The sequence below is a fragment of the Arachis stenosperma genome, chromosome 1, assembly GCF_014773155.1.
Source record: "Arachis stenosperma cultivar V10309 chromosome 1, arast.V10309.gnm1.PFL2, whole genome shotgun sequence".
NCBI lineage: Eukaryota > Viridiplantae > Streptophyta > Magnoliopsida > Fabales > Fabaceae > Arachis > Arachis stenosperma.
The window spans coordinates 13,754,588-13,826,099 of NC_080377.1; the positions used below are offsets into that span (position 1 = coordinate 13,754,588).

The 71,512-nt window shown below is 34.6% G+C and overlaps 6 protein-coding genes across 8 annotated transcripts; 2 read left to right on the forward strand and 4 right to left on the reverse strand.

Annotated features, from left to right (window-relative positions):
• Positions 1-1,169: 1,169 nt before the first annotated feature.
• LOC130965979 (subtilisin-like serine-protease S) lies at positions 1,170-6,028 on the forward strand. Its single transcript, XM_057890731.1, has 12 exons — positions 1,170-1,539; positions 1,649-1,743; positions 1,871-1,968; positions 2,169-2,327; positions 2,805-2,916; positions 3,049-3,284; positions 3,399-3,694; positions 3,893-3,987; positions 4,077-4,319; positions 4,522-4,636; positions 4,863-5,046; positions 5,457-6,028. The coding sequence occupies exons 1-12, from the start codon at positions 1,456-1,458 to the stop codon at positions 6,026-6,028; spliced, it is 2,289 nt and encodes a 762-aa protein (XP_057746714.1). The 5' UTR covers positions 1,170-1,455.
• Positions 6,029-12,029: 6,001 nt separating this feature from the next.
• On the reverse strand, positions 12,030-20,048 carry LOC130945158 (kinesin-like protein KIN-14E). Its single transcript, XM_057873856.1, has 24 exons — positions 19,569-20,048; positions 18,941-19,130; positions 18,309-18,381; positions 18,020-18,151; positions 17,692-17,930; positions 17,248-17,575; positions 17,066-17,165; positions 16,801-16,982; positions 16,569-16,684; positions 16,337-16,439; positions 16,103-16,255; positions 15,839-15,985; positions 15,525-15,725; positions 15,064-15,228; positions 14,879-14,983; positions 14,628-14,768; positions 14,335-14,529; positions 14,122-14,248; positions 13,819-14,021; positions 13,563-13,745; positions 13,269-13,364; positions 12,962-13,159; positions 12,544-12,815; positions 12,030-12,453 (listed from the first exon to the last, which is right to left on the reverse strand). Exons 2-24 carry the CDS (start codon positions 19,114-19,116, stop codon positions 12,273-12,275), a joined length of 3,816 nt encoding a protein of 1,271 aa, XP_057729839.1. The 5' UTR covers positions 19,117-19,130; positions 19,569-20,048; the 3' UTR covers positions 12,030-12,272.
• Positions 20,049-28,177: 8,129 nt separating this feature from the next.
• LOC130966272 (N-acylphosphatidylethanolamine synthase) lies at positions 28,178-32,016 on the reverse strand. 2 transcript variants are annotated; one of them, XM_057891136.1, is made up of 6 exons: positions 31,490-32,016; positions 31,147-31,404; positions 30,670-30,797; positions 30,062-30,147; positions 29,658-29,795; positions 28,178-29,465 (listed from the first exon to the last, which is right to left on the reverse strand). In XM_057891136.1, exons 2-6 carry the CDS (start codon positions 31,353-31,355, stop codon positions 29,406-29,408), a joined length of 621 nt encoding a protein of 206 aa, XP_057747119.1. In that variant the 5' UTR covers positions 31,356-31,404; positions 31,490-32,016; the 3' UTR covers positions 28,178-29,405. The 2 variants fall into 2 exon arrangements, with proteins under 2 accessions (XP_057747119.1, XP_057747063.1); XM_057891080.1 differs by having other exon boundaries at positions 28,224-29,475; positions 31,490-32,010.
• A 658-nt stretch (positions 32,017-32,674) lies between these two features.
• On the reverse strand, positions 32,675-36,508 carry LOC130963487 (probable apyrase 7). Its single transcript, XM_057889599.1, has 3 exons — positions 34,338-36,508; positions 33,713-34,035; positions 32,675-33,250 (listed from the first exon to the last, which is right to left on the reverse strand). The coding sequence occupies exons 1-2, from the start codon at positions 36,193-36,195 to the stop codon at positions 33,734-33,736; spliced, it is 2,160 nt and encodes a 719-aa protein (XP_057745582.1). The 5' UTR covers positions 36,196-36,508; the 3' UTR covers positions 32,675-33,250; positions 33,713-33,733.
• A 959-nt stretch (positions 36,509-37,467) lies between these two features.
• On the reverse strand, positions 37,468-40,105 carry LOC130963498 (WAT1-related protein At4g19185-like). 2 transcript variants are annotated; one of them, XM_057889610.1, is made up of 6 exons: positions 39,646-40,105; positions 39,443-39,559; positions 39,072-39,357; positions 38,768-38,923; positions 38,223-38,374; positions 37,468-37,830 (listed from the first exon to the last, which is right to left on the reverse strand). In XM_057889610.1, the coding sequence occupies exons 1-6, from the start codon at positions 39,903-39,905 to the stop codon at positions 37,644-37,646; spliced, it is 1,158 nt and encodes a 385-aa protein (XP_057745593.1). In that variant the 5' UTR covers positions 39,906-40,105; the 3' UTR covers positions 37,468-37,643. The 2 variants fall into 2 exon arrangements, with proteins under 2 accessions (XP_057745593.1, XP_057745595.1); XM_057889612.1 differs by having other exon boundaries at positions 39,443-39,486; positions 39,646-39,825.
• A 28,835-nt stretch (positions 40,106-68,940) lies between these two features.
• LOC130965860 (glycine-rich protein A3-like) lies at positions 68,941-71,127 on the forward strand. The gene is made up of 3 exons (XM_057890625.1): positions 68,941-69,118; positions 69,395-69,684; positions 70,509-71,127. The coding sequence occupies exons 2-3, from the start codon at positions 69,405-69,407 to the stop codon at positions 70,790-70,792; spliced, it is 564 nt and encodes a 187-aa protein (XP_057746608.1). The 5' UTR covers positions 68,941-69,118; positions 69,395-69,404; the 3' UTR covers positions 70,793-71,127.
• Positions 71,128-71,512: the final 385 nt, after the last annotated feature.

Genomic DNA, 71,512 nt, shown 5'->3' on the forward strand with positions numbered 1-71,512 from the left:
TTGTCTTTTCTTTTGAAGTGATTCTTTTATGTAGATACAAAAATGATGCATGATATCCAAGAATATATTCATACTAAAGGATAAATTTTTATCTTTATATGGACATTTACCCTTAAATTTTTTTCAAATATATAAGTATCAAGTATAATATTCAAAATTAATTTATATTTCTCTAATAGATAAGAAAAGGAAATTGTTGTAAATTTAATCACAACTTCACATAACATGCACACGCAGAGACCACTAATCCTTAAACACCATACTCAAGTTTCACAAAGTATATTTTATCGAGACTCTAGATAATTTTAATGAATTTTATTCTAATAGATAATTTTTTTAATAAAAAAGATATGTTTTATTTTTTTAACGTACTTTGAAATTTTTGTATAGTAAAAATAAAAGTATTAAAAAACTTTTTTTAAGAAGTTATAATTTATATTATTTTAAAAAATTAAAAAATATTTTTTATATAATAAATAAATAAAAAGTATTTTTATATTATTATATTCAAATATAATTAATAAATAATTTTTTTATATAAAATATCTAAACCTAAAATTATTTTTATTTTTTTATAAAAGAGTTACTTAAAACTTTTTTTATAAAAAATTAAAAACTCATCCAAACAAGTCTCTTCTCATAAATTCTCTCTCTTCTCATCATTTAACACTTTATTTAGATGCTATTTTTGATAAAGATATTTTTTTATTTTTTTATAAAAATAATAATTTTATTTTTGAATATCTTATATAAAAAAAAATTTTATCTATCGTTTATATTTGAGTAAAATAAGATAAAAATATTTTTTTTGTAAAATATTTTTTTAAAAAAAATCTTTTAAAAAATATAAATTATAACTTTTAAAAAAAATAATTTTTTATTTTTTTAATATTTTTAATTTTATTATTAAAAATTTATCAAATATATTAAAAAATAAAAAAATTATTTTTTATTAATTTAATAATGGCCAAATAAACACTAAATTAGCTTTAAGGTTTACCATTACATGAGCAGAGTACATTTTGGCCTTTTGCCGCCACACTATTTCTACTACACTGCTCTGCTACTCCATCTTCTTTATTCTTTTTCTCCTCTCATACTGTCATCTTATTTTTGTAGTTAAAAGAAAAATTAAATAATACTTTGTTGGATTATTATTACTATTTGTTAAGAACACATGACAGCTACTAATAAGGCACCTTAACCATGTTTCTCTCTCTGCTCTTTTGCCATCTGGGTTGTTACTCATTGTCCACTTTCTTCTTGTTTTTCTCTTCTTTCTCATCATCACACTCAAAATCCTGAATTTGGTTTCTGCAACTTTTTTGTCTTCATCACTCTTATCCACTTTATTATTCATATACTTCTGCTTCTTAGCCCCCACTACATGTTAATACACTTTCTGTTGTTTTTAAGGCCAAAGTTTGTAACTTTCAGTCAACATTTTTAGCACCAATGTCTAGAAGAAGCAGTGCGTTGTTTTATCTCTTTCTTGCAGTGCTTGTTGCAGAAAAAGTTAGCTTTTGCTTTTCTGCTAAGGTAAATTCAGGCACAAGTTATTGTTTTTATGTCCCATGTTCTTTTTTTTTTTTTGTTTCTCTTGGTGTGTGTGAGGAACTTTTGTTATGATTTGTTTCTTGTATTGCAGGTTTATGTAGTGTACATGGGAAGCAACAATGGTGAAAACCCAGATGATATTCTGAAGCAACACCATCAAATTCTTGCTGAAGTTCATAGTGGAAGGTCAGTTTTTTTTTTCTGAAATCTATGATGTAGCCGACCCACCTTAGAAATTTTTTTTTTTGTTATTGTTGTCTGTATCTGTGGCAGTAGCATTTGATTTGAGTCATTGGAATTGTTTTTGATGCAGCATTGAGGAAGCACAAGCTTCTCATGTTTATAGCTACAAGCATGGTTTTAAAGGATTTGCAGCCAAGCTCACTGATGAACAAGCTTATCATATTTCAAGTATGCCATTGAGATTTTCCTTCTATTTGATTTGCAAATCATCTGTATCACAGTTAGTTATGAATGTACCAAATCTTTTGTTTGATAGAATTATAGAATAGATGAAGTAAAATAATACTTTTTTCCTTTGATCCATTTAGACCAAGATTAGTAGTAGTGTCTAATGTAATAGCTTTTCTATTGTGTTTAAATTTGAGCAGAAATGCCAGAAGTGGTTTCTGTGTTCCCCAATTCCAAGAGAAAGCTGCATACAACTCATTCATGGGACTTCATGGGGCTTCTTGATGACCAAACCATGGAGACTCTTGGCTACTCCATAAGGAACCAAGAAAATATCATAATTGGTTTCATTGATACTGGTAAAGTAACCAACAAGTGTTACTATTTTTAGTAAAAGTGTCATAGTAGACAGTAATTCTTGTTGCATTAAATTTCTTGACCCCCTACATGCTCAGAATAATAATAAATTTGAGACCTTTTTCCCTTAGAAGTACCATATAGGCATTAATTCTTTGGTTCAGAAGAACTTCAACTTCCAGTTCCAGTTTTAGTACACAACTTCCATATTAGCCTTTCATTTATTACTTTTGTGTCAGAAACTCTGCCCCCCTTTATGTTTCTCCTTCTAGCAGTAGAATCTTAAGGAAGCTATTATTAATGACAGTGGAACATAATTAAGGTAGTCACATTCTTTCTAATGAAGAGGGTAATCACACATTCACAATTACTCTTAAGGTTTATCAAACACACTACAAAATATCTTAAGGAGCTTGCTTTGTTGAAGACCATAATTACTTGGATTTTGCTAATGGAATCACCTACTATTATTCACATAGGAATTTGGCCTGAATCCCCAAGCTTCATTGACACTGACATGCCTCCAGTGCCACCTGGATGGAAGGGAAAATGTCAACCAGGAGAAGCATTCAATTCTTCAACTTGCAACAGGTTTTTGATTCAATTGAAACTTATCTTCTCACCAATTTTATTCTTCTTTTCCCCTTCATTTCACATCATAGATAAAACCATGAGGATGACATCTTTCATTTGTTAATAATATTAATAAAATTTATGGAACAGGAAAGTAATTGGAGCTAGATACTATAAGAGCGGATATGAAGCTGAAGAGGAAGGTTCGGATGCAAAGATCTCATTCAGATCTGCAAGGGATAGCACCGGCCATGGTAGCCATACAGCGTCCATAGCTGCAGGGCGCTATGTGGCAAACATGAACTATATGGGGCTGGCAGCTGGAGGAGCCAGGGGAGGTGCACCTATGGCTAGAATTGCTGTGTACAAGACATGTTGGGATTCAGGTTCTGATATTATTAGTTACCTCCTTAATTCCTAGTTGATCATGTTTTCTATTCTTGTTTTATATTTTCAGATCCTAAAGAGGGTATTTTAGTCATAGAATTATTATGTAGCAGGTTGCTATGATGTGGACTTGCTAGCTGCATTTGATGATGCAATAAGAGATGGGGTTCACATTTTGTCACTATCTCTTGGAGCTGAGTCTCCACAAGGAGACTATTTCAGTGATGCAATATCTGTGGGGTCATTTCATGCTGCCAGCCGTGGTGTTCTTGTTGTGGCATCAGCTGGCAATGAAGGCCACCCTGCCTCTGCCACTAATCTTGCCCCATGGATCCTCACTGTTGCTGCCAGCTCAACAGACAGGGATTTCACTTCTGACATCATTTTTGGAAATGGTGTTAGAATCATGGTAAATATTCTTAGTCAAAAAGAGATTCTTGCGTGGATACAAATCTAACATCTCGTATTTGGGAGTATGCCTGAATATGAGATGTTAGAGTTGTATCTACGAAAGGAATTCTCAATCTTACTAGTTTCTTTTCAAAGGTGGACTTTGTTCATACAAATTATTAGTCCCTTGATTAGTTTGCTATGATTAATGAAACAGGGTGAAAGTCTTAGTATCTCAGAAATGAATGCTTCCACAAGTATAATATCTGCTTCTGAAGCCTTTGCAGGATACTTTACCCCTTATCAATCCAGGTGAAGCAAGGTACTTAAAAGTAAGAACTATGAAGAAACCAGTTCAAGAAAATGGCCTTTTAAGTTAGATTTTGTTGTGTTTTCTGTAGTTACTGTTTAGAGAGCTCTCTTAATAAGACCAAGACCAAAGGGAAAGTGCTAGTGTGTAGGCATGTAGAGAGTTCAACAGAATCAAAGGTGGCAAAGAGCAAGATAGTGAAAGATGCCGGAGGAGTTGGAATGATACTCATTGATGAGACAGATCAGGATGTTGCAATTCCATTTGTGATCCCCTCAGCTATTGTTGGAAAGAGAATTGGAGCAAGGATTCTATCTTATCTCAGAAGAACACGGTTTGTTTCATAACCTCTCAATTCACATCTGCTAGAAATGTAACCAAAATACTTAGTTATCTATATATGATCTTAGATGTTCAACATGATATATAAAATTATGAATACAATTATCATATATCTTCCTAAATAAGCTATGCTTTTTCTGCATTATCTACATAGTCTTACCAAGCATCATGTTGTTTGTTATATGGTGAAACAGTACTCCTATGTCAAGGATTTTCAAAGCAAAGACAGTTCTAGGAGCCCAGCCTGCGCCACGTGTAGCATCATTTTCTTCTAAAGGCCCCAATGCACTCAACCCTGAAATTTTGAAGGTGATACTCCCTTTCATCTTTGCATTCTTTACAACATTCATTGAATACTCCTTTTGTCCCCTTTTGTTTGTCATTGTTTTTTCTCTTATACATCCTTAGGTCAATGTATATGCATTAACCGAAGGATATACTGAAAAATAACATGGATAGGTAAAAGGAAACAGAATGATTGACTTTCATTTCATTCTTGGACTTGTTCTGACACTGTACTTGTAATGTTACATAGCCTGATGTGACTGCACCAGGACTGAATATACTTGCAGCATGGTCTCCAGCAGCTGGAAACACCTTCAATATTCTCTCTGGAACTTCCATGGCTTGTCCTCATGTCACAGGAATTGCAACCATAGTCAAAGCTGTACATCCTTCATGGTCTCCATCTGCTATCAAATCTGCTATCATGACCACTGGTAACATCACTTTCTAATTGTTTATGTCAGTTTCTAGGGGCCTAAAACTATGTTTCAGATTTCTTGATCAGATAAATTGCAACAGAAAAATTTAGTACTATATCATCTTAACCCTTGAAAGATTAGTTCACTTACAAAATAATTTCTTAGAGATTGATGTTAGTTTTGACTAAATTGCCGTTTTGACCTTTGAAATATTAGTTTGCTTATAATTTGGTTCTTTCTTTGGTGGATTTGTCAAAAGGAACCAGTTTTTCAAATACCAAGAATGATTATCAATCTTTGAGGGACTATTTTCTCGACGAATGAATCTTTCGAAGGTCCTAATAGTGGTTTAAACAAGAAAAATCCTTAATTGATTATCTAAATCCCAGATACTGAACATTGGCATGAATGACTTCAATTTGCAGCTACAATTCTGGACAAGAACCATAGACCGATTAGCGCGGATCCACAGCAAAGAAGGGCTAATGCATTTGACTACGGATCAGGTTTTGTGAACCCTGCAAGAGTTCTTGATCCTGGTCTCATCTATGATTCAGAGGCATCAGATTTTGTCACATTCCTATGTTCAATTGGCTATGATCAGCATTCACTCCATCTTGTCACAAGGAACAACAACAGCACATGTGAGCATAGAACACTCACAACTGCTTCTGATCTTAATTATCCATCAATTACAGTGCCAAATCTCAAAGACAGTGCCTCAGTAACTAGGATTGTTACCAATGTTGGAAAATCAAGAACTATTTACAAAGCTTCAGTGCTTTCTCCACCTGGTGTTAATGTCACTGTTATTCCAAACAGATTAGTATTCTCAAGATTAGGACAGAAAATCAAGTTCAGAGTGAACTTCAAAGTGAATAATGCTCCATCAAAGGGTTATGGATTTGGGTTCTTGTCATGGAGGAATAGAAGATCACAAGTCACAAGTCCCATAGTTGTCAAGGTTGCACCTTCAAATCATGGATTGGTCAGATAGTAATGCATGTAAATATATAGCAAAATATATATGTTAGTTTAAGAGTTTGAGATTACTATAGTCCATAGAACAACCATTCATATTGAATTCCTATTGACCAATGCCAAAGTTCACTAGTTTATATGATTGGCGCATAAGCAATCATTATATAAAACAGAATTCAAAGAAATTATATATGTAGATGCTTTGAGGTTACTTCCATTATTATTTATGGTTAATTCCTATTTTTAGATATGTTGAACCTGCATGAAATAACAAAAGTTGATCGTATTATGTACCCTATTTTGTAGGACAAACTTTTTACCTACCTCAAAACTGTAAGTAAAATACCCACATTTAATTGGCTCTAGGATCACTCACTCATATAAATAACACTATCATATTTTTCATCTCTCAAACTCACTAACACAGGGAGAGAATTTTCACATTTCAAAACATACACATTTCATTATGGAACACACAAAATACATAAGGTATATGTGCCTTTATATAGGCAAAGTTTTATACTAAAAGTTCATGATTCTACTAGCTTCTTGATACATATACTTATCCAACTTTGCTTCCTAGGATCACTTACTCATATAAATGACACTATCATATTTTTCATCTCTCAAACTCACTAACACAGGGAGAGAATTTTCACATTTCAAAACATACACATTTCATTATGGAACACACAAAATACATAAGGTATATGTGCCTTTATATAGGCAAAGTTTTATACTAAAAGTTCATGATTCTACTAGCTTCTTGATACATATACTTATCCAACTTTGCTTCTTACTTTGACTATTCAAATAAGTAATCTTCATGTAATTTCTAGCACATCTTGAAAATTCTTTATTAAGCTTAGTCATCAATCTTGAAGCTTCCAATGCACTTCATGATTCTTCTAGTATGGAGGTGATGAGTGCAACTTCCATTCAATTCCAATTCAATTTGATTTTGAACTTCTTAAATGTTGTAGAATGTTGTAGTTATACTACTCTCTTGAATGTTCTTCAAAAATTTTCAATCTTCCAACATCTTCTAGTAAATAGATGATTATTGTTTTCAACTCAAATTTTGCTTCTTCAATTCTTTAACCATGTTTCATGAAGATTCTAGTCCATGCAAGTTGATTTAAAATTTTTAATCAACATTGCCTCCCTTAAATCAAACTTGCAGAATTAATCATTCCAAGCATCTTCTTCAATTTGTAAAATAACTCAGTCTTCAATGGCTTTGTAAAAATATCTGCAACTTGTTCTTCAGTTGGACAATACTCGATGACAACTTCTTTTTCATTCACCAATTCTCTGATTTTGTGAACCCGAATATCAATATGCTTCGATCTTCCATGGAATACTGGATTTTTGCAAAGTGCAATAGCTGACTTGTTATCACAAAATATTGTTGTTGGAGTGCTTTGTTTCTCGTTCAATTCCTCAAGAATTCTTCTTAGCCAAACTGCTTGTGTTGCACAACTTGTTGCTGCTATATATTCTGCTTCTGCTGTAGATAGTGCTACTACTGGTTGTTTCTTTGACGACCATGAAATTGCACCAGAACCAAGATGAAATACAAACCCTGAAGTACTTTTTCTTGTTTCTATATCTCCGGCCCAATCACTATCAGTGTAGCCAACAAGATTTACTTCATTAGTATTCTCATAATAAATTCCATCATTTAAAGTACCTTTGATATATCGAAGAATTCTCTTTGCCGCTTGCAAATGGTTGATACAAGACTCCTCCATAAATCTGCTAAGCAAACCAACTCCAAACACAATATCTGGTCTAGTCGCAGTCAAGTATCTCAGACTTCCAATCAAGCTTTTGTAGTATGTGGGATTTACTGCTCTTCCTTTATCTTCTCTCAACAATTTGAACTTCTCTTCGACTGGAGTAGAAACTGGTTTTGAGTGCTCCATCTGAAATTTCTTCAAAATATCATTTGCATATTTTTTTTGAGAAATGAAAATTCCACCATCTTTTTGAACTACTTCAATGCCAAGAAAGTAAGACATCAAGCCCATATCTGTCATTTCAAAGTGCTTTATCATAGCCTCCCTGAATTCTGCAATTATCTTCAAATTGTTCCCAGTAAAGATCAAATCATCAACATAAAGACACACGATCAAGATATCTCCATTTTCAACAAACTTGATATAAAGAGTATGCTCAAACGGACATCTTCTGAAACCATTTCAATGAAATAAGAATCAATCTTCTTGTACCATGCTCTTGGTGCTTGCTTTAATCCGTACAAAGCTTTCTTCAATTTATAAACTTTATCTTCTTTTCCAAGAACTTCATATCCTGTAGGTTGCTCAACATACACTTCTTCTTCTAAAGTGCCATTTAGAAATGCAGACTCAACATCCATTTGATGTATCTTCCACTTATTTTGAGCCGAGAGTGAAATAATCATACGAATAGTGTCTAACCTAGCAACAGGAGCAAATACTTCAAAATAATCGATACCTGGTTTTTGTTTGTATCCTTTTGCAACTAATCTTGCTTTGAAACGATCAACTTCACCACTAGGTTTGTACTTAGTCTTGTAAACCCACTTTTCTCCAATCGGCTTCTTATCTGCTGGTAAATCTGTCAGCTCCCATGTGTCATTCTTCTCAATGGCATGAATCTCCTCATCCATTGCTTTCTTCCAATTGTTGTCTTTAAAGGCTTCTTCAAAGTTCAACGGCTCACAATCTGAAAATAGAGCAAAATTTATGATTTCTTCATCGGACGGATCGTTGTCATTGCCAACTTCATAATCTGCTAATCTAGCAGGTAGTCTCCTCTCTCTTTGAGGTCTTCTTAGATGATTCTGGTTGTTCGGTTGCATCCGGTTGTCTTTCTTCTTCATCATCACATGTATTTGGAATTATAGTCCGCTGCTTTTCTATCTTTGTGTTCCAATCCCACATGTCTTTCTCGTCAAACGTCACGTCTCTGCTGATGATCACTTTCTTTGATTCTGGATTGTACAACTTGTATGCTTTTGAGTCTGTGCTATAGCCGATAAAGATACACTTCTCGCCCTTGTCATCTAACTTCTTTCTTAATTGATCTGGTACATGGGCATAAGCGATACACCCAAAGACTCTAAAATGATGAATGGAAGGCCGCTTTCCACTCCAAGCTTCCTCGGGAGTTTTATCACAAACACTTTTTGTTGGACACCTGTTTAAAATATGAACTGCTGTTGCGACTGCTTCTGCCCAAAACTCTTTAGGCATTTGTTTTGACTTGAGCATGCATCTAACCATATCCATGATGATTCTATTCTTTTTTTCAGCAACTCCATTTTGTTGAGGAGTGTATCTAGTTGTTAGTTGGTGTTGAATTCCGTGTTGCTTAAAGTATTCTGAACATGCAAGATATTCTGTTCCTCTATCTGTTCTGAGAATTTTGATTTTACAGCCACTTTGTTTTTCAACAAACGCCTTGAATATCTTAAAGACATCACATGCTTCTGATTTCTGTTTCAGAAAGTATACCCATGTATATCTACTAAAATCATCAATAAAAGTGATAAAGTACCTGCTACCACCATTACTTGGAACTTCTACAGAACAGAGATCTGAATGCACAATTTCAAGTAATCTTCTAGCTCTCCAAGACTTTCCTGTAGGGAATGGATCTCTGTGCTTCTTTCCCAGTTGACAAATCTCACAAATACAATTGGCAATATGAATCCGTGGTAGACCAGAAACAAGTCCTTTTCTTGACAGGTAGTTTAGGCCAGAAAAATGAAAGTGCCCAAACCGCATATGCAACAACCAGTTATCATCAAGTATCATAGAACTCATGCAAGAGGGATTAACATGTTGAATTTTTAACGGAAAGATTCTGTTTGAAGTCATCTTTGCTTTATCAATGAACCTTCTATTGTTGTCAAATACAGTGCAATATCCACGATAAGTTATCATCTTATATCCCTTCTCAGATAATTGCCCCATACTCAGTAAATTGTAATCAAGTTCAGGAGCATAGAAAACATCAGAAATATAACTCAGAGAATCATTTTTCAATCTAATTGGTATGTGCCCTTTTCCTTCAATAGGAATCTTTGTACTATTACCAAACTTCAATAATAGTTTAACTGAATCATCTATTGAAGAAAATAACTCCTTTCTACCAGACATATGATTATTGCAAGCATTATCCAAGTACCATATATTTTCATCTTCAGCACATGAATTACTTGTAAAAAAATAAAGTCTGAGTACCCAGATTGTTATCAGTATTTTGATGCTGATTTTCTGCAACGTGTGCTTGATTATTATTCATCACTTTGAATCTGCAATCTGCTACTTTGTGTCCATACTTTCCACAATGAAAAACAGTTGAAATTGGTTCTTTCTTGATGAAAATTTCCTCGACCTCTTCCTCAGTTGATAGGCCTGAAATTCGTTCCACCTCTTCCTTGATTAGGTGGTGTAAAGTTATTGTAACTTCCTTGGTTGTAATTGCCACGACCTCTACCTCTGAAACTTCCTCTGCCTCTACTTTGAAAATTAAAACCACGACCTCGTCCTTCTTGTGTACGGTTTGATTCTGCAACGTTGTTGAGATTCACTCGACTTTTCAGGGCTTCCTCAGTTGATTTTTCTGACTTCTCCAATATTCTGCTGATGTGGCTTTCCATAGTTCCTTACAACTCTGCAATCGTCATAGTATCCATATCGTGGGACTCTAGTATCGTAGTCACCACATGGTCATACTTCATCGGCATGGTGCGAAGAATTTTCTCCACCACTTTGCTATCGGGTATATCTTCTCCACAAACTCTCATCTTATTGACAAGATCTGTAAGACGAGTAAAATATTGCTCAACGGTTTCTGAGCTAGACATCTCGTACCTTTCATATTCTCTTCTTAAAGACTGTAGCTTTGCTTTCTGAGCTTTATCTACGCCTTTGTATGACAGCTTCAACGTGTTCCATGCTTCCTTTGCACTTTTGGCATTTGCTATTTTGCCAAACACCGTATAATCTACTCCTTGATGAATTTGAGATAGCGCCAATTGATCTCTCCTCTGTTGGGCAGCATCTGCTCCTTCTTGCAAACCCGGTTCAATAAAATTTCACAGGTTTTGGGCCTTCAAATGGGTAGACATCAAAGTCTCCCAATAACTATAATCAAGTTTTCCATCTAACTTAGGACCAGACCACACAATATTGAAAGTGTTTGCCATACCGACTCTATGAATAAACAACTATGTGAGAACTCTCCCACACCTCACAAACTCTCAAATACCAGGCGCTGGATTAACCAGCTCTGATACCAATTGTAAGTAAAATACCCACACTTAATTGGCCCTAGGATCACTCACTCATATAAATGACACTATCATATTTTTCATCTCTCAAACTCACTAACACTCATAAAACAAGGGAGAGAATTTTCACATTTCAAAACATACACATTTCATTATGGAACACACAAAATACATAAGGTATATGTGCCTTTATATAGGCAAAGTTTTATACTAAAAGTTCATGATTCTACTAGTTTCTTGATACATATACTTATCCAACTTTGCTTCTTACTTTGACTATTCAAATAAATAATCTTCTTGTAATTTCTAGCACATCTTGAAAATTCTTTATTAAGCTTAGTCATCAATCTTGAAGCTTCCAATGCACTTCATGATTCTTCTAGTATGGAGGTGATGAGTGCAACTTCCATTCAATTCCAATTCAATTTGATTTTGAACTTCTTCAATGTTGTAGAATGTTGTAGTTATACTATTCTCTTGAATGTTCTTCAAAAATTTTCAATCTTCCAACATCTTCTAGTAAATAGATGATTATTGTTTTCAACTCAAATTTTGCTTCTTCAATTCTTTAACCATATTTCATGAAGATTCTAGTCCATGCAAATTGATTTAAAATTTTTAATCAAGAAAAACTCATTACACTAATCCCATTAAAGAACTCATGAAACCAAACATATGCAGTAAATAACTTTGCACATTTCTGTCCAGAAAGAGAAAACCTTGCACGTTTTTTAAAATAAGTATTTAACATATGTATATGTGCATGAGTCAAAAGGATTAATATATACATACCATCATTAAGCTATACAGTTAGATCACTCTACAAAATTACAAATCTTTCCAACATGTTTAATAATTGTAAGATTATACAACAATCCGAAAAGAAAATAGACCATATGACTATATCCAACATGTTCTTCCAATTTGGTTTAACATTCTTGAGTATATACTGAGAACTTCATTCTCAAGCCTTTTACCAGCTTGTCCTGTCTTTAATTGGTCTTTCTTCTTGAATTTCTTCCAATTCTTCCTCCTCGGTTCTTCTACCAGCCTGCTCTTTCCAGTAAGCAACCAACTTCTTCAGTCGTGCTATCTCTTTCGAAGAAACATTCTTGCTAGGATCATTCACTATTGACCTCACTCGCGATGCATACCTAAACAAACATGAAACACAAGAATATTGTTAAAATAAAACAGAAGAAATAATAAAAGAAAATCAATATAGCAAAGATCAAATAACATACATAAGCGAGTTATGCGTCTCGTCTAAGTTTGATGCCACTGGAGAAACATTTACAAACATGAGAGTTTTAGCATTACCACCAAGGGAATCGCTCATTAACATAGTTAATTTGTGATTCCTATAAGGAATGTGTTGACCACCATTAGACAAAGCACTAATCACATCTCCAAGTGCTGATAACGATTTGTTAATGCTTTGAGCTTCCTTGAGTTGGCTACCTACTGAACCCGATTTCTTCACCCTTTCTGAACCAGCAAGATCCACAAAACTCAACTGTGGTATTTCAACAAAATAGTAAATATTCAGAATTTTTAATCAAAATTAATATTTTACATTGTCACTTAAATTCGTTATATATGGTGTCAAATGTTTAAAAATATTATAACAAAGATTGAAGGAAATAAAACTCCAAAGAATACCTTTCCCCTTGCAACTGCTTGACTTTGAAGGTTGGTACTCTCAATGACAACTGATAGAATGAGATGAGATCTTGAACTTTCTTCATTCATTTGTGTACCCGATGTATGACGCCGGTCGGATCCTCTTTGTATTATATTATTCAAATCTTCTATTTTAGAAATTGGCCGAACTGTTACATTTTCCACAGCCACCATACCCTAACAACAGAGAATTAAAGATGAAGTCATTAATATTACAAGAATGATAACATTGAAAAAATGCTTAGTATTACAAATAGAATCTAAAAGATAAGTTTGAAATAATTACCGTTGAGTCTTTCTTGATCTCCAACTTTGAATGTTTTGCATTCTTAGGTAACAAAAGATCTATAAGGGTATCTTGATATAATTCTACCATGTATGCCTGTATCGGTTATACAAGAAAAGTTAATTTAAGAAAACAATAAGAAACATTTGAATAATTTCTATCACTGGTTATGATGAACCTCAGATATTATGCACAAAAACATAGATATAAAAAATATAATTTACTCTTCATTTGGACATTGACTAGATCAAGTTATATAGTTAACTCAATGATTTTCAATTTAAAAGGATTTACCTTTAACGAAAAGGCATACTTGCTATTATCTCTCCTTAAAATTCTAAAAAGCTCAGCAGTTGCACGAGGGGTAAGTCCGGGGTTGTTTTCACTTCCATAGATGGTAAATGTCTTTCCAGAACCGGTTTGACCATAAGCAAATATACAGACATTATATCCATCCACAGCAGATTGCACCAAATACTGCATTGTAATTAATAAAAAATCAGTAACAAGTGAGCTAAGTTAATATATAAGTTGTTGTACTAAGACTTGCCTTTGTATCATCAAATACACTCTCTTGACTTGCACCACCATCAAACACACGGTCATATACATACTGCTTTGGCTTATCTTCTTTCCACATATGCTCGACCGAAAACTCATCCACCACAGCAAGCGCTTGTCTTTCTTTCTCGGCAATCTCCTTTTCGCTAAGAGGTCTTAGCCGACAATAAACTCTAATTTTGCCTTTCATATCTGAAATAAATTCAAGTTCCAAAGTTGTTAACATGTCAAATGCATATATATCGGCACATTCACAAAATTATATCCTACTTATGTAGTTCTTGTTATTCACCTTCTATTGTATTATAATAACGTTTCCTTAAAACTTGTTCTTCCTTATAAAGCGCTTCCATTTCAACTAGTTGAGCCCCTTGCATCTTCAATATAGCAGCCGTTTGTTCGTTCTTTCTATCAATGTCCTGAATAATGAACAATGATCAGATATAATCAAATGAATGTGAAGCACATATAGATAGTTATATACAATTCGAGCAGTTAAGCAAACCTCTTTCAATTCTCTCAATTCTTCTAATTCCTTCAAATTATTTTGCAAAGCAGCCAACTCAGAGTCCTTTACTGAAATATTAGACTTTGCAAGCACTAATTCTTGTCTAAGCCCTTCTAGCTTCTTTTCAAGCTCAAACACTTGAGACTTTGTAAGCTTGCGTTCTTGCTCAAGTTTCCGTTGAAGAGACGTAATCTGCATTACAACCAACAGGGTCACATTGATTGACCATCATATTCAATCAATTGTTTTTAATTTAGAATGTTGATTATTTTTGTTATTTTTTACATCACCTCTTCAGAACTTCTCTTCTCAAGCACAGATAGTTTCTCTGCCAAAATCACTTTTTCATCCGTTAAGCTTTTGATAGTTTCTTCAGCTGCTTGCAACTCCTCTTTACAAAGTTTTAGTTCACTTTCAAGCTTTTGTGAGACCTATTAGATGTCATCCAAAGTACATAGTTTATAAACTTAAAAATGACAAGTTTAATCAGAGAGATGAATTGACGGTATGATATTGAATAACACTTCATACAGTATCTTACTTGATTATTTGTTCCAATGAGTTCCTTTTTGGCAGCATTCTCTACTACTAGATTATTCAATTTGGCCATCTTTGCTTCCATGTTCTTTTTCTCAAGAATTGCAGCCTAGTGAAGATCATAATTAGTAAGGTAAATAAGAAGATAAAAAGAAGGTTTAGCTCATTCCATGAATTCAAGACTTTCACCTGAAGTGCCTTATCTTTTTCACTGCATAATGATCTAAGTCTATCACGATCATTCGAAACTTCCTCGAGATTTTTCCGATCAGCATTTAAGGATTCTTTCAAGCCCTCCAATTCTTCTTGCATCGTCTCTTCTTGTTTTTGCTTTTCATGCAATTCTTGATACAACTACCCAAGATAATGCAAAACATTATAATTATTTACAGAAAAACGTGAATTATACACCCCATAAGATATGGAAAGTTTCTTCTTTCCTTTTCTTTTTTTTTTCATTGATAACTTTAGGCAAGAAGCAAGTATCCTAAATATACTGGAGGACAAGCAAAAACAACTATTACCAAAAATATTTACTTAGAAAATTGAAGCAACTAAGCCTTATAGGTTTCTTTACAATGTAACAAGCCACAAAAATGAATCATAGATTTTATTTCATATTTGTTGTACAACTAGAATCTTAAACTTACTTGATCAACATTTTTTTGCGATTCTTCAGCAAGCTTTGATAAATCTTTAACACGCTTCTCATACAACTCCAAGTTAGGAGGCTTAAAATTATTAGAAATATCCCCATTCAAAGAACCAGTAGCAGCAGACCGTGCTTTTGAATAGCGGCGCAGCATTACATCATTTATATGTGTTTGAAGTGCTACACAAATTTCTTCCCCCTGCAATGAAGGTAAAAATATCGGTAAGAAAAATTAATGCATAAGTGAGATATATGCTAATGATTATTCAAGTTCGTATAAGGGGATTGTGTAGCACCATGAAGATATTATACCTGCTTGGTTTCAAACTGGAATATGTGAAGAACACCAGCAACTCGCATTTTAAAAAATACTGCGGTATTACTGCTTCCAAATTGCATTATGTCTCTCAACTCAGCGGAGTGCAAATATTCCTTTGGAACTGGACGGAAAAAATGAATCTAGACAATTGATCAAGGAAAACACAAATTAAAAGCATAATTCATCTTTAACCATGTACAATTGTATATTGCATAATGTTATATTTTTAACCAGTAATTTGTGTTAAATAAACTTACCCCTCTTTTGTTAATTCCTAATATTATTCGTCCAGGCAAGAGTCCAATAGGATCATCAATCTTACGAACATTGAAGAAAACAGAATTCCCATAAGGAAGTGCTCTCAATATACGTAGAAATTGTTGTCTTGCATCATCTTTGTTGAGATGTTCCTATGAAAAAGAGAGAATTCCTATGAACAACTGCGAAGCTTATGACAGAAGTAAATATCCGATTATAGAACAATCCCATACCAGTGAATGATAACGAGAAAGAATGTCCATCTCCCATTCCCGTTTTGCTCGTGTCATTGCAATTTGTCGTGGAAGGAATCGCTCCAAAAGTGAATTCCAGTCACTGAGAAATCAAGAATTATCAGTCAGCTTAAGTTGTGAGACTACAGAAAATGGAAAAATGACAAGTTCACTTGCTATGAAAATATTTAAATGACACTAAGACACTATTAAGATAATGAGAATCACATACGTGCATGCTTCAGGTGAGCTAAGAAATCCAATCTCAGCCAAGATTTGTAATGCAGAAAGCTGAGCAGCATCATCCTTTCCAATAGGATAATTGCCCAAAATATAATCATGCTGCAACTGTAATAACACATCCAAGCATGAAATTGAATAACTTGAAGAAGTTAATTGCGGCCTTAAAAATAAACTATATAAACTTTTATTACTTTGTAAGACTTCAAAGAGGAAGGACTTACCTGAACATAAGACAATTGCACAAACATTGGATCTGTCACTGCTTCGTCTGACTCACGGAATAACTTTTTCTTGAATATCAATTTGCAATGCAATATTTCTCCCTTACTCCGATCCTTTGCTGCTTTAAATTCCGCCAAGAGATCCCCAATATATTTGTTATCATCAAGGCCGACATACTCCTCTGGTAACAATAAAAGGAGCAGTTAGACTACTGCTTTTTAGCTATATATTATACAATCATGAAGAGGTCAAAAAAGGACATGCCATTCCCAGGGTCGGATGATTTGGAGCCGGTAACGACCTTGTGACATTCAAACAGACTAAAGGTCGAATAAGTTGACAGTTTAATAAGCCCTGCAAGTTCCTGTAGCAAATATGCTGTTAAGGAATAAACAATGCAAAAAATAGTTCCTTGATAGCAAATAGATATAAAATTTTCAAAGTACCTCAACAGCATCAGCAACTGTTGTTGACATGTCATATGTAATTTCTTCAAAAGTTTCATCCAAGAAGAACACTATGGTCGTAAGCTTTCTCCCAGTCATCAAAGCTTCAATCTCCTCACGACCGGGTGTTATGTTCCTAGGACCAGCCTTGACAGAGCGTTTTAAAGCATTTAATGTATTTAATGCAAGAGCTTGGATCTCAGAATCAGTAGCTGCACCATGTGCTACGTTATGGACATATTCCGACAAATAACCCCCTATATCTTTACTAGGAGGCATGGAAGATGCACATAAATACATGAGCTCCCATGCTTTAATCAAGTATTGCCTGGTTACAAGACAAAATATGTATTAAGCATTAGTATAGAATAAACAAAAAATATAGCTTCAATAACCAAAAACCATATAGTGTAACATTGGATACAAAATGTTTAAGTTGCACACCTCTCAGGGTTATTTCTTGTTTGTTTTGATATCTGAACAAAAAGTTCATCTCGAAGTTCTGAACGCTTCAAACTTTGCTTATATAGCTTAGCAACAAGCTCAACTCGTTCATCTAAGCTTATTGGAGTTACACGATCAGACGAATCAACTCCCATGTATTTCAGAATAATCTGGAAAAGTTTTGTTGCCCGGCTTACTAAATCACTATTTATCTTGAGCAATGATGTTGGTATTGGATCCTACACGAATCAATGAATTAGCTCTTCTTAAGCCGGAAAAGAATTTTAGTCATAAATATTTCAGGGAACTTGGTATTTGATTTAACTACCTTTTGGAAACAAAGCATGTCCTCAAATGTAAACTTCTCTCGAGTTTGAGGACCTACAGATTTTTTAGAGAAAAATCCACGTTTCCCGGCAGAATGGATTTGTTTCTGCATTAATTTCAGAAATCCGTCCACCTATGACAAGTAACATCAAAAGAAACTTGGTGAAGCCTTTATATGCATAATGCAAGAAATTCAAAAACACATTCATTTAGGTAATCAGTTAGACAAATATCATTGATATGGAAGCAGTATTATCTAAATAAATTATAATTATAGCTATTTCCCCCACCTGGAATTTGTCAATTAAGGGTACAGCTCCAGCAAGTTCTGCTGGAATAGCCATTGACATAGTTGATGGTGTGCTGCACACAAATCAAACACCAAATTATCAACTGCGGCGCATTGCATGATAGCAAACAGCAAACTTTCTCTATCTTGTTATGAAAATGGCCACTTAGTTAAAGGGAAGATGCAAAATAAGCATGTTGCAAAGGGTAAGAATGATCATAAACAAGAACAAAAATTCAAGAATATTGTTTGATGGCATAAAGTTAAAGTTGATATAGGATAGATGTGTGTGTAGAGGTGAAATTGCCGCATCATTGAAACAAAGCTCCAAACATGTGTGAGCTATACAAGTGATAAATATATAAAGGTAAAAGCAGAAGTTATATAAGCACCCTTTGCCTCCCCCTGATGTTCAAGGGATCACTATATAAAAATAACAAATCCAATTCTTGACATCAAATATAACATTGCAATATATCAAGAATGAAATGCAAAGGAGAATTTAATAATACCCTATAATTCAGAAGATATATATGCTAAATTCCAGCAAAGTAATTTGTAATCTTTATCAAACACTACAATGCAGATCATCACTTTTATCAATGTAACTCCAAAATAAAGGATGATACTCACTGTGGAGCAAAATTGGAGCTATCACTGTCATAGTCATCACCATTAGAGACATTAGCATAGGGGTGAACAGGTGTATCCTCATTGCCATTGTTAGAGCCAAAGGAAGATCTGCTTCCCATTGATGACGGCATATCCATGGTCATTTTACTTTCTGGATATCTGAAACTGTTCTGCATGACAAAATGGGAACCTAAAAAATAAAAAGCACACTTAAACACCTAAAAAGAGAGAGGCCAAAACACAGACACATAGGCACACACACAATTGAACAATGCTGAAAGTACAGAACACTAGCAACCAACCAACCATGAATCAAGCATGTGACATTCAGCAACTTCATGAAATTAATATGAAACAAGAAAAATAGACAGAACTGCATAGAAAAACGGCTATGATGAAAACACCATTTGTCAAAATCCCCAAACACAACCCAAGGGACCAAAATGCTTTTCAAGCATCAAACTATGCACTCCCCAGCCCAACAAAAAACAGGTTTTTGAGCTGAAACTTGGCACACACCCACTTCAGCATTCACCAGAAATTGCAAAAAAATCACACTGAACAGTTTAAAGGAGAGATTTTGAGCTGAAATAAAATAGGGCACAACTTGGAGGAGGGAAAATCCAACCTTTAGAACACCACCAAGAGAGTAGCAACAACAAATTGTGTCTGAAAAAGGTTGAAGAGAGAGAAAGATCTCTGAGGATGAAGTCAGAAACAGTCCAATGGGTTTGGAAAGAGAGAGAAAATGAGTTTAGAGTGTGATGTGAGAGAAAGTACAATAGCTTTATGAAAGCTTTAGCTTTGTTTTTGTGGGTTTAAAGAAAATCAGAACAAAAATAAAAAATCAAAATCAAAATGAGGTCTTTGTTGTGGATTGAGAATCAACAAGCATTGTGGCAAATGGTTGTTGTTGGCGTTGATGGTTCTTTAAAGAAAGAAGTAATGAAGAAGCGTTGGTGTTGAAACACAAGAGACTCCAAATGCAAATGCAAATGCAAATGCAGAGTTTGTGTTTATTTAAATTTCAAAATCACTGTTTTGAGAGTTCAGAGTTCAGACACAAAACAAATAAAAAGCTGCAACTTCATGTCACTTTCTCCTTCATTGCTTCCTTCCCTCTCATATATGCCAAAAACAAATATAATTAAATAGATAATTCAATATTATGGCCGAATTAAATAGCTGATTATACTAACACTTTAGTTTAAATGCAAAAATTATATTAACAGTTTAATTTGAATGAAGATTTTCATGTTTTTATTTAATTATATATGGTGATTTTATTACTTTTTTCATACTAGTTATTTTAATTGATTTTTTCACTTAATACTTAAATATTTATGTGAATAAAAGAATATAATTAAATGATAGTCAAATTATTCAAAAATTCAAATTAAACCTAATATGGAATTAGATTTTTTTAATATATAAAGAGAAAATCAGAAAATAGAAAATCTTGATTCTCATTGCTTGTTGGGTGAAATGAAGAGTTCTTTACCCCTTCCCTTTAAACTTCAGTTGTGGCTAACCAAATATGTATTTTGTATTGTTATAACCTAATATAAATAATATTTCTGAAATTAATTTTTAACATATATAATAATAATTTTAATAATGATGATATGCAGATATTTAGATTTTTTATGTGCTACTTTTTATAATATTTCATCCGAGAATCAAATCATAATATAATTGATTGAACAATTGAGTATTGACATTAAATTATATCCAATCCAATTCATTTATAGTTTTGGAATAATCTTGACTCTTTTTTTTTTCCAGCTATTATTATGAGAATGTATCATATACTATGTAGACACAGAATCAAATATAATAATAATAATACACTGTTCAATGGTTTTGCATGATTCAAGCATGATTGTTGATGTAATTGCATACTTAAAATAACATGAAAAGTAACATTTCCTTCTGTTGAAAGTCTGAAACTTTGATATAAAATAAAAATCTTTTTGGTATGCAACTATTCTTTTCCTCTAAATTAATTTAGTTACAGGCCAATGGCCATAGCCAAAAGGACAGGTATAAACCAGAAATCATGTGTACATAATTTGAAGTAGCTAATAACATTGGACCCACAACCTTTGTGCTGTTTTGTCCCTCTAAAGATTCGTCTCAAGTGACTCATTCACATGAAGAACTCATCACCCTTCTTCCAAATGGTGTGTGTGTGTGTGTGTGTATATATATATATATATATATATATATATATATATATATATATATAAAACTAAACAAGTTATTTTAAAGATAAGAATTTAAATTGGTAGTGAGTTATATCTTAAAGAGTTAATATTATGTATTGTCTTATTAATTGTGAATTTGTGATTACATTAATCTATCTATGGTGTTTCATTATATTAATAACCAATAATTTCTTTTTTTCTTCTTTCCATTCAAAATCTAGAAATTTCATATCAATATCTCAGTCTAAATATGGCATGCTATGCCCTCTCTTTATCAACATTTATCACCCATTTTGAAATTGCAAGTTGTGAGTTGTTCATCATCCTGTACCATAAATGTGTTATAAGATTGAAGCCTGTAAATTGGAATTCTTATTTAATTATTAGATATACTCTTTTATTTTTTTTATTGAAGTGCTTCTATTTTTAAGAAATTTAACTTATATAAATATTGAATCATATATTATCATAAATAAAATTTACTTGTCAAAGTTATTAATTGAATAATCATCTAAAAGAAATGATTGATCAGATTAATACATTATAAACTATGAAGCTTAATTACTTACAATATTAAATTTGGAGTAATGTTCTGTGGGGTTATGCGTGAGATTCAAAATAAATTATTGATGGATTAAAAAGGCTTGGAAATATGATGATAACCAATGATAATAAAAGGCAAAAACAGGAAAAGAAATTAATAATGAAAAAGAAAAAGGCATTTTATTAACTTAGCACAAAAGATATTAATTCTTATATAGTAAGGAAAATGAATTTTGTTTTTTCAAACACATGACCAATTTTGTTTTTATAAATTATATGTGATAAAGAATATTAAAAGAGAATTTTGTTTTGGGTAAAAAACCATAATAAGCCAACTGGCTCAAAAAATTACGTAAATACGCCAAAGCAAAAATCGTTTCAGCAATAAGCCAGATCGTATTTTTATATAATTCGAACCAGGTTGGTTCGAACTCTATTTGTTAGTAAATCGAACCAGGTGAGTTCGAATTAGGGTTTTTTGTTGGTAATAAGTCGAACCAGCCTGGTTCGAATTAAGAATGAAGGTAATTCGAACCATGGTGGTTCGAATTATAGAGAGAGAAGGTTTCCATGTAATTCGAACCGTGCTGGTTCGAATTACACCAATCGTAGTTCGAACCAGGCCGGTTCGAATTAGTGTGAGACTGAGCTGTATATATATGCTTCCAAACGTGAATTAGTCTCATTAGAGGGAATAGGATGGCTAGTGAGGAGAGTTTTGTGGTTTTGGTGCACCACAAAGGATCTGTTAATAGAAAAACTCGTTCCGGAGTAAAGTTCACAGATAAAAATCCTCTATGTATTGTCATAACATCTACGACGAGTTATGATGACCTTGTTAGCGCTGTACTAATGAAGCTCGGGTTGGAGGGTGCGAAGCGGGTAAAGAAGTTTTTCTATCGCATTCCAGTCACGGTGCTACAGAATACGGTGAAGTATGATTGCTTCACGATTAATAATGATGTGGACTTGCAAGTAATGTTTCTTTGTCGGCGGCAGTTTCCGGAGGTGAGGACACCGGAGTTGTTGGCACGGCTGGTTGATGTTGTATCCAGCTCCGGCGGTTCGAACAGGAATACGAACACGATAGCGAATCCAGCAGGTTCTAGTTCCCGGCCTGCCGTTGCTTCCTCGTCCGTCCCTGTGTACGAACCAGTGGTCCAACATGTCGCCTCCCCATCTTTCGCTGTTGACCTCAATGGCACCGATGGCGACGAGGTAGTGGAAAGGGAAAATTTGCCGAACGCTTTATTGGGAGTTGCACCTGTTGGCGTAGGAGACGGTTTTTTGGACGATGAAGAGGAGGATAACGTCGAGCCGGATATGATTGACGATGATAGCGCTGATGATATTGGAGCGACCGGGCCTACATTGGAGGTAGGTGGTTCTAGCTCTGGCACACAGCAGTATCCACCACATTTTTCCTCGTTGGACTTGGACGCCATGAGACATGAGGGGGTTTTAGGGCATGCTGTTGGATTCGGAGCTAGAGAGGCGGAAGGGACTACTGGTCTGACAGAGTTCCAGGTTGGTCAGCAATTCCAGGATAAAGATGAGGCCCTTTTAAGTGTGAAGACTTACAGCATCCGGCGAGGGGTACAGTACAAGATGGTGGAGTCCGATCACCGCCGGTATGTGGGCAAGTGTTCCGAGTTTGGGAATGGGTGCACATGGTTGATTCGACTGAGTCTCCGGAAGCGCAAGGGCATTTGGGAGGTCAAACGGTACAACGGACCTCACACTTGCCTGGCCACATCCATCTCGAGTGACCACAGGAGTTTGGATTATCATGTGATTTCGGCGTTCATTATGCCAATGGTTAGGGCCGATGCATCCGTGAGCATCAAGGTGCTCTTGAACGCCACGGCAGCGCACTTCGGTTTTAGGCCGACTTACCGGAGGGTTTGGATGGCGAAGCAGAAATCTATTGCCATCATTTACGGTGACTGGGATGAGTCCTACAACGACCTGCCTAGGTGGGTGTTGGGTGTGCAGCTGACGATGCCTGGTAGTGTTGTCGTCCTTAAGACGACCCCGGTTCGAGTTGGAGGACAAGTGGACGAGTCTCAAGCGTACTTTCACAGGCTTTTCTGGACTTTCCCGCCGTGCATCGAGGCATTCCGTCATTGCAAGCCGCTAGTGAGCATTGACGGCACACATCTGTATGGGAAGTATGGGGGGACGTTGCTCATCGCGATTGCACAGGACGGGAACTCGAACATTCTACCTGTCGCATTCGCACTAGTAGAGGGTGAGAATGCGGAATCCTGGACATTCTTTTTGTCGCACCTTCGACAGCACGTGACCCCGCAGCCCGGTCTGCTGGTTATATCGGACAGGCACAACGGCATCAAGGCTGCGCTTGAGGCCCCTGACGGCGGTTGGCTACCGCCATCTGCGTACCGTGCATTCTGCATACGACACGTAGCGGCTAATTTTGCCCTAACCTTCAAGGGCAAAGACGCTAGGAGGCTACTAGTGAACGCGGCATATGCGAAGACCGAGGTTGAATTTGATTACTGGTTTGATATCCTGCGATCTGAAGATCCGGCGATGTGTGAGTGGGCGAACCGGATTAATTACTCGTTGTGGACTCAGCATCGTGATGAGGGGCGGAGATTCGGTCACATGACGACGAACATCTCCGAGTGTGTGAACTCTATCCTGAAGGGGGTCAGAAATCTCCCTGTAGCATCCCTGGTGAAGGCAACATATTGTAGGCTTGCGGAACTGTTTGTTCGCAAGGGGAGAGAGGCTGAGGCCCAGATGGGAACAGGACAACAATTCAGTCAGCATTTGGTGAAGTGTATTGAGGCCAACATGAGGACGGCCAGGTGCTTCACGGTGACGCTGTATGACCGGGATAACTCCGAGTTCACTGTAGCAGAGACCACTCCGACTGGTTCTTTCTCCTTGGGTACTTACAGAGTATCACTTGCCTCTCGGACATGTGACTGCGGGTACTTCCAGGCTCTTCATTTCCCGTGTCAGCACGCACTTGCATGCTGTGCATACTCACGGGTCACCTGGACCTCTTACGTTCACAGCGTCTATCAGATTAGCTCGGTGTTCAATGTGTATCGGATGGGATTCACACCTCCGATCCCGGAGGGCTTCTGGCCACCTTACGACGGGCCCACGGTGATTCCAGACCCTGACAAGAGGCGTGCCAGAGAGGGTCGTCCTAGATCCACTAGGATACGGACGAATATGGACGAGGCGGATCCGAATCGGCCAAAGAGGTGCGGCCTATGTCGCCAACCCGGACACACACGACGTAGTTGCCCACAGGTTGGAGGCTCGTCTCAGACAGGACACCATTAGTTTGCATGTTGTTAGTGTTAGCATTATCTACATTAGTGCGCTTCTTGCTAGTCTTAGAGTTATTTAGATTATTTCCCATGTTGTTAGTGTCAGCATTATTTACATTAGAGCACATGACTTTTAGTTTGATTGTTGCGAGTAGTAATGAATATGGCTTCTTTAATTATGTATTTTTTTTCTTTAAAGTTCAATCATGTATCATAGTGGTTTGTACTTTTTTTGTTATGTTATAGTCTGTTTACCTATGTTTTTTTTTTATTTGTGTTCTGGGACATTCATTTTGTATGATCAATGAATCTTGAAATAGTTTAGTGTTTATTTTTTCTTATTAAATTGTGTCCGGGTTGGCGACATAGCCCGCATCTCTTTGGCCGATTCGGATCTGCCTCGTCCATAGATACACAGCTCAGTCAGTCTCACACTAATTCGAACCGGCCTGGTTCGAACTATGATTGGTGTAATTCGAACCAGCACGGTTCGAATTACATGGAAACCTTCTCTCTCTATAATTCGAACCACCATGGTTCGAATTACCTTCATTCTTAATTCGAACCAGGCTGGTTCGATTTATTACCAACAAAAAACCCTAATTCGAACTCACCTGGTTCGATTTACTAACAAATAGAGTTCGAACCAACCTGGTTCGAATTATATAAAAATACGATCTGGCTTATTGCTAAAACGATTTTTGCTTTGGCGTATTTACGTAATTTTTTGAGCCAGTTGGCTTATTATGGTTTTTTACCCTTTTGTTTTTGAAGAAGTTGTGTTTATATTATGTTTCTCTTCAATTCCTTTAAGCATTTTTTATTATTATTAGCAGCATCAAAGAAAAATGATTTGAAGCCATTGAACCGTCAGCAACTATTTTTAATTTTAGAGAAAAATATTTTAGTACTAACTCAAGCTCTAATAAAGTAATTCTTTTAATTTTTTAACCCACCTCTCATTTTATAATAATATGCAAATATGCAATTAACAGCATAGTTACAGGCAGTAATTTCAGATAAATAATAAATTGGAACATATTGACTTCTCCACATCTCAAGAGATTTTATGAAATAATTAACCATTCAATTTTAACATGCTAAAATAATATCAAATGTTCTTCATATGATCCCTACTGCCTAGTCCGAAATACATGTTCAAGAAACATTTTTTCCATTTTTTATCATGCCTTATTCTACAACTACAAGTCACTGAAGCTAACTAATTAATTCACAATATTGTTCAACTTGTCCTCAAATTCATTACATAGTTCAAGAGAATTAATAAATAACTGAAATGGACTCATTCAGAAAAAGAAAGAGCCAAATAATAATAACAATAATAATAACTTAATTGCAATAAGATCTTCTTTTCTTTATTTTTTTTTTTTTTTGGAGAGATATATTCTCGTCTTAGTAGCCAAAGTTGTACACATGGCCAATAAATTCCCAAGGTTGCCGGCTAGGGCCTGTGGAATGTAGTCAAATAAAAATAAAATAAAACTCCAAGGCATTGCAAAGAAGTGAAGGAAATTAAAACGAAGGGTTTAATTAATGTGAAGTTATATGATTCACGAGAATGGTCACTCTATTTTGACTCAGTATAAATATTTCAAAAACATATGAGCCGCATTGTAAATGAAATATTTGTCCTTAGCTTGTTTCAACATTTATGCAAAACAGAAAGGAAAACGAATAAATAGTCAAATTTATTTTGAAAGATTATTTATTTTTTAAATTAGTTTTTAAAAGATTATTTAATTATTTTTTTATTTTAAATTAATTATATTAATCTTTTAATTATTTTTTATGTCAAAATTTATTGATGTGACATGATATTATACTAACCATAGCATATACCTAACAGTCCTAATTTTTAAATGAAAGAGTCAATTTGGAGTTGATTTAATCTAATTTGATAAATTTATCATATTAATACCCAATTAAGACTGTTAGGTGTGTACTGTAGTGTCACTTAACATCTCACAATAGCAAACTCTGACACCATAAGTAATAAAAGTGACTAAAAGACTAATATGACTAATTTAAAATTGTTAAAAAATAAATTTAATTAAAAAAAATTTTGGAAACCAATTTAAAAATGGATAATTTTTCCGCACAAATTTCACCATTTACTTAAACAACAATAATAATATGAAAGGCAAGGCAACCTTAGAAGTTACTCTAACCAACAACCAAGGAGAGCAATCTAGGAGGGGTCTCTTTTGGCAATAAAGACATGCATGAGAAAGTTGAGGAGCATTCTTTAGTCTTTACTCTTCAATTGGGGTATGGTGGACCAAATTGCAATAACCCCGTAAAAGGGGAAAAAAAAACTTGATTACAAATCATCACTAGTAGTTGGAAAAAGGCAACATTAGGTAACCACTTAGACAAATTTTTATTTGATAGTGTCCTCCTTTAAATGAACTGGTTTTTCATTTTTGGTAGTAAATTATTTATTTTTTATTTTCTAGAATTTTAGGTTATATAACACTTGATCCAACTAATTATTTTTCATAAAACAGGACACAAACTTTATATGTAAATAACGCATTTTCTTCTTGGAGAAATCAATATAAAAAAATACGACAGATCAAATGGTCCCCCTTAATGCTTTTTAGGTTGGAAATTTCCATTTGATGAACTCGTGCTGTTATTCATCAAAGATAGATCGAAATAGATGCTCATGGACACAATAATTCAACACTGCTCACACATGTTGATGTATGTTATGCTATAGTCCACATGAGGTAACAACAAGGTTCTTAACCAAATATTGACCCAACTCTCTTGTAGTTTCCCATTTCAAAATGATCACTACAAAACAAGATAGTACTATGTGTTTCTTATATCATATAAAGTGTGTTAAAGTTGTAGATCCATTCTTCTACCTCTATGTTATATTTGTTGTCACAAGAACTGCAATTTATTAGAAGAGTCACACAAACATTATGTGCTTTTCCCCCTCTATTATATGCTTCTTTTTTTTTTTTGGGCAAGTCTATTATACGCTTTTATATAAGGGATTAATGGATTTATATACTTAGTCTACAAAAGCAAGAGATACACTCCATACCAAAATCTGTAAATTGTAAACCACATTATCATCATTATAAAGAACACAAGAGAACAATAGATTAATTGAAGATTTGTTTGTTACAGATACTATGTCTATTGTGTGCCTTGAACATGGTGTCCAAACATTGGTTAGCAAAACCTATAATTGTATCTGAAATTATTGTAAAAGAACTTTGATGAAAACAATGCATCAATTAATCATTACACCTTTTACATCAACTCCTTTTATTATCAAAAGATCACTAGATTACTTTATACAAAATAATGGCAACATAATTGTTTTATGCACAATATGCATTTCTTCATGTCAAATCACGGGCTATACCACATGGTGTAAATTAGAACACACTCCTAACTTGTACTGTAAGGATTGCGATAATTACACATAAAAACCTTTTTAATGCCATACAACTCAATTATTAAACTGTACAAAGCACTGTATAAATTCTTGGCTGCAAGTTTACCTTTTTGCAAATGGGGCCATTAAATATTGGATTTTGAGAGCCTAATATCTGTAATCCTTCGCTTAAGCTAACAATAATTTGAGTTTTTTCTCACAAGCAGAGGATGATGATTCTCTCTATGCTGCAAAACTTACCAGCCAAAAAAAGTGAGGGATGAGCTGGAACACAAAACAATGGTGCAAACTATATAGGACCTGAACCACACGGACAAATAAACATAGATATTGCACAATACATTAAAGCATGGATTAGGATCTTGTGCATTATACATAAAGGATTAAAGAAATGAAGAATGAGGTCCCCACTTGAATTACCAGAGCCTTCCTAGAATGCTTGTTCCAGGCTTCCAGCTGTTTATTTCAACCTCTCCTACATCACATGACATGACAAGTTGACAACACTACAAAATTGCAAAGGATCGACATTTTATCTTTTCTCAAAGAATTGCTTTTTGAAATATTTGTTAGCCCATCTAATTTTGGGCTGTGCATGGAAGGTAACCCACCTCCCCCTATGAACTTGTATATATGGTACTTCTTTTAGGAATTCTAAGTAAAATAGTCCTACAAAATCATCAACTACAAACACACAATCATACAAATGTTATAAACTCAAGATCTAACTGAGCTTAGATAGGTTTAAACCTATGACTTGAGAATTTTTTTACGAAAACTCCTTAGTCGGTCCATGGCAGCACGGATTTGCTCTGAAATTGCAGAGTAGAGACATTTCTGCGCTGCTTCATCCAGACCATCTGGAGTGCTGGGCCACCCACTAGTAGGAAATTTTGCATTGCGAGACTCGGAAATAGCCATTTGCCTCATTGCTGGAAGGTCAAATTGAACCGGATCACCAATAATTATGTCAATTTTCTTATTACACAATGGTACAGGAGGCCGTCTACCAAACATATAATTCTCTGGCATCACCTAAAAATATGAACAGAACTTAACATCAATAGCCAACATAAATGGTGTTTTTCTAACAAACAGATGATTTATTCTATCACCAAGGAAATGAGCACTCACCACAACTTTTCAATCATTTAAGAACATGACAGAAATTAATAAAGATAAGTTTTATAAGTAATCAGCACAATGCTCAGAGTTACCTCTTGAAAACCATGATGGACAATTGGCAATATAATTGGAGTTTTTGGTGCACGGACAATTAGACTAGCAGTCCCCCATTTTAATCGCCTAATTGGTGCATCGTCTTGGTACACTTTTCCTTCTGGAAATGTATGCACCTGCAAAAGCATAACTGAAAATGAGACATAAAGAACTGTAGTAAAAACAAAAGAGATTAATTCATGAGAAGACATCACTTTAAAACTCTGTAAACCAATTACAATCATAGCTGAGAAACACAAGGGAAAAGAAAAACAAACTCTTAAACAGTGCTAGAGGACCACAATAAATCCACAATAGCCCAACACTTGATATAAATTACCAAAAGTGTCATCATAAAAGAGTTAAGCCTATGTGGACGTAAAATATTAGGTTACATAGATACCCATTCTCCATCATTTAAGCGCTCAAGAGCTTCATTCATGTGCTCTTGATAAATTCCACCACCTCTTGTAATAGGTATGCATTTCCCTGTGTAAGTTATCATTTTAGAAAAACAAGATAACAGTACACTACAAAAACAAATAGAAAACCATTTCAGCACATTTTGATTAATAGTTTAATAAGCTTCAAGAAACCCATAAAATTACTAAATGGAATTGAAATGGATTTCCGCCAGACGTTACAAAGTATGGACAATACATAATAAAAGATCAAAGATTTGACCCCAGGGAATTATTTCCTAATGTTGGACAATCCCAGCAACCTCTACTTCTCAGGTAAGTTTAGCAGAATGTATCTCTCAATGTGCAATCTTTACCTTTGTTGCCGCCTCATCTAAGAAATTCCTCCCCCCACCCCAACACCAAAAAAATGCAACAGCCCAGTAACTTAATCAGAACATCAAGTCCCTTTCATTGTCCTTTTATACAAAACACTATAAAGGCTTAGCCTAGCCTAGTACAATGATTCTAAATTGCAATCTCTTCAAAGAAGTCTAGCCTAATTAAACTGAAACATGGATAATCAAAACTGAGACTTAGTGTTACTTACCAACCCGAAAAATATATGAATGCACTGCATTCTTAAAGCATATATCTTCAGCAGTTAGCACCCATCGAGCTAACTTGGTATTAAAGATGGGAAAGCCCCTGAATCCCCACATAGCCGGATCATCCAACCTAAGAAAAGTTCCAAAAACAAATCCTCAAATCGGACATTCTAGCATGCTCTCAACATAAGAAAAAGAGAATCAATTTATCTCCCTCATATATCCTCCAAAATACAAAATGATGGAAGAATTGATTGCTATTTAAGATCTAAGACACTCTAATTTTCTACTACATTTAGTAGTTAGAGGATAATTAGGAATGTTACACAATGCTACATATCATTTGAATCATTTACAACTAGTCCTGCTATAATATCAAATTGTGCGTAGATTACAGAGCAGAACAAGGAAGTTTCTTGCTCCAGGAGCAACTAGCAATCAACAAACAATATAGAGAGAGGGTTTGAGGGAGTGCTGACGTGGACATGTGGTTGCTGACGGTGATTAAGGGGACGCCGGGGGTTCTAGAACGAACGAGGCGGAAGAGAGTGTCGGCGTTGTGAACGGTGGTTCTGTTCATAAGACACGACACCGTTTTGGCGAATGCGCCAACTGCGCCTATCACCAGCTTCCGAGGCACTCCTCCCAAGTGCTCCGCCCTCGCCGCCCACTCCATCGTCCGCGCCATAACACTCAAACACAATAAGAAATAGCTTCAAAGTTTTCTAATATCGGCGCTGCAAATCAAATCGTTAAATAATTCATTAGGAAAATTACGATAGGCATCGGTAATAAATGAGATGAAGTGAAAGTGTTCGTTACCGGTGGTCGGAGCAGAAAGAAGAGAGTGGGTAGTTGGCGGTTGCGAAAGAAAAGAAGATAATTATTATTACAATAGATCTGAGGCAGGTAGGGTCTAATTAGAGGACTAAGAATTTTCACACATAAAAAAAATATCATGGTTTTACTTTTTAAAGATTAGACTCATTTATATTATTTTAACTTCTAAGTGAGTGGAAATGTCAAAGGTATAGAGAGATAAGAGAGGATGATGATGTTGCGGTTGCGGCTAAAGCTGCCGGTTCCGCCACAAGTGGTGGCACGTGGACGCGGTGGTGGTGGTGGTGGTGGTTCTGCTTCGTTGTGCTTCAAAATCTCCATCTTTTCCCGTTTACTGTTTGTGATCGATATATCATTCCTTCAAATAAATACTTGTTAGTTATAATGTGTGCATCTGCATGGCTTCTACTTGTTTCATGGTGTTACTCTTTCATTTTTATGTTGGAGAGAATGTTATAATATATTCACGTCTATCATGTGTTCGACACAATGTCTCTGAGGGCCTTCTCATGCTCCTAAGTTTATGACTTTTTTTTTGCGGTTAAGCATAACTTGTCAAGAATTTTGTTTATGTATATGAACTAAACGAATTAATGTGTTTACTATCTTAAAAAGAGAATCTAAACGCAATGTCATTAGTGCATGTTAAGTGCCTGTTTCTAGTGGAAGAATTGGAAGAAACTGTGTGTTAGGAACAGCTCCAAATGGAATTCTTAATGCATCTATCTCAAATGCCTGGTTAGCAAGTCCTTATATTCTTAACCAAATTCACAAATAAACTGATTTGAGTCCTCAAAGAATCGACAATGAACTTGCCTGTTATGAAAGTGCACTAGGAAGTTTCTTTTGTTTCTTTAGGTGTGAGAAACAAATGTAAGATAAAAACATGCTCTTGTCATTATAATCAGTTATCAAGTTAGAATGCAAAAAGCAGAGTTAAATTTAACCCGGCCGATGTTACGTTAATATGTTATAATCACTTTTGTTGCATCTTTTTTAGTGTTATATACGGTTTCTTAGGTCTCAAATTGCTTCATGCATAACCTAAAGCAATACTACAATCATTCATGTAGATAAATATAGATGGCCAACATAAAGCTAAACCTTTTTTTTTTCTTTAAAACATCTGAATCAACATTACTAAAAAGTCATCACACCAATGCTGCTTTGAGATTTCTTTATAAATATTCAAGCGGAAAGCTTTACTTCAAGTGGAAAGTACCATTTGTCATTTAAAAAGTGTTTAAGTTGCTTGAAAATTGAAATATGCAACTTGACTATAAGCTTATTTGCCGTATATGAGGTATTGTGCCATGTTACAACCTTTCCCATCGTTTAATTTTTACAACTTGCCCAATTTTCCTCGTTCATAAGTCAACAAATGGAGATCAAAATCACTTTGTAGTAATGGTGGTTTATTAGTCTAAAGAATGGTATGCACAAAAGAGTCACAAATCAATTGATCTCAGAAGCTTCCTGAAACAAATGCTTCTTGTCCTTGTTGTTAGAGTTTGATGCTTCAATATAACAATTAACACCTCAGGGCTGTGAAGTTGAAGCACCAAAACAGTAGTCAGTACAAAGGAGAATGATGAACAATAGTACTTGTTTGTGCTTAGGCAACTTGTGGAAGAAGCGAGTTTAGAAGCAAGACTCGTGAGAAGCAAACTCGTTCGAGTTAATCAATCCAGAAACATCTTCCTCAGTCACCACAGTCATCTCCATGACAAAAGAACTGAAATGCTGGAACATGTATTTACAACTTGGGGTGAAAATTAAGAGACAAATGACATTATAATATGATAAATTGTCTTTCCTGTGAAAATACAATAGCAGGACGTTTAGGCTCAATCGATGTCCAGAAAATTTTCATCTTGGGCTGTACAATTTGTTTGGCTTACAATTCATATATCTAGACATAAAGTTTGTTGTTTATATGGTAGTCTATGAATGAATTACATAGGAGAAATGGGTGGAAATGTCATCAGTTGGTAAGGAACTTGTTCTAACTTTCAAAAACTTAAACTATAGAAAGAACAATCTGTAAAAGAATATGTATTTGCTTTACTATTAGCTTTAGCCAACTCTTATAGAAAGGAATGAATATATGTAGGATGTAATATCGATAAAGCACAACTAAAGAATTAACAGTGTCTATTAAAAGAAAAATTGTAACTATAGCGGAAGATATTAGTGCGATTGTACCAGTTTCCAGAAGATGACGCCCTAAACCTTGACCATGTTTGCTTCATTCAACGAGGAATTCAGGTCTTCGCGAGATTGTGATCTCCTACTCTGCAGGCGCATTTGACTCCTGTGGGGTGACCAGAAGGTACCCATATTACTGCTTTCAAACTGCATCTGCCCTAAATTGTTTGAGGAATAACTATGTGAAACACTACTGACTGACGGGTAAAATGAAGATTCTGCAAGCTGGATGCCGACACTATCATCAACCCCAAGGCTAAATGGTCTATCTTGTGGACCTGTGATTTTTGGGCTAAGTGGCGTCTTTATCCTTGATTCCCCTGCAAACACCATAGGAACATTGGCTTCAAGGTTCTATCATAAAGAAATATTACCAATAGACCACTCTATATACAAAACAACCAAATGTTGTCACCAATTAGGGCGGAATTGGTTACATAGACCACACAATCCAAAAGAGGTACCCAGCTATATTTATTGATAAACTTAAAATGACACAGAAAAGACTTGATGCATATTTGTGACAAATACAAAAATTGCAGCAATATGATCATGGTTCATGGGTTACAAATGTACAATACTAGTATAAAATTAATGATTAAATAGCATTTCAATAGCTTACCAGATATGATAGGACTCCATCCTTGGAACCGGAAAGGTGATGGTATATTGGACACATTATTATTCCTGAAAAGGGGAAGATATTGCCTCCAGAAAAATCTTGGCATCCAATTGCTAACACATGATAAAGCGCAAAGAAGTAGAATAAAGGAAAGGATCAAAATGGGAATAAGAATGAGAGGATTTATCTTCGTGTCAAGTAAATCAAAATTGCGAAGCCCAAATCTGGCAGAATATGCCTTCCCAGCTTCCAGCAAAGCAACCCCAAGTGTCCAAGTGATGCTTCCAGATCCAACAGTTATATCATTATCAGTAATGTGCAAACCTTCTCTCAGCAGTGATGCAATATATGGCGCCCTAAAGCAATATTGCTCAATAAAGGGCTGAGGAGCAACACTTCCTTTTGCAATGTCCCATCGTTTACCACAGAAATCCCTACCCTTTTCCAAAACATCTTCAAGTGTGGCGTCGGAACTTAGGTTGAAAAATCGATACACCACAAAAAATCCAGAGATCACATAAAAGTGGCCCATCGGGCGTGGAAGATTGTCACGTAGGGCACAAGGATGCACTTCACAATCAAGTCCCCGGCTGAGATCAGACCACTCAGACAAATTGACTGCCACTTTCGCCAGTGCACTGCATTGTTGCCAATTTGGATGACCTACAAGCACAAGTGGAACTCCTGATCCTCCTTTTTTATCCAACATGTTCCCATTACCTATAGGACTGCCTCCTACCTGATTATTAAAAGAACAACGAGAGCAAGTGAATTGCTCCTTATACCCTTTATGCAAGCAAGGATGCTTAAGTTCTATCTTCTGCCTAGGTAAATCCACATGTTTCGACCTAAACTCTCTGTCAAAAAGATGAGCCACGGATTTATCAAATGCCTCATTAAGACCATACCCTGCAAGTGAATATGCCGTGAGATGATGGTTCACCGATCCAATCTTAACAAACAAGCTAGTCTCAGTATTCACGTGCTGATCACCCTCGAACGTGACCTGCAATGACGAACCTCCCAAATCAAGCGCCCCATAAGTCCTCTTCCTCGGCTTAACACCCAATATCCCACTGTGATAATTAAGTGCGATCCATCCAAAATAAGCCTCCTCCGTGCCCGTGATGATCTTAACCCATTGCTTGCGGCACACGAAAGGCGATCCTTTAAGCACATTCCAAGCATTGTCCAACAACCACATCGAGTCCTCAACCGGCAGCCTCCGGAGACCCGCCGTAGCATACAAAAAAAGTGAAGTTCTGCGGTGGTAATCCTCCGGTATCTGCTTCTGAGCCCATTTAAGGAGCGGCTTCAATGCGCCCTTCAAGCCAGACACATTATGCACCAACTTATCAAGACCAGGCTCAGTTTCCATCCTATCATAAGCTCTACCACTCATCAAACCACTCTTCTTTCCCAAACCATCTTTCATCGATTTCACAACTATAGGAAGACTAGTATCCTCTGTGTGCTCAATCTCAGCATGGTAAACATAAACCCTAGTACCAGTGCTACCACAATCAAGAACAACATAGTAATTCCCCGACCCATTATTCCAATAAGAAGTAACAACCATGTAAACCAAAAAAATGAAGAGAAAGAGGCACATACAGAAGAAAATGGACCTGACCCATTTTCTGCGAACCGGGTTGGGACCCTGAACCGGCTTGGATTTGGAGAAACTTGACGCAAAGTTTTCACTTTTGAGGAGATACTGGGATTTCTTCAAATGGATTGGATCCAAAGGATCTGAAGCGAAGATGGCATCATCATCGTTGTTGTTGGTGAGGTGGCGATACGAGGAGAGATCCTGAAGTGAGGAAGAGATTCGTAGGTTGTTCTTGCCGAAGACCATGTTTGGTTTTGGCAGTGAGTTGTTTGGGTAGTTACGTTGTTATGTGGCATTTGGTTTATGCATCAAACATAGTGGTTGTGGTGGTGGCGGTGGTTGTGGAGGGAGCTGAATGCAAATAGAGTAGAGTTTAGGGGGGTGGGGAATGTAAATTAGTGAAAGTTGATGATGGGTGGGTGGGTTGGTGGTTCTGTTCTGTTAAGAGAGTGATGAGATCTTTGGGAAGAGAATGAATCAAGTTTTACGCAGATCTCTCTCTCTCTCTCTCTCTGCTAATGGATCTGTGGAACGTGGATTGTTTTGGTTAGTTTCAAAGGCAGCAAAAAACCAAAGGAAGGAGAAGATCACTTTCTTTTTTTCCTTATATCTTGAATAAAATGACTTTGATCCAAAGTTGGGTTTTTTTAATGATTATGAAAATTGAAAAAATTTAGGACTTTGCATGATTTAATAGGAAAATAAAATTACTTTTAAATGTATAATATAGAAATAGTATTGACATTTTATCTCAAAAGTATTTTTATTGAATGAAAAATAAATCTATATGGCCACAAGTAATTTGGGAGAGTCAACTTAATCAGTTAATCTTAAATTCTTATAAGTGTCTATTTGGTTTATTTTCTTATGTTTAATCCTTCTAAAATTAAAACAAAACTACATGACTCCACCTTTAAAATCTTCAGTTCAAAAAATCACTTTTGCACTTCTAAATGAGAACCAAAGTGGTCGCATAATTTTAACTCTGCAGGTTCTAATTCCTACTATTGTTTTTGGAATATATTCGACTACTCTTTTGCTATCAAAAGTTTAGATTCTTCAAGAATTAATACCTTAATTAATTAAATTATAATATGAATCTTTTGAGAAATACAAACATTTTACTTAGGAATTTGAGAAAAAAAAGTTGTATATACTTAAATATTAAAAGACATTAAAATAAAAACTCATGAAATGTACTTTTAAACCGTTTTTAATCTTTCGTTACCTACTCAAAATAGAATAGGATTTCATGATCTACAAGAAATTAAGAATTGTATAGAGAGACCAAGTTGGGCTTCATTCATTTTCAAGTCATTGTTAGATATAGTTAAGCAACATTAGCTCAGTCATATGATGTTACTTGTCCTTCAATATCTTAATTTCCACCCTCTACCATCACCAGATAGTTTAATTTTTAACTTATCTATATTTTTCCCATTTAAAATTTTATATAATCACCTTACAAAATTTTGTAAGGATCAAAACGAAAACAAAATTTAAAATGGTCTACATACATATAGAAACTGAATATATTTAAGCCGATTTCAAAGTATACTCAACAAATTTTTTGATGTCAATTCTACTAATACTAGTTCATCAAAACAGCTATATGTAAATATGATGACAGCAAGAGCATGAAAAAAATCAAGGGTTTTTTTTTACAACGTATTCCATAACTCAATTAATTTTTGTTAATCAGAAGGCTTTGGGGTTAAGCTGGGGAGGATGAGACCTCTCTGATATGAACTCTTGTCATCAGAGACCCAAGATCCATGATGATGATGATGAGGAAGAACTCCACTTGATGCTTGTCTTTCTCTAAATGATGCCCATGTAACAGCATACAAACCAGTAATAATCAAAGAACCTCCAAGAATGCTGTTGTTGTCCCAAAAAAAAAGAATAAGAAAGTTGTGACAACAAAATTTGACAAGGATTTAAGAGGAGGAGTTAGGTAAAGCCTTGTTTGATAACTGTTTCAGAACAAAAACTGAGAGGCATAAAACTATGGAGACCGAGACAAATACAAAATCAGGCAAAATGTCGTTGTTCTATGAGAATATGCTCAATTTTATGTCCATTATTCTCAATGTTTCTGTATTTTATAATACAAGATACTTACCGAACACAACCTAAGCTCTTCAACTAGATAAGCCATCTTGAACAAGTCCTAAAAGAATCTATTTTGAAAACAAAAAAATGAAGTGGTGTGTTGTGCTGATGTTAATGTCTACTACTTATTGAACAATGCATCAAAATAGGAGACATACCTTCCCATGTAAATTGGACTTCCAAGGAAAATTCTAGACAAGAGAGCAGAAGCACCAGGTTGAAGTGGATTATAAAGAGCAACCATTGCTGGCCCTAATATCTTGTTGCACCATGTAATCAGTCCATAGTTAAGGGCAGATGCGATAACACCCTGGAGAAACAAGGAAAACATTTGTGAGCATAGTGAACTTCTCGCTTACATTTCTGCCAATGCAAGACATGTTTACATCTCTTGCTTCACCATACAGAAAGAAACTGCCAAAATGTAAACCAGAGAAATCCCATCTCATTCTTGACTATGCTAAAAAAAGTGCAGTATCATCATCATCATGTTAATAAATGCCTAGGTTGACTCTTATTAGTAATACTCCCTTCATTGTGGATGGCCTCCATTACAGAAACACACATACTCTCATCGAATGAGCTCAATAAAAAAGAAAAAAAGTGGTTCAAAGCAATGAATAGGGAAAATGGTCCAACATGATTGGCAATAAATAGTAATGTTCACAACACTGAAGACTAATCTGACATTCAGGTGACTCACAGCATAAATAACAGCAAGTGTCTCGGACTGCGTCAAAATCCAGTCGGTCGCCTCATTTGTCACGAACATTGATGTGATCACCATTAGTAGAGCTCCGAAGAAGTATGAAAATGCAATGACAGATAAGTTTGCAGGATATTTTTTTAGTATTGGTGCCTGGAAATCATTCATGGTAATTAAAGCATTAAACATATCAAAATCTCCACATTTATATGAACATCAAACATATGGGAATACAGAAAATCATTCACAAAGACTGCTATTTCTTTTCTCCCTCTCCCTTTGATGCAATATATATATATACCTGAATGGCAAGAAAAGCAGCCATGCACAAGGTGTTCCCTATGAAACACAGAACCCCGAGATGAAAATGGTCGAGTCCAAGATCCATTAAACCAGTAACCAACCATCCAGAAGGCTCTGGTTGACCTTTAGCACTGATTTCATTATGCGAAACAAAGTCCATTTCGGCATACCCTACGACAGCCGGACCCCGGTACAAAACCATCAAAATAGCACCAAAAACACAGACAAGAGTTCCACCAAGCTTGGCCAAACCCTCATATCTAAGCAAATTCACTCTTTCTGTGCTGCATGAATAATAAGTTGATGAATGTATCCACAAATATGCATCCAAAAATTGAAGTAATTAGCAAGAGGGGAAAGCAAACTAACCCCATGATTACAGCGAAGAGAAATGTAAAAACCGGAGTGGCTGGCTGTATTGCAGCAGCATAAGTTGGATTAGTATAGCTTAAACCAATAAGAAACAAAAGATGGTTCCCAAATATCCTGAGCATATAAATCAAATCATTAAGAAAAGAAAAGAAAAAAGGGCAATGTAATTGAAAAGATGGATGAAGAATGAAGAAGCTTACCCGGTTAATCCAAGAAAGAAGAAGGAGAAGAGGAGGTGCTTGGTGAGGGGAGGGCGCGTGCGTCTTTCACGGAAGAAGGCGAGAGGGGCGAGGATGGAGAGGGCGAGGAGATCGCGGAAGACGCAGAAGACGATCTGGTTGACGCCAACGTTGAGGGCTAATTTGGTAATTACGTGATAGCCACCGCTGAAGAGCTGAACCATGGCCATGGCCCCATGGGCCTTCCATATCTCATTGTTGTTAGTGTTGCCCCACCCCATTCCGTTGAAAACGATCTCTGATTTTCAGATGGAAGTTGAAGAAGAAGAACAACAACAAGTCATCCAATCCGAATGCTATGGCCGGCTTCTTTCCTACTCCTTTCTCATTGTCTTGTCTCTTGTGTTGCGTTGTGTCCCTCACTTCTACAATTTTAATTCTGTATTGTAATAATCAATACAAAATTTTTTGTAATCTTTTCATTCCATAAGTCTTCTCTTCATAATTATATATATTGACAAAAATTTTATTACAAAATTAAGATGACAAAAACTTGTTCAGAATATTTTAGAAATTAAATTTTTATCCGATTTTTTTAAAATTGATTAAAAAGTATTTTTATCTTTAAAATTGATTTTTTGCAAGTCCTTCCTCTTTTTTTTTTCTTTAAGAGGTGCACTAGTTTTGAATTATTTTATTTGTTTCGTCTGGGTGAACCATGTGAGCCCAATTCAATACATTTTTGTCCAAAACGATGTTGTACAAGATTTCTGAAAAAAAACCCTCACGATTTTAACTATTTCATAGCCAAAAGTCCAAAACACAAACACAATCTAAACTTGTGGCTGAGGCATGTGATGTAGTAACAAAAGGTGTTTGCCTAGGGAGTATTTATGCTCCTGGCTTTTTAAAAAAGAGTGATCTATAAAAGTTTATGATCACAATTTAAAAATGTCCTAATTAGATTTATGGTTACAGTTTTTGGAGAGACCAAAAAAAAATTTATACAATTTTTCAAAAAAAAAATATGATTTAATAGAGTTTATGGTCATGATTTTGGAGAATAATTTAAACATGTCTATGATTACGGTTTTGGAAAGTGACTTAAAAAAGTCTATAATCACAGTTTTAAAAAGTAACCTAAAGAGATCTATAATCACAATTTTAGGAGTGACCTAAAAGTTTATGGTCATAGGCTTGGAGTATATCTCTAACATCCTATATTTTTAGGAGTGACCTAAAAATATATAGGTCTACATCCTATAAGAATGTTAGGCATGCGTCAGATATGCGGTTCAATCTCATTTCAGTGAAGGTCTTGAGTATTGCATTTTCTTTGGTAGTGGAAAATGCAAGATTACCAAAGGAGCTCTCATTGTTGCTAGAGAAGACAATAGTCTCACTACTCTCTACCGGTTGCAAGTAAAGTTGTGCAAAGAAGATGTGAATGTAGCTGATGATTCCTCTTCTGATTTGTGGCATATACGTCTTAGTCACTTGAGCGAGAAAGGACTAAGCGTCTTAGCCAAGAAGCACTCACTTCTCGTGAAAGGTACAACTTTAAATACTTGCACTCATTGTTTTGTTAGAAAGTATGCTAGAGTATCATTTCATAATTCTGGACCTCATAGGAGATCACATGTTCTAGATTTAGTTCACACTGATGTTTGCACTATGGATGCTAAGACACTAGGTGGTGCATCATATTTTGTTACTTTTATTGATGATTATTCTCAAAAAGTGTAGGCTTTTGTTTTGAAATCTAAAGACCAGGTGTTCGGAATTTTCAAACACTTTCATGCAAGTGTTGAAAGAGAAACAGGAAGAAAATTAAAATGTGTTTGAGCAGATAATGGTGGTGAATACAGGGGTCCATTTGAAGAGTATTGTAAAGGACATGGGATCAAACTTGAGAAGACGGTTCCTAAGACTCCTCAACATAATGGAGTTACTGAGAGAATGAATCGTACTATCAATGATAGAGTTAGGTGTATGCTCTCTCATGCAAAGTTGCTTAAATCCTTTTGGGGTGAAGCGATGAGGACTGCAGTAGATCTGATCAACCTTTCTCCTTCAGTTTCACTTAATGGTGATGTTCCAGAGAAAGTTTGGAGAGGGAAATATGTCTCCTATAGTCACTTGAGAGTGTTCGGATGCAGAGCTTTTGTTCACATTCCAAGAGATGAAAGGTCTAAACTTGATGGAAAGTCAAGGCAGTGTATCTTCATGGGTTATGGTCACGAAGACTTTGGTTACAGATTATGGGATCCGGTGAGCAAGAAGATAATTAGAAGCCAAGATGTGATTTTTCTTGAAGACCAAACTATTGAAGATCTTGAGAAGACAGATAAGCCAACAGTAACTGTTAGACGTTCTGTTGATGATGAACCTGGTCCTTCCACTAGACCTCCTGTTGATGGGGGAGATGTACAAGTTGACAATGATGGTGATGATTTGCATGATGAACCTACACATCAACCTGAGGTGCCAGATGTTGAAGTTCTACCTGAACCACCAGTTGAGCCTGAATTGAGAAGATCTACTAGAGAGCGTCATCCTTCTCAGAAATACTCTCCTCATGAGTATGTGATGAGCACTGAGATTGGGGAGCCAGAGAGCTACCAGGAAGCTATGTCTGATGAGCATAAGGAAGATTGGTTGAAGGCCATGCAAGAAGAAATGAAATCCTTGCATAAAGAATCATACTTTTGAATTGGTGAAGTTGCCAAAGGGTAAGAGAGCATTCAAGAATAAATGGGTGTTCAAATTGAAAGCGGATGAAAATATTTCACGGCCAAGGTACAAATCTCGATTGGTTGTGAAAGGCTTTGAGCAAAAGAAAGGTATTAATTTTGAGGAGATTTTCTCTCCAGTTGTGAAGATGTCCTCTATTCGAGTTGTGCTTGGATTGGCGGCTAGCTTGAATTTAGAGGTTGAGCAGCTTGATATGAAAACTGCATTCCTTCACGGTGACATAGATAAAGAAATCTATATGGAGCAACCAGAGGGTTTCGAGGTTAAAGGAAAGGAGCACCTTGTATGCAAGTTGAAGAAGAGCTTATATGGGTTGAAGCAAGCGCCAAGGCAGTGGTACACGAAGTTTGATTCCTTCATGGAAGGTCATGGGTATAGTAAGACTTCTTCAGATCATTGTGTATATGTTAAGAAATTTTCTGATGGTGATTTTATAATTCTCTTGCTTTATGTTGATGACATGTTGATTGTTGGTCATGACACTAAGAAGATTGAAAATTTTAAGAAATACTTGAACAAATCCTTTGCTATGAAGGATTTGGGTCCTGCAAAGAAAATTCTTGGCATGAATCTCACTCGTGACAGGAAGAATGGAAAACTGTGGTTGTCACAGCAGAAGTATATTGAGAAGGTTTTAGAGAGGTTTAGCATGAGTAATTCCAAACCTGTTAGTACTCCACTTGCTAGTATTTCAAGCTGAGTTCACAATAATGTCCTACAAGTGAGAAAGAGAAAGCAGAAATGAAGAAGATTCCATATGCATCTGCAATTGGCAGTTTGATGTATGCTATAGTTTGCACCAGGCCGGATATTGCTCATTCTGTTGGAGTTGTTAGTCGGTTTCTCTTTAATCCTTGCAAGAAACACTGGCAAGCAGTGAAGTGGATTCTCAGATACCTTAATGGTACTTCCAGAGTTTATTTATGCTTTGGGAGTGGCCAACCTGTGTTGGATGGTTACACAGATGCGGATATGGTTGGGGATCTTGAATCAAGAAAGTCTACTTCTGGTTATATGATGACTTTTGCAGGGGGAGCTGTGTCGTGGCAATCTCGACTTCAGAAATGTGTTGCTTTATCTACTACAGAGACAGAATACATTACTATTGTTGAAGCTTCTAAGGAACTCTTGTGGATGAAGAAATTTCTACAAGAGTTAGGCATCAATCAAAAGAAGTTTGTACTATTTTGTGACAGTCAGAGTGTTATCCATCTCAGCAAGAATCTAATGTTTCATTCCCGATCGAAGCACATAGAGGTGAGGTATCATTGGATACGTCATGCGCTTGAGATGAAGTCATATGCACTTGAGAAGATCCATACTGATGATAATGGTTCAGATATAATGACTAAGAGTTTACCTGTAGTGAAGTTTGATTCCTGCAAAGAGAAGACGGCTTTGGTGGAGCAGCCTATCCCCACTTGAGTTGGTGAGGGAGAGATTTGTTGGTGGGTCTCAACTAAGTGGACCCACATTTTTTAAAAAAAATAAAGAAAGAATAAAGTGGTTAATTGCCATAGGAGAAGAGTGAGAGAAACTTTCTTTTGAAATTGAAAGCAAAGGAAGCACAAAGCTTCGGCACCGAAGAGAAGGAATTTGGGGGAAAATGGCAGTTACATTTTGATCACATTGACCTGGTAAACTTGCTCTATTTCTTATAAAATTTTAGTGTATTATTTCTGGTGTAGAGATGAACATTAGAATATAACTTGCTAGCTGTATTGCCTTCTCTTTTGTCTGATTTGAGATACCCACTTTGTGGAGGATTTTATGTTGATTCCATCAGTTTTGATGATGTATTTTGTTGATTGTTGAGATGCCCTAGTGTCACTAGGAAGACTGTTTGTGTACCCATTATTCTGATAGTGGAAGATTTTTCTGGACTAGGTCCCGTGGGTTTTTTGTCCCTCTTTTGGGATTTTTCCACGTTAAAATTCTGGTGTCTAATTATTTAATTTCTGCCATTATATTTTGTTGCTTGGAATATCTTTGGTATTGCCCATTTAATTGCACAGGTTGTGGAAAAATTATTTTTGGTGCTTCCACTGTTAGACAGGTTCTTGTTTGAACCTTTTGTTGAGTTTTTCCAACAAAATGGTATCAGAGCCGATGGTTAATCGGTCTGGTGGTTTTAAGGAGTATTCAAGGTGAAGCATCGAAAGTCTTCCTAGCAAAGGTGATCCGGACGGCGTGTCCCGCGGCGTTTTGCGGCGGTGTGATAGACGAATACTCGTGGCAGAGGAGCTAAAAAGAGGGAGAGTTAATGCTTGATGTGGAGGCTCACACTTGAGGGGGAGATTGTTAGTGTTGCAAGTGTGAGGAGTGTTGAAGTTAGTCCTACATCAAAGAAAGCAAGAAAGAGTGAGGAGTTTATAAGATGAGAGACACATTAACTTGACACCTTAAGGTTTTGAGTTGGATGTGGTGTCTTCTCATCTTATGTTCTCTCGCTTGATTCTTCCCCGTAATCTCTCCAGTAATCGAGAGCTCTATATATATATATATATATATATATATATATATATATATGTATGTATGAAGATAAGAAAATTAGAGAAACATATAACAAGAAAACATACTTGTGTTAGGAAATTCTAATATGGTCTAAATATATTTGTATGGTTGTGATTATATTTGCATTGTTTATGTTTATGTTTGTGTAAGACAAGCGACTATGAAATAGTATTGGAATCTACTTAATATACTAAATCTGGGTTTTCCAATTAATGGAAGTGAGGTGTCGATTTCTCATGAATGAATTTTCCTGCCAAAATGAATCCACTATTTTCTATTCTAAGTTTATTTTATAAAAATATCTTTATTATAATTATACTATAATTAGCATTTAAGTAATAATACATAATTATACTAATTTAGAAAAATATCTTTATTATAGTTATATAAAATTAATATTTAATGCATTATTAAACTACTTATTAATTATCAATCGAAAATATTTTTAATTATTTTAATTATATTGTTAATAATAATAATAATAATAAATAGTATGATAATGATATGAAGTTGCCCGGTTACTCTATTAATGATAAGAAAAAACAATAATTCTAATCATGATATGATATGATAAAATCATATAATTTTAACAAAACAAATATATGATGTATAACTAACGTAAATAATAAAAAAATTACCTTAATAATAACTAATTTACATATTTTTTTAATAAAGCCTATATATAGAATTTTTTTGTGGTACATGAGTCTAGATCTGAGAGTCAACTCATTTTTTTTAAGTTTATTATTCTTCGTTTACTACTTCATAGAATATATTCTTCGTTTTTCATCGAAGTTGATCATTTTAAGATACAATTTATAATTCTTTTGATAATTTAATGATTGTTCTTACTCCAATTTATTATTTTCGTCTAATGTTCCAGTGCGATTGTCTTTTGCCGCAATCGTTTACAATACATCACATCCATGAAATACCCCATCGAGTTGTATTCACTGATTCGGGTTTTAACTATATGGATGTAAGCGTCCAAAGAAGAGACAGTAAACTCTATTTTATCGAAGAATGGTTGGATCTACTCACATATTATGACTAACCTAATGGAATAATGTGGGTAAAATTAGTTTTCTTAGGAGAAGCTCGATTTTTTATTGAGGAATTCTTTCCACAGAGTTTTGTAGGCCAAGTTCAAGTTCCATCCCCTCCATGCTTTCTATGTCTGCTCGGAGATCTTCGAAGTGGAGCATATAATGAGATTGAATTCCCTCAGTTTAAGTTTAGTTTTGCTAAATTCGTGTCAAACTCGGATATGCAATTTCAACGATTGGTAATATATTAAAATTTTCTTATTTTAAGTTATTAAAATAATTTTATAACATATTGCGATTTTTTTTTCCAGAAATTATCGGCCTTCTTTTGCATCAATACAATGCCATTGAGGGAAATAAGGGTCAGTTTAGTTTTTTGGTGTGGCAATTCTATATCTTGCCGTATTGTATGAATAGCAGATAATAAAACTTATTTAACAAGAGAATGGTCTGAATTTGCACAAATTTTAAATGTCCAAACTTATGATATTTCAATTGGTTGTCGTTACGAGAATTACTCTAATCTATACGTGTTTAAGGACTAGAATAAATTAAATATTTTTTAAATAATTTAGTTCTAATATTAGTATTTGATTAAATTCATTTTACATTAATTTAAATTTAAATTGTTGCCTCAATTTATATATTACGACTATTTTTATTGGATATGTTATTTTTAAATATTTTAATATAAGATTTCTTTTTTCTAATATTTAAGTTTATTTTTTTTCTTGAATATATGTATCACCTTTTTTTCTCTTTTTATATTTTAGATTAGTAATGCAATTCTTAATAAAAGTGTACTTAAAACAAAAAAAAAATTAAAATATTACTATTTAAAGAAAAAATAAAATGTACGTGAAAGAAAACAAAACGAAAAATTAAAATTACTCTATTAAAAAAATTGTATACAGTTTGCATATGAATAAGATTGGGATTGGAGGCTATATATGGATATCAAATATAAAAACTTATTGCATGTATTGTGGAATAATATATATATATATAAAAGAAAATAATTATAACAAAAAATATTTAATATATGTGATGTAAATATTTTTATATGTAATTAATATATATGTATGTATAAATAAGAAAATATTTAAAATTATTTAACAAAATTAATATATACATATACATAAATAAAAAAATTAGTGTAATTTATGAAAATTACACATAAATTTTTTTTCTTTCAAATAAATTTATTCTAATTATATTACAATTAGTTCATGAATAATATATAATTATATTATTTTAAAAAAATATCTTTATTATAATTATATCAAATCAATATTCAATGCATTATTAAACTAATTATCAATCATCAATATTTCTATTCATTCTAATTATATTAATTGATATAGTTCTAATTCTCATTCATGTGCAATAATTTTATTAGTAGATATTTGTATCTATAATAATTAATTCTATCCACAATTTTATTCGTAGATAGTTGTATTCACAATAAGTCATGCTATAATTCTCACCCATTCTAATAATGATTCGTTAATTATATGGTTCTTTATTTTCTACTTTAATTAGTGGATAATAATAATAATAATAATAATAATAATAATAATAATAATAATAATAATAATAATAATAATAATAATAATATATGGACACAAAATTAATTAGTTAACAAATTGAATTTTAATTATTATATTTTATTTTTTACTCATATTTTTATTCATTAGTTATTTTATTTTTTATATTCACAGTAAATATTGAATGTAAAAAAAATAATATTGATTGTTATCTATTTTATTTATTTAGATTTATAATTAAATTTGATATAATTGTAGTTAGTATCTATAATTAATAGTAACATGATACTATAATTTTAAGTTGTATAATATAATAAAAAAGAATATAGTAATTTATATTTGCTTTCTATATAGCAATAATATTATATATATTTATATATCTCTTCTTTTAGCTCTTTCCTAAAAATATTGGCACATAATTAATGTAGATATATAACATATATAGTGGGCAATTATCTCCATTGAATTAATCATAAAGGTTAATAAAAAAATAACATAATTTTTACTTAATTGTAGCAAGTATCTCCATTAAAAATTAAAATTTATCTATTAAAAAAATTATACAATTTGCATATAAATAGGGCTAGGATTGGAGACTGTATATCGATATCAAACATAAAAGCTTATTACACGCATTGTGGAATAATATATATATATATATATATATATAACAAAAAATATTTAATATATGTGATTTAAATATTTTATGTATAATTAATATATTTGTATGTATAAATAAAGAAATATTTAGAATTATTTGACAAAATTAATACATACATATACATAAACAAAGAAATAAATAAAGAAATGACTGTAATTTATGAAGATTACACATGAATTTTTCTTTCAGTGAATTTATTTTAATTATATTACAATTATCTCATGAATAATGTATAATTATATTATTTTATAAAAATATCTTTATTATAATTATATCAAATTTATATTTAATGTATTATTAAACTAATTATTAATCATTAATATTTTTATTTATTCTAATTATATTAATTGATATAGTTCTAATTCTCATTTATGTGTAATAATTTTATTAGTAGATAGTTATATCTACAATAATTAGTTGTATCCACAATTTTATTAGTAGATAGTTGTATCCACAATAATTCATTTTATAATTTTCACTCATTCTAATAATGGTTCGTTAATTATATAATTTTTTATCTTCTACTTTAATTAGATAATAATAATAATAATAATAATAATAATATTATTATTATTATTATTATTATTGTATGGACACAAGATTAATTAGTAAATAAATTAAATTTTAATTATTATGTTTTATTTTTTACTCATAATTTTATTTATTAATTATTTTATTTTTTATATTTACGGTAAATATTGAATGTAAAAAATTTCTAAAATAATATTGATTGTTATCTATTTTATTTATTTAGAGTCATAATTAAATTTGATATAATTGTAGCAAGTATCTATAATTAATATAACATGATACTATAACTTTAAGTTGTATAATATAATAAAAAAGAATGTAGCAATTTATATCTACTTCCTATAGAGTAACAATATTATATATATTTATATATCTCTTCTTTTAGTTCTTTCCTAAAAATATTGGCACATAATTAATGTAGATAACATATATAATGAGCAAGTATCTCCATTGAATTAATCATAAAGGTTAATAAAAGATGATAGCATAATGTTTACCTAATTGTAGCAAGTATCTCCATTAAAAATATTAGATTGGATAATTATTACCGTGTACAATGAGTATATATATATATATATAAAAACTTTGCCTAACTTACTTTTTGTAGTAAGTTTTAATTTTTTAAAAATTATTTATTCTTATATCTTTTAAATTAAATAATAACTTTTAACCCTTTTTAATAAATAGGCACCATCTTTTAGGCAATATATATATATATAAGGAGTAATAGTGAATTGTAACAATTATTTATCATCTAGAAAATTCGTATCTCAGACATAGTTCTTTTTCTGTTTATTATTTTTAATACCGCTTACGATTCTATCAACAGTATTACCTATGGTAGATTATGTAATGAAAAAGTTTGGAAAATAAAGGCAAGAGTAACGAGTAAAGATGGTCTGCGAGTGCTGTTGCAGGATCATGGACACTTGGAAGATAACTTCACGATCAATGTGGTATATAGAAAGGTTTTTGAGAGCTTATAATGAAAAGGTAATAACGAAATCTCTTAATTAAATTTATTAATTTATTTGTTACCTAGATTATTTTTTATTAATAATAGGCTTATCATTTTTTTCCAAAGATAGTAGGTTATATTTCATTAATTATTAAAAAATAAAATACAAAGATGTCCAAAAGTAGGACAGCATAATAAAAGGTGGGGATTTTCCAAAAACACTACACTGAAGGTATTCATCCAATGGTGCGTAGTCGAAAAACGAAGAAAAATCTTAAAAAAAAAGAATGATAAATCAAATTGAATGCAACTAAGTGCTTGCCTCATGGAGATGACGACCTAAACTGGGAGTTCTTTGGATTTCACGGAGCAACTTGACAGAGCTTGCTAGAATGGCAGACGGCATAGAAGTAAAACCTTCAAAAATCAACTGGTTGCGAGCATTCCAACAGTTCCAGCAAATGATGGCAAGCAATTGAGGATTACGGTCAGCATTCTTCAACAGGTTAAGTATATCTATTGATGCAGTCCACCATGTCCAAAAGTTGTTAGAACTCTGAGGGGGAAGACAGTCACGAAGATAACTCTGAGACCATATGTCTTTAATTCTAAAGCAATCGATCAAACAATGAGTGACTGTTTCCGTTGCTTCATGACAGCAGGGGCATATTGGTGATATAGATGAGATGCAATGATGAGTCTGAGCAAGCACCGGAAGTTGGCCATGGAGAGCTTTCCAGATAAATAGCTTAATTTTGTGAGGCAAGTTCAACTTTCATAGATCAATCCACGACTTTTTCTGCTGCATATAATTAGGGCAAAGCTCTTGAGGCGGATTGTAAAATAAATAGCCAATTCTGTAACCTGAAGCTGTATCATATTGCTTGGATTTGTTCAAATTCCATTGCAATTTGTCCATACTCTGTTGAATTTTAACTGACAAAATCCTATTTACAACGTCTTAGGGAAATAATTCTTGAATGAGATTCTAATTTCAATTCCTATCTTTAGTAATTAGATCTTTAACTCTTAGAACCAACTCAGAAATAGCCTGTCTATTTGGCATGTCAGAAATTATTAAAGGATACGGAGGAGGCAGCCAAGGATCCTCAAAGGTTTGGATATTCTCACCAGTATCCACAGCCCAATTAAGACCTTTTTCAACAATCTTTCAGCCTTCTAGTATGCTCCTCCATCCCCAAGAAGGTAAGACTCTAATTTCTGCCATTATAGCATTACCATTGCTAAAGTATTTACCTCTTAGGATTTTGGATAATAAGGAAGTAGGCTGTGTTACAAGTCGCCAAAACTGTTTGCCTAAAAGCGCCAGATTTTGGATTCTGAGATCTTTAAATCCAAGGCCTCCTTCTTTTCGTGGGCTAGTCGTAGTGTCCCAACTAATCCAAGCCATCCGTCTTTCAGAACCTTTTTGTCCCCACCAGAACTGAGAAAGTAGAGAGTGAATTTTCGAAATTAAACCATCAGGCAACTTGAAGCAAGACAATGTATAAATAGGAATAGCTTCTCCAACTGCCTTAAGCAATACGTGTCTACCACCTGACGAAAGAAGATTGCGCTTCCACCCTTGGATTCTTTTCCAAACCTTTTCTTTGATCATACTAAAAGAAGCCTTTTTCGATTTAGAGACTGTAGAAGGCAAACCAAGGTATTTATCCTGAGCTCCAATATGATTAATATTAATAGAGTTAGCCAGTAGTGTACGAGTAGTGGAGGGAGTGTTATGGCTAAAGAATATAGCAGATTTATTAAGATCTACCCTTTGGCCACTGATGCTTTCATAAGAATTCAATAAATGCAGGATATTTGAACATGCTTAGGATTAGCCTTACAAAATAAGATGGAATCATTAGCAAACAGGAGGTGGTTAACCTTGGGACATCGCCTATGTATCTGAAGACTCTGAATTAATCTGTTTTGTTCTGCCTTGTGTAGCAAGAAGGAGAGACCTTTTGCACAAAAAAGAAAAAGATAGGGGGATAGAGGATCTCTTTGTCGAATACCTCTATTTGGTTTAAAGAAACCATAAGGTTGTCCTTCCACAATAACAGAATAAAAAACAGTTGTCACTAATTCTCGAATTCACATGATCCACCGGGAGTCAAAACCAAACTTCTCCAATATAAACCAAAGAAAGTGTCGTTCCACCCTATCATATGCCTTACTCATATCTAATTTTAGCGCAATTTCATTTTCGAGTCTGCTTTTTTTTGTTCTTCAAGTAATGCATACACTCGTGAGCAATTAGGATATTATCAGAGATTAATCTGCATTTAATAAAAGTACTCTGCGTATGGCTAATTAGTCTATTCATCATATCCTGAAGCCTATGTACAAATACTTTGGAGATAATCTTGTAAAAGAATGAAGATAGGCTTATTGGTCTTACCTGAGTCATATCTTTAGCATCAGAAATCTTGGGAATAAGACAGATCTAAGTGTAGTTAAAACCCTTCAAGATTCTGCCCCCTGAAAAGAAGTTCTTAACTGCTCGAAACACATCACCACTAAGTATGTTCCAGAAGCTTTGAAAAAATGTTGCTGTCATACCATCATCTCCTGGAGCACTTTGAGGATAAATGCTAAATGTTACGCGTTTTACTTCCTCCATAGTCACTGGTCTTTGAAGCCTACGGTTCATGTGAACTGTAACCTTAGGTTCAAAATCAGTAAATAGAGGTTCAGGGTTCTCATGATAAGTGGAGGAAAAGATGTCCTTGAAATAAGATTCAACCACAGAAGCAATACCAGTATTTGAAGTAGCCACTTCACCATCACTGCCAGTTAGTTTTCAAATTTTATTCCTTCGGGTTCGATTTCTAAATTTCTGATGGAAAAAAGTTATATTCTGATCACTAGATTTGAGCCATTTGACTCTAAACTTATCTTTCCAATAAGATTCCTCATTTTGCAATGCTTTTTCAAGTTTGTCCTCTATTTCTGAAATGATGTCACCTCCATGAATTCCTGCTAAACGAAGTTCCTCTAATTCCGATAGTAGTAAATCAATCTCCACCTTCGAATTAGATCTGTGTTCTTGCTGTCATCTGACAATCATATGCCGACAACGCTTTATTTTTTGAGCTAGGATATACATGGCTGAACCATCAATCTGTTTATGCCAAATCTCTCTAACAATCTGCCTTATTTCATCATTGGAACACCATCTTTCTTGAAATTTGAATCGGCGTTTAGATCTCTCAGTTCTCGGATTAGAGTCTAAGAGAAGAGGGGCGTAATCCGAGCCTGATTCTGACAGTCTAAGAACCATTGCATTGGGATAGAGTTGCTGCCAATCAACTCCTACCAGGAATCGGTCCCGTCTTTCCTATATCAACTCATCACCCTTCCGTCTATTTGACCAAGTGAATGGTCTTCCGACCATACCAATATCAATTAGGGAATTATCATCAATAAAACTGTTAAAGGTTTCAATAGAAGAAGGAGATTTAGGACCCCCACCTTCTTTCTCCAATTGATTAGAAATGGCATTAAAATCCCCCAGTAACGCAACCTTACCATCGAACTGTTAGGTGACTGAAGTTAATTCAGCAAATTGAGCCATTCTATGTTGATCATTTGAATTGAGATAAACACCCAGAATACCATAAAGATCATTAAAACCAGCTGTCAGAACTGATGCCGCAATGAAGAATCTACCATGCTGTAAAATCTGAACAGTGTAACCATCTCTCCATGCCATTGCCAAACCCCCTGATCCACAATAAACCATTCCTTGAAACCATAAAATCTTAGTTTTCCTTCAACTTGTCGAGATTAATTTTTTGTTTCACAGATAAAACCAACTTTGGAAGAGTAGAATTTGTAAATCCCTTTAAGATTGTGGATTGTCAGAGGTCAAACCCCGACAATTCTTTGGGTGCCACTTGAAGGCTGGCACCCTCCACCGTCATAACAATTATATGAGAGTTCTGAGTCTCTGATTTGTTGCTCATGGTGTAGAGAAAATCAGAATTGGTATTTAATGATTCCAGAGAGAAATAAGATATATGGAATGAGTGAATTAGAAAATGGAATGAATTAAAAGAGGAATGAATTGTGAGAGAAAACGAAAATTAGGGAGCTAAGTGAAAAAAAAAGTTAAGAAAAGAAAGTAGAAGAAGATGAAAAAGAGTTTGATGAAGAAAAGACAAAGAAAAGTGTAACCATGGAGGCGGCGCAGTGAAACCTTAGCAGAGCGTCGGGCGCTAGATGAGGAGTACGTACTCCCACGTCGACTCAATAATAGACTTATCATTGTAATTATTTTTTAGTGAGAGTACATAAAATGTAAATAGTATATAAGGTGTAATAACTTAACAAATGTTTTTAAAAGGGAATTTTTCATTCTCTTCAACATTGAGAAGAACTTATTTTTCTCCCTCTCTTAATCTTTTTCTGGTTCATCAAATCATCAACATCACAACTTGTATGACTAGTTCATTGATATACTTTATTGTTCACAACTCTTGAATTCTAATTTGTTATGAACGAAATATTAAATTCGGAAGAATTCCGCTAGCCCAAGCGGTGGTGCAGTTGTAATCTTCATCCGCTCCATTGCGACTGTCATCTTCATCTGCTGCTTGCGGCTGTCATCGGATCGCCGCTGTCTCCATCTCTTTAACCTAAAGACTAAAAGCTTGTTTATTAAATTAGTTTGGAACGGGACCTCGATCTATATTAAATAAAAGATAAAGAAAGTGTAACCATGGAGGCGGCACAGTAAAATCCTAACAGAGCGTCGGGTGTTAGATGAAGAGTACGTATTCTTACGTCGACTCAATAATAGGCTTGTCATTGTAATTATGCGTACATTTCAATTGAAATTTCTTCCAAAGAGAAATTTCTAACAAGCATGGTACCGGGTTTAAGAGTGGAGTTCCCTCAAGCTTAAATGGTTATTGCTGGATGCAACAGGCGCTTTCGTTAGTACTTTGGTTATGGCATTTCTTAGGGATGATGACTACACAATGACAGCCGTAAAACAGCACAGTCGCAATAGAGCGGATGAGGATTACAACTGCACCACCGATTGGACCAGTGGAATTCTTTCGATTTTAATATTTTGTTCATAGCAGACTAGAATTTAAAAATTGTGAACAATAAAATATATCAATGAAGTAGTCATACAAGCTGTGATATTGATGGTTTGAAGAACTAGAAGGGATTAAGAGAGTGAGAAAAATAAGTTCTTCTCATTGATGAACTCTTTTAAAAATATTTGTTGAGTTTTTTGGTGACTATTACACCTTATATATTATGTACTCTTTATGTACTCTCACTAGAAAATAATTATAATGGTAAGCCTATTATTAATAAAAAAATAATCTAACTAACATTATTAAAATTTATTATTATCAATTTAAAAGATTGACAAATTCTAGGTGCTAATGGGTAATGCATTCTTATTGTACATTTATAGCTTGAGAATATTAGAATTATCATAAAAATCCGTATTATTTTACTCTCCTGATAAACAATTTTATAATTACGTTAATCATATAATTTTGTATGCTAACATTGACATAGTATTGTTTCAAGTATATTTTACGGCATCAAAGGATAATGTTGAATTATTATTTAGTGGGTTAAAATTATTTATTGTTTATTAGAGAACTTTTACATTAGAATTCTCTAATAATTTGTTGTTCATTTTAAGTTGATTTTAAGATGTTCTTACACCTATAACAATTTGTTGGTGGATTTAAGTATTACTAGATTATTTATGGTCACATTCAGTATATATGTCTGATTTATTGAAAAAAAATAGATTACTAAAACCGGTTAATAATTATTTTAGAGTTAATACAATTAACACTAAATTAAGAAAAAATAAATAATACATAACTCATTACTTTTTTATTAATCAAATTATTATAATTTAAATTAATTTTAACAAAACAACTTAAAATTATAATTTTAATTTTATCACGTGCATAGCATGAGTAATTATATTTATTATATGTATAAAATTTAATTTTGAAAAAATGGAAAAGTTTAGCTGATTGTTAAATAAAACGATTAAGAATCTATTTGTTTGATATATGAGTTTTGTAGCTTGTAGGGACCTATATGTTTGATACATGATTTTCTTCTGTTTGATAAATAGTTTGTTTATAAGAAGGATCAATTTGTCTTAATTTAAGAGGTGGAACTTAATGACTGAGTCACTAACTTGATGTAGCACGTTAAATTATTGTGTTAGGTAGTGTTTGTTTTCAGAAACATGATAGAAATATGAACAACGAATGCTTAAAATGTGTTTGGAAGTAGAGACATAAATATGGAACACATTGTTTTTAGAATATTATTTTATATTTTTGTGTCCATTCTTTTACGAATGACAATGATGGACATAAAATTTGAAAAGGTACACACGGTCATTTTTATCAAAAATTTTTTTCTTTTTATCCATAGATATTTTTTATTATTCTACTATTATTTCTTTTTATTTTTCCTAATTTTAGCTTCTTCTCTGTAGATCTTCTTTTTCTGTATTTTTTTTTTCAAGTACTCTCCTTTTTTGGTAGAATTTTTTACTTGACTGTATAATTAATTTATTCCTTTTTATCGTTCATTCTCTTCTCTATGGCATGCTGTATTAATAGAGACTTATACTTTATTTATTCTTAATTTTTTTACTTTAATACTATTTTTATCTTATTGGTTCATGCACCAATTCTTCTTATAATTTTCTGTACTCCTACATACTCTTATTTTTTATTAAATTAATTTGTACTTGATGTAAAAAATTTGGAATCATATGGCTATTTTAGTCATTTCGCATAATATCTTAGTTTTGTCCATGTCTATCCAAACATAATACGGGACATTACATTAGTGTCTTGTCTATCGTATCCAAACACAATACACAAAAAATAATTCTTAATGTCTATGTTCTATTGTCTCTGTCTTAGTGCCATGTCCTGTCTCCAAAAATAAATGCAGCCTTAGTACTTAAGGTAGAGTTTATTTTGAGGTACTGAGACGGAGACTGAGAAACTGGAATTCAGTATTATTTGTTGGTTCAGAGACTGATACTAAAATTTCAGTCTTTATTTCCAAAATTTTAGTATTTCAGTACCTCCAAAAAGTAGGAATAGAGGAGACTGAAATTTTTGGAGATGGAAACTGAAACTTTAATAACATTCTGATGAGTTTGGAAAACTCTATTTCTAATTAAGTGATGATCAAACATTATTACTATGATTACTTGTAAAAATTAATAATATTAGATTGAATGATTAAATTAATTTTTGCAATGCAGGTTTATTTGGGCCAAAATAAAATTCTGGTGCAAACCCAATTCAGCCTTGGTATTAAAATATTATGATCATAATGGCAGAAACCATTGGGCCGAAATAAAAATGTTGCTAGCCCAATGATTAAAATATTCAGCATTAATATGAAGTTAGCTTCTTGTGGCTGAATGGAAAATAAATAACTTAGGCCAGAATGAGTTTAAATGCTCCGAGCCCAAAAATTGTTCCTCATGCATGATCCGAAAAATACTTCATCAGGAAAGCAAATGTTTATATTTGCCTATGCCTTCCAACGGATCTCAATTCCAACCATGTGATGGATTTCAAATTTATTCAATTACCATTTATTGCATGGAAACTATGAGAGAGAATTTGACAAGTTGATTTGATGGGGATTAGCAATGCTACACGCTACTCCACCTAAGGGAAGTAAAAGCAATTCACTTTAATTAATTTACTCAGATACACTTGATTGCTTTTCTTCATGCTCTCTTCTCTCTCATTTCTTTCTTTGCTTCGGTTATTGTCCAAGAAACCATGAAAGCAAAATGGAGCTACCGAAGTGAAGGAAGAACACTTTACAAGACCATCAAAATGATGGCAAGAAAACATAACAAAAGAAAAGTATGCTGTGGCTGAGATTATCACCAAAAGTGGTAAGATTTGGTGAGGTAATCTCGGATCCTTCATACTCAAAAGAAAGAAGGAGATTCGGCCAGCAAGGAGGAGATTCTTGGAGGCATGGCTTGTCTCTGATTCTGCTCAACCACCACAGGAAGTAGCTAGAGTGACGAAGTGATGGAAGAGGCAAAGATTGGAGCAGATGAAGCCATCATCATCATGAAGCATCAAGGGCCAGAAATTCATCTTGGAGAGCAAGCCAAGGATGGAGCGCTTGGATTGATGAAGAGTGATGACCAAGGAAGAACTAGAGGTATTTGCATGTTGGGTTTTGCATGAGTTACCTCTTCTCTCTCTGTGGCCGAACCGGTTTTGTTGTGAAGGAAAAGAAGTTAAGCTTGGTTTTGGTTTCAACTGTGAAGGATTCTCCTCTCTATAAAAGGGGTGAACAATCACGGTTTGATTCAAGGAAAGAAAGTGAGAGTGCAAGGCACAGAAGTTCTCATAGCTACCTAAGCTTACAGATTTTCTTCTCCTTCAATGTATTCTGTTTTGTAATTTTTCTGTTTAATTTTGTCATGTCTTGAGTCTCATGGAAAAAGGCAAACAGTGAGGTTTGTAAGAAAAAGCCATAGAGCGGAAAAAGGCAGAGAGTGCAAAATTAAAAGAAAAAGCCATAGATGTCCATAGAGTTCATTTGTTCATCTATGTTGTGTTTCATGATTCTGTAGGAATCCCCTTGTAAGTTGGGTTAGCACTTTACAATTTATAATCTAGATGATTATAGTGAAATTCCATCATTGTTGTGATGGAGACTGGATGTAGGCTGCATTGCACTTAGCAGCTGAACTAGGATATATCTGGGAGTAATCTTCTCTCTCTACTTCTTCATTTCTGTTTCTACTGCACAGGAGCTAAAATAAAAAATGTCTCGTGCCAAGTGATGAGACAAAAGTAAAAAGTCTCGTGGCTAGGGACGAAACAAAAACAGAAAAGTCTCCTCAAAGACCAGAAAGTGTAATCAAAGAAAAAGGGGGCTAAGATTCAACCCCCCATTCTCTTAGCCACTGAAACCATCAATTGGTATCAGAGCTTGGTCTCAAAGAGATCAAGCTTTGCAGCTTGGAGAAAAGATCCTCATGGCAGAAAGCGGTGGCTCAAATTTGGTATCGTACAATCTCACAGAAGGGCAGTCAAGCAACAGACCGCCTCTTTTCAATGGGAAAAACTATACCTATTGGAAGGAGAGAATGAAGATCTTTGTGCAAGTAGTAGACTACAGGCTTTGGAAGATCATCCTAAAAGGACCACCGTTTCCTACTAACACAAGTGCTGAAGGAGTAGTCACTCTTAAACCAGAAGCAAGCTGGACCGAAGAAGATAGGAAGAAAGTGGAGCTAAATGCCAAGGCCATAAATCCACTCAACTGTGCTATCAACTTCGAGGAGTACCGACGGATATCACGATGCACAACAGCAAAGGAAATCTGGGATAAATTACAAATCATTCATGAAGGAACCACCATTGTAAAGAAGACTCGGATAGACATGTTAAACAGGGAATATGAAATGTTTACAATGAAGGAAAGAGAATCCATTGATGAACTGTTCGAACGGTTCAACACCATCACTGTTGGCTTGGATGCTATGGGAGTAACACATTCTGATTCTGTGCTTGTGAGGAGAGTGCTGAGATGTCTCACTAAAGAGTGGGAAACAAAAGCTTTAATTATTTCTGAGAGCAGTAATCTTGATTCCATGACACTTGATGATTTGAGAGGAAACCTTCTTGCTTTTGAAAACACTTATTTGAAAAAAGAGTCAAAAAATAAAGGAATTGCATTTTCTTTTGTAACTAACCCTCTGGATGATGAATCCAGTGATAACTCCTCTGAAAATAAATTTGTGTTGTTTGCCAAAAAATTCAGAAAAATGGTAAAGTTCAAAGGCAAAGGCGGCAGCTCAAGGAAAATGAAGAAAGATCTTAGCAAAGTGACTTGTTTCAACTGCAAGGAAATGGGGCATTACAAATCTGATTGTCCTAATTTAAAAAGGGAGGAGAAGAAAAAAGGAGGAAAGAAGAAGGGTCTGATGGCATCATGGGAAGACTTGGAAAATGACTCAGACAGTGATGAAGAATCTGAGACCAAGTCACAGCCTTGCCTCATGGCAAATCATGTAGATCAGGTATTTTTTCAAAACCATGACACTGAAGACCTTCATCTTATGATAGATCACCTTTTTGAAAAAATATGTTTTCTGACTGATAATCAAGATCTTGAACAATAAATTTTCATTCTTAAAGCTGAAAATAATTTTTTCAAAGAAAAGCTAAGGGAGGTCGAAACTGCTTGTGATCTTGTGGAAGAAAATAAGCAGTTGAAAGCTCAACTTAGAAGTTGTGAAAGTGATCACTCTGTAGTTGCATATGTAAACTGTTTTAAGAAAAATGAAGAGTTGCTAAAAAGGGTCAAAAGTCTTGAAAATGACTTAGCCAAATTTACTCAAAGTTCTGAAAATTTAAATCAAATTTTGGCTAGTCAAAAACCACTCTTTGATAAAGCTGGTTTGGGGTTTTATAAATTTGATGGAAAACCTTCCTTTAAAGATAAAGCTTCTTCATCCAATGACACAAGGTTTCAAGATCCCACCTACTTTAACAAAATAGCAACTCCAAGGTTTTGTAGATTGTGTAACCGAAGTGGTCATTTTTTCGTTCAATGTTTCTTTGGTGAAAGAATGATTGGTGATAAAGTTTACAAGGTTGTTTTTTATTACAATGATTTGGGACATAAGAGATGGTTTAATGTGAAAGGATCCAAGAAAATTTGGATACCTAAGGTCAGTTGAGCTTATTTTGTAGGTATGCCTAGCATCCAAAAGGAAGGAAAATATGTGGTACATGGACAACGGATGCTCTAGGCATATGACCGGAAAGACAACCTTCTTCATAAAGCTTGATGAATATGATGGAGGACTTGTCACTTTTGGTGATGATGGAAAAGGAAAGATAGTGGCTGTTGGAAAAGTTGGTAAAAACTTTTCATCTTGTATAAATGATGTTCTTCTTGTCAATGGTTTGAAACATAATTTACTTAGTGTAAGTCAATTGTGTGATTTAGGATTTGAAGTAATTTTTAGAAAATTTGTATGCTTGGTTGTTTGTGAAAAAACTGGGGATATTCTTCTTGAAGCTAAGAGATGCAACAATGTGTATGGATTAACTCTTGAGGACTTGAAAGAACAAAATGTAACATGTTTTACATCTCTTGAATCTGAAAAATGGCTATGGCATAGAAAGTTGGGTCATGCTAGCTTGTACCAAATTTCTAAGCTAGTGAAGAAAAATCTGGTTAGAGGAATTCCTAAAATTAAATTTGATAAGGATCTTACTTGTGATGCTTGTCAATTAGGCAAACAAGTCAAATCCTCTTTTAAACCAAAAGATAGAATTTCAACCAAAAGGCCATTAGAAATGTTACACATTGATCTTTTTTGTCCAACTAGAACACAAAGTCTAGGAGGTAAACACTATGGTTTGGTAGTGGTAGATGATTACTCTAGATTTGGTTAGGTACTGTTTCTTGCTCATAAAAATGATGCTTTCCATGCTTTTTCAACCCTTTGCAAGAAAATTCAAAATGAAAAAGATTTAAAAGTAGCTCATTTGAGAAGTGATCATGGAAAGGAATTTGAAAACCAAGACTTTGAAAAATTATGTGATGACTTTGGAATTTCTCATAATTTTTCATGCCCTAGAACACCTCAACAAAATGGGGTTGTTGAAAGAAGGAATAGAAGCCTTCAAGAAATAACTAGGGCTATGTTATGTGAGAATGAAGTTCCTAAATTTCTATGGGTTGAAGCTGTAAATACAGCATGTTATATTTTGAATAGGACAATAATTAGAAAAGGGTTGAAAAGAACTCCTTATGAGCTATGGAAAGGAACCCCTCCAAATCTTAAGTACTTTCATGTTTTTGGATGCAAATGTTTTGTGCTTAACAACAAAGAAAATCTTATGAAGGAATGTTTGTTGGATATTCCACCACTAGCAAAGCCTATAGAATTTACCTTAAAGAACATAGAACCATAGAGGAATCCATACATGTTACTTTTTGTGATTCTAACTTAATTCCCAGTACTGTGATAGAGAGTGATTCAGATTGTGAAGGAGCTGGAACAAGCAAAGAAAATCCCAAGTCTGCCCAAATTGAAGAATCTGCCAGTCCAGAATTGTCTCGTCAGATTGGAGGAGACATTTCCATTTTGTCTCCTGAGATAGCATGAGAAACTGAAACAGTAAGACCAACAGAAACTCATCAAAGCTCAACACCACAAAGGAAGCCTAGAGAATGGAAGTCTATGAGGGGTTATCCTCATGATTTCATAATTGGTGATCCCTCCCAAGGAATGACAACAAGATCCTCAACCAAAAGATAATCCGAACCAAGCAACTTTGCATTTTTGTCACAAATGGAGCCCAATAATGTGAAGGAAGTTCTTGAAGATCCATCATGGGTCAAGGCCATGCAAGAGGAACTCTCTCAATTCGACAAAAATGAGGTTTGGACATTAGTACCTCATCCGGATAGTAAGAAAGTTACGGGTACTAAGTAAGTGTTTAAAAATAAACTTGGTGAGGATGGACAAGTTGTTCGTAACAAGGCTAGATTAGTGGCACAAGGTTACGATCAAGAAGAGGGAATAGATTTTGATGAGTCTTTTGCTCCGGTAGCTAGAATGGAAGCAATTAGGTTGCTTCTTGCCTATGCTGGCCATAAGGGTTTCAAAATGTTTCAAATGGATGTCAAATGTGCTTTCCTTAATGGCTTTATTGATAGAGAAGTGTATATGGCCCAACCCCCCGGTTTTGAACATAAAGATTTTCCAAATCATGTTTTCAAACTTTCAAAGGCTCTTTATGGCCTTAGGCAAGCTCCAAGAGCTTGGTATGAAAGGCTTAATGCCTTCCTATTAGAAAATCAATTTCAAAGGGGTACCACGGACACAACTTTATTTATTAAAGCATCTAATGATGATATTCTTCTAGTTCAAATTTATGTGGATGACATTGTGTTTGGTTCGGCCAACAAATCCTTGTGTGAAGAGTTTGGAAAATTCATGACTAGTGAGTTTGAGATGAGTTTAATGGGAGAGCTTACTTTCTTTCTTGGCCTCCAAATTAAACAAACTCCTAGTGGTATTTTTATTCACCAAGAAAAGTATGCAAAAGAACTTATCAAAAAATTTGGTCTAGAAAATTCTAAACCAATGGGAACACCAATGCATCCAAACAATAAACTTGAAAAGGATGATAATGGCAAAGATGTGGATGAAACACGGTATAGGGGAATGATTGGTTCATTAATGTATCTTACCTCCTCTAGACCGGATATTGTTCAAAGTGTGGGTGTATGTTCAAGATTTCAATCTCACCCAAAAGAATCCCATCTTTCGGCTGTTAAACGCATCATTAGATATATTAAGGGAACATGTGATTATGGTTTGTGGTATCCAAAATCTGATGATTTTTGTGCAGTAGGATTTTGTGATGCAGATTATGCGGGAGATAGAGTGGATAGAAGAAGCACCTCCGGCATGTGTTGTTTCCTTGGGAGCTCACTCAACATGTGGGCAAGCAAGAAACAAGCCACAGTTGCTCTATCCACAGCTGAAGCTGAATATATATCCGCATCTGCTTGTTGTTCACAATTAATTTGGTTAAAAACGCAGTTGGAAGATTACAAATTAATGATCAATAGTATACCACTATTTTGTGATAACATGAGCGCAATAAATATTTCAAAAAATCCTGTTTTGCACTCAAGAACAAAGCACATTGAAATCAAATATCATTTTATTAGAGAACATGTACAAAATGGTACTATTGATATTCAATTTGTGAAATCTGAAGATCAACTTGCTGACATTTTTACAAAACCCCTATGTGAAGACAGATTCTGTTCTCTAAGAAAGAGCTTGGGAATGTTTGATTTAAGCTTTGTTGAAAATCTGTGAAATTCTAACTCTGCTAAGTTTTATCTTGTAGGAATGGACGAGATAAATTTCAAGCATGTTGGAGAAGTTGTAATTAAGGGGGAGGCTGCGCAGACTTTGTTTCTCATGGGCCCCACAAAATCTTGATTAACCACACCTTGATTTTTTTTATTGATCCCTCATTTTATGATGATCAAATCTTTTGGTTGTCATATCAAATCCTAGTGGAAGTGGTTATTGTCAAATCAAATCCCTCTCTCCATCTAATCCCTTGATTCTAGGAAACCATTTTTTAAAACCCCTTGGTTAATAACCGCGCCATGATGATCATTAACTTCCCTTTCCAATCAATATTAAATGCACCACTCTCTCTCTCCACTCTCCACACTCTTCGGTCCTTTCCTCTTCCTCCCACTCCATATCTTCTCTTCATCATGAAGAAGAAAACGGCCTCTAGAAAAAGTGAACGCATTCGGCTTTCTCAGAAGACTCCCTCTCCACAAACCCATACTCATATCCATATTCATTCTACATCTTCATCTTCTCCTTCACCACCATCCAAACGCACTTCCACCATGAGAAAGAAAGTGATTGCCCAGAAAAGTTAAGGCCGACGCAAAAATATGGAGCCAAGTGTTGAGGCAGAATCATCTCACACTTCACCCATCACATCACCACCACCATCACCGAAGAAAGCCACACCTGGGAAGAGTGGTCAGAAATCAAAGGGCTTCGCTCTAAACAACACCATGGAACCGGCAAATCTGGAATCCCTGGAATTCAAAAATAAATTTGCCAAGAATCACTCCCATTTTGATCCTGCCAGATTCAACTCTTGCACTTCCTATGAATTCCACAAGGAGGTCATACAAAAGCGTCATCTCTGTTTGACGTACCTTGTCAACCTTGAGAATCTCGCAAACAAGGGAGTAAATGTCTCCCCACTCTTCGAACTGCTTCAATGGACTCCTCTGCTTCAAATCCAGAAACCAGTTTATCCAGGTCTGGTCCGTGAGTTCTACGCCAACATGCGTCTTATTGATGGCACTATCCATTCATATGTGAAAAGAGTTCACATTACTCTTGACACTACCACCATTGGAACTGCCTTGGGATACAAGGATGAAGGACCGAGAGCATACATGGCCGAACGGTGGGACTCACAAATCGGTGTCACTCATACCGTGGTTCTTCAACACATATGTGAGCGTTTCTCAGGCTTGGATAGAAATATTCCCACTCACAAGGCTTTAGGCTCCACCAATTCATTGCTCCACAGGATCATCACCCATATTCTCACTCCTCAAAGTGGGTCTCACAACAGAGTAACATATTCTGACTCCCTCATCTTATTTGCACTTGTTACATCTACTCCCATTTCTTTTGGTTATATTATGATTCGCCATATGTGGGACTAGGTCAGGAGCGCCAAAAAGGCAAATCTGCCCTATGGTATGTTCTTAACCAGTATCTTTGAATTCTTTAAAGTTGACCTTTTGAATGAGAAAGTAGAGAACAAAGTGTCAATGGTCAAAGGAGGCGGAGCAGTGAAAGGAACCAAAAGCAAGAAATCCATGGCGTCAGAAAGCGAGTTTGAGGGCAGACCTGAGTCCTCCAAGACCGCCAAGTCCATCAAAAAAATTCTCACTGAATTTTCAAATATGTCAGAAGTCATGGTGCAATCTCATAAGGCTGCACGTAAACTGGCATATGAAACTGAAAAAGCATAGATGAGATGCAAAGATAGAGTGGGTCTAATGCTGGAAAACTTGGAGAATGATTTGGGAGTTGATAATGAAGATGATGAAGGAGATTCTGATCTCAATCTGTCTGATGATTAATTCTCTATTTTAAGTTTAAGATATTGGCTTAAGTAGGCTCAATCTGGTACTTTATTTTGTTGGAGACTCTTATAACTCTGAGATACCCTGTGATACTCTGCTGTGTTTGACTATATTTTGAATATTTTGCTTGCTATCTCAAAACTGTTTGCAGGTGACCCTTTGATGACAAAAGGGGTAGAAAAATAAAAAATTGAAATTGGAAAACAGGGGTATTGAAAAACAGGGGTTGAAATTCTCTCTTGAGAATTCATGATAACCCATGTTAAAGAGGATTGATACCCATGTTAAAGAGGATTGATGCTTGATTGAAGTATCTGTTTTAATTGAATTGTGATCATGTTTTGATTGATGCATCTGCTTTGAATATTGCTTTGAATACATTGCTGCCATCATTTGATGTTTATCTTGGTAAAATGTGTTTACTGTGTTTATGATACATTTGAATTACCTTGATAAAATGCTTAATGTTGGATTTATTTTTGGCAGTTCTCTTAATTTTTAATGAAAACAGTTGCTGTGTTTGGAAAGATTATATCTTACTTGAAAAATATTTTTCCTACCATAACTATGATTGCTCTGATTTGTTGGAAAATATTTTTAACCAATTTGAACAGCAAAAATTATTTCTGTTTGATTATGTTGTGTGCATTGAGTAGAAAATAAGTTTATGATGTCAAATAAGTTTTGATTATCAATTTAAACTGCTCATAGATCAAGCATTTAGCTTCATGGAATGAAAATGGTAAATAACATTGTTACTTGAAGCTTGATTAAATTGTTACAGGTATAAAGCTTCCCTTGGTAAAAATGGCATATATTAAGGGGGAGCCATGTGACAATTTGAAAGGGGGAGAAATTCAAAATTCAAAGGGAGTATTCTTTACTCAATCTTTTAATTTCTTTCCATTTCAATTTTTAATAATGTTTGTCATCAAGGGGGAGATTGATGAGTTTGGAAAACTCTATTTCTAATTAAGTGATGATCAAATATTATTACTATGATTAATTGCAAAAATTAATAATATTAGATTGAATGATTAAATTAATTTTTGCAATGCAGGTTTATTTGGGCCGAAAATAAAATTCTGGTGCAAACCCAATTCAGCCTTGGTATTAAAATATTATGATCATAATGGCTGAAACCATTGGGCCGAAATAAAAATGTTGCTAGCCCAATGATTAAAATATTCAGCATTAATATGAAGTTAGCTTCTTGTGGCTAAATGGAAAATAAATAACTTGGGCTAGAATGAGTTTAAATGCTCCGAACCCAAAAATTGTTCCTTATGCATGATCCGAAAAATACTTCATCAGGAAAGCAAATGTTTATATTTGCCTATGCCTTCCAACAGATCTCAATTCCAACCATGTGATGGATTTCAAATTCATTCAATTACCATTTATTGCATGGAAACTATGAGAGAGAATTTGACAAGTTGATTTGATGGGGATTAGCAATGCTACACGCTACTCCACCTAAGGGAAGTAAAAGCAATTCACTTTAATTAATTTACTCAGATACACTTGATTGCTTTTCTTCATACTCTCTTCTCTCTCATTTCTTTCTTTGCTTCGGTTATTGTCCAAGAAACCATGAAAGCAAAATGGAGCTATCGAAGTGAAGGAAGAACACTCTACAAGACCATCAAAATGATGACAAGAAAACATAACAAAAGAAAAGTATGATGTGGCTGAGATTATCACCAAAAGTGGTAAAATTTGGTGAGGTAATCTCGGATCCTTCATACTCAAAAGAAAGAAGGAGATTCGGCCAGCAAGGAGGAGATTCTTGGAGGCATGGCTTGTCTCTGATTCTGCTCAACCACCATAGGAAGTAGCTAGAGTGGCGAAGTGATGGAAGATGCAGAGATTGGAGCAGATGAAGCCATCATCATCATGAAGCATCAAGGGCCAGAAATCCATCTTGGAGAGCAAGCCAAGGATGGAGCGCTCGGATTGATGAAGAGTGATGACCAAGGAAGAACTAGAGGTATTTGCATGTTGGATTTTGCATGAGTTACCTCTTCTCTCTCTGTGGCCGAACCGGTTTTGTTGTGAAGGAAAAGAAGTTAAGCTTGGTTTTGGTTTCAACTGTGAAGGATTCTCCTCTCTATAAAAGGGGTGAGCAGTCACGGTTTTATTCAAGGAAAGAAAGTGAGAGTGCAAGGCACAGAAGTTCTCATAGCTACCTAAGCTTACATATTTTCTTCTCCTTCAATATATTCTGTTTTGTAATTTTTCTGTTTAATTTTGTCATGTCTTGAGTCTCATGGAAAAAGGCAAACAGTGAGGTTTGTAAGAAAAAGCCATAGAGCGAAAAAAGACAGAGAGTGCAAAATTAAAAGAAAAAGCCATAGATGTCCATAGAGTTCCTTTGTTCATCTATGTTGTGTTTCATGATTCTGTAGGAATCCCCTTGTAAGTTGGGTTAGCACTTTACAATTTGTAATCTGGATGATTATAGTGAAATTTCATCATTGTTGTGATGGAGACTGGATGTAGGCTGTATTGCACTTAGCAGCTGAACCAGGATATATCTGGGTGTAATCTTCTCTCTCTACTTCTTCATTTCTGTTTCTACTGCACAGGAGCTAAAATAAAAAATGTCTCGTGCCAAGTGACGAGACAAAAGTAAAAAGTTTCGTGGTTAGGGATGAGACAAAAACAGAAAAGTCTCCTCAAAAACCAAAAAGTGTAATCAAAGAAAAAGGGCGCTAAGATTCAACCCCTCTTCTCTTAGCCACTGAAACCATCACATTCTATACCTAAAATACATTCATTTCAAATAATTAATTCTAATTTTATCCTTTGTACAAATTAAATTAGAGTTTTATCTTTATCTTAGTCCCTGCCTCCCATTTTACACCAAACACAATATTGAGACTTATTTTTATCTCTGTCTCTCTTCCAAATGTTACCTAACAAAATGATGTTAAAAAAAACAATTAGTTTAATGTCAAAAAATGTTGAAAAGAAATTATATAATAAATTTTTTGTCAAGGACCAAAACATTTATTTTAAAATTTTTTATAGATTAATTTAAATAAATACTCTAATTAAAATGAGACTGAAGTATAATCTAATCAACAACGAATGAGGAATCATAATATGCTGATCTGTAGAAGCTATATTTAGCAACATAAGGAGTAAATTAAATCAAGATGCCAACCTATAATAATAACATGAATTATTAGTCAAAAAATTGTGACCAACTTTGAAGAAACTTGTCTAAGAATCAAATACCTTAGCATGCATTTGGTTATTGGACACAGCCTCAAATACAAAGAGACATGGTAAATTGGTAACTGAAAATTTACCTATAAAAGGCTAATAAAATGCATTATTTTGTACTTTTTTTTTATATGTTTGTATCTTGTTTCAAATATTAAATATCACTCATCATGAAAATGTTTTTTTAAAAACCTGAGAATAAAAGTGATAAACCAACACAATTGGAAGAATATAAGAACGAGAAAGGACAAAATAAGTATCAAGCGTAGCCTCAGAAGTGAGAACATATCCGAACTGAAAATATCAAGAAGCATTTGGAAATCGAATACAACAACCAATTACAAGATTCCACGTGTCAGAGTTGAAAAATGCACGCGTCGACGAACGCGTCTTCTTCTGTGTGCATACCGCGTCATCCAAGCTTTACTACGCTACCTATATAAACTCACAAGATCCCAATTTCTTCTCCTAATTTCTCAATTTCTTCTTCTTCAATTTCAATTCGGTGAGTTCCGTTTCCAATGATCAATTCATGTTTATAAGCTTTGATAATCTCAAATCCTAGAATTCTAATGTAGTAGTAATGTTTTAATAGTTGATTTGGATCGTCATTGTTGCTGCTGCTGTTATTGTTTCGAAATTTCTGTTTGATCTCTTTAGACCTAGAAATTTATTTCATTTTAGTTTTGGATATGCTGCATGCAAAGTTCGCCACTTCATCAGTAAATTCGATTGGATTTGGATATAATTCCATGATGATTGATTTTTGTGAATGATTCAGATTACAAAAGATGGGTGGTGGGAAGGATAAGCATGATGAAGGTGACAAAGGACTTTTCACAAACCTTGCCCAGGGCTTTGCTCATGGAGGAGGACATGGTTACCCTCCACAACAAGGGTACCCTCCACAACAAGGGTACCCTCCACAAGGTTACCCTCCACAACAGGGGTACCCTCCACAAGGTTACCCTCCACAACATGGGTACCCTCCACAACAGGGATATCCTCCACAGGGGTACCCTCCACAACAGGGATACCCTCCAGCTGGTTATCCTCCTCAACATGCATCAGGTATAAAATAATGTCTTTTGATTTCAACTGCTTTGTCGTCAATGGTTACAAAGTTTTAATTTTGATAATTGAGATTGAGATTGTACTTACTCTATTTCGTACACTAAGCTAACACGTTTTCCTCTCCCATCCAGTGGGGGAAGAGAGTGGTTTGGCTCTGTGAGAGAAAAAGTTTAGTACATGTAACACAATTCTCTGATGTATTGTCAATGTAGAGAGTTTTAATGTTACTTCCCTATTGTCTACCAGATATGCATGATTTTGTATGTTGTTAGAATCAAAATCAAGCAATTTTAATTGTGCTACTATATATAATTTGATGACTGTAAAATGTTTTGTAAACCAGTTCTAAGGGGAGGTTAATGTTGCCTGGACAAATAGAGAGTAGTTGTAATGAATTTCCACCTAATTTTGAGGGAGATAGTGTAATTTGTCCGAATGTGAATGCTCTGGCAATGTATAGTTAAAGGCTTGCTGATTATTTTTTATATAATGGCGTGAAAGATTGAACTCTTGAAAAAGCTGCCTATTTATAAACAATTCGTGATTGTTTAGCTAATAGAACAATTCAACAACTGAAACCTTATTACTTCCGCAATGACAGAACTTTTGCTATGTCTGATGAGATATGTGCTCTCTTCTTAGCAATCAACATTCCTAGGACACTACTTTATTTATTTTGTATGAAACTTGTTTCTGTTGAAGTTTTTCTGTACCCCAACATTTTGCTTCGTTTGATTTCTTTTTTCCTTGTGTATCATTATCCTTGGTCGTGGCAGCAACTAAGTTCTCTGTTTTTTCCCCGTGTAATATTTGTTTACCAGGATCTCATGGTGGCGGACATGGCGCTATGGGGGCAGTGCTTGCAGGGGGTGCTGCCGCCGCTGCCGCTGCATATGGTGCTCACCAACTTTCCCATGGCTCTCATGGTGCTCACGGCGCTCACGGCGGCTATGCGCATGGTGGCGGCTATGGATATGGTATGCCCCATGGTGGCAAGTTCAAGCACGGCAAACATGGCAAGTTCAAGCATCATGGTGGCAAGTTCAAGCACGGCAAACACGGCAAACATGGTATGTTTGGCGGAAAGTTCAAGAAGTGGAAATGAAGAATGTATAATCATGATACACACTACTAATCGCTTGCTGCTGCCTAATGCTTGTGTTGTTAATATATAAATAAAACCATTACATGGTATGATGTTTACTGAATCCATCATCTTTTATTGGTTGACCCTTTTTCATTTTTTCCCCCGGATATATCTGTACTTTCTTTTGGCTATGACAAGACAATGATCGCTGATGATAGTTTCAATTACCTTCCTGAATTTCATTAGAACAACACAATGATTGCTGATAATATGGGGATCCTTGAGGTTTTATATTGATTTATGCCTTTCTTGGCAGCAAGAAGCAATAGATTGATTAGCATGTTCCTTTGTTATTTATTTCTTCTAACAATGTAGCTTTTGAAATTCAGCATGGTCTAGTATTAGCGTGATGGAAAAACAAAATCATTCTCTTTTCCATGTGTGATATGAAATTTCTTATCTATTTGCATGGTGATCATACTGCTACCATGTTGCTTAACCAAAGCTATCTAAGTGGATATTTATTTGAGATGCTAACTTGGATATAAGAGCATAATAATAAAGAGGGATCATAAAGTAATCAATGATATTAAAAAAAAAACACATTAGCTTATATTTCCCCGAAGTTGAATATAATTAATGGTAATTTGATATATATTTTCTTTATGAAGGAGAAGTTGATTAAACAATTTTATGTCAAATCTCAAAGGGAGAGAAAAAAAATTCTTAAAAAAAAGT

Coding starts and splice junctions, on each gene's coding strand:
- LOC130963487 (XM_057889599.1), bottom strand. CDS start 36,195: ATGGTCTTCGGCAAGAACAACCTACGAATCTCTTCCTCACTTCAGGAT. Junction 34,036..34,337: donor ATGGAGTCCTATCATATCTG/GTAAGCTATTGA, acceptor TGGTGTTTGCAG/GGGAATCAAGGATAAAGACG.
- LOC130965979 (XM_057890731.1), top strand. CDS start 1,456: ATGTCTAGAAGAAGCAGTGCGTTGTTTTATCTCTTTCTTGCAGTGCTT. Junction 1,744..1,870: donor GCTGAAGTTCATAGTGGAAG/GTCAGTTTTTTT, acceptor TTTTTGATGCAG/CATTGAGGAAGCACAAGCTT. Junction 4,637..4,862: donor TCAACCCTGAAATTTTGAAG/GTGATACTCCCT, acceptor AATGTTACATAG/CCTGATGTGACTGCACCAGG.
- LOC130945158 (XM_057873856.1), bottom strand. CDS start 19,116: ATGCAGAACAGTTTCAGATATCCAGAAAGTAAAATGACCATGGATATG. Junction 18,382..18,940: donor AGCTCCAATTTTGCTCCACA/GTGAGTATCATC, acceptor ATTTGTGTGCAG/CACACCATCAACTATGTCAA. Junction 15,986..16,102: donor TAGGAATTAACAAAAGAGGG/GTAAGTTTATTT, acceptor TCAATTGTCTAG/ATTCATTTTTTCCGTCCAGT.
- LOC130963498 (XM_057889610.1), bottom strand. CDS start 39,905: ATGGGGTGGGGCAACACTAACAACAATGAGATATGGAAGGCCCATGGG. Junction 39,560..39,645: donor TTCTTTCTTGGATTAACCGG/GTAAGCTTCTTC, acceptor TTATATGCTCAG/GATATTTGGGAACCATCTTT. Junction 39,358..39,442: donor CTCTTCGCTGTAATCATGGG/GTTAGTTTGCTT, acceptor TTATTCATGCAG/CACAGAAAGAGTGAATTTGC.
- LOC130966272 (XM_057891080.1), bottom strand. CDS start 31,355: ATGGCGCGGACGATGGAGTGGGCGGCGAGGGCGGAGCACTTGGGAGGA. Junction 30,148..30,669: donor TTCATATATTTTTCGGGTTG/GTAAGTAACACT, acceptor TAACTTACACAG/GGAAATGCATACCTATTACA. Junction 29,796..30,061: donor GCTTAAATGATGGAGAATGG/GTATCTATGTAA, acceptor ATGCTTTTGCAG/GTGCATACATTTCCAGAAGG.
- LOC130965860 (XM_057890625.1), top strand. CDS start 69,405: ATGGGTGGTGGGAAGGATAAGCATGATGAAGGTGACAAAGGACTTTTC. Junction 69,685..70,508: donor TCCTCCTCAACATGCATCAG/GTATAAAATAAT, acceptor TTTGTTTACCAG/GATCTCATGGTGGCGGACAT.